The sequence below is a fragment of the Triticum urartu genome, chromosome 5A, assembly GCF_056163025.1.
Source record: "Triticum urartu cultivar PI428250 chromosome 5A, HENAU_Tu73, whole genome shotgun sequence".
In the NCBI taxonomy this organism is placed as follows: domain Eukaryota; kingdom Viridiplantae; phylum Streptophyta; class Magnoliopsida; order Poales; family Poaceae; genus Triticum; species Triticum urartu.
The window spans coordinates 52,782,651-52,854,739 of NC_141877.1; the positions used below are offsets into that span (position 1 = coordinate 52,782,651).

The 72,089-nt window shown below is 46.4% G+C and overlaps 4 protein-coding genes and 1 pseudogene across 4 annotated transcripts; 3 read left to right on the forward strand and 2 right to left on the reverse strand.

Annotated features, from left to right (window-relative positions):
• Positions 1-8,367: 8,367 nt before the first annotated feature.
• Positions 8,368-15,234, reverse strand: LOC147967972 (uncharacterized). The gene is made up of 6 exons (XM_087523337.1): positions 15,168-15,234; positions 14,845-15,065; positions 14,590-14,674; positions 14,169-14,435; positions 13,310-14,085; positions 8,368-8,376 (listed from the first exon to the last, which is right to left on the reverse strand). Exons 1-6 carry the CDS (start codon positions 15,232-15,234, stop codon positions 8,368-8,370), a joined length of 1,425 nt encoding a protein of 474 aa, XP_087379463.1.
• A 5,405-nt stretch (positions 15,235-20,639) lies between these two features.
• On the reverse strand, positions 20,640-21,386 carry LOC147967973 (uncharacterized). Its single transcript, XM_087523338.1, has one exon. The coding sequence runs from the start codon at positions 21,384-21,386 to the stop codon at positions 20,640-20,642; it is 747 nt and encodes a 248-aa protein (XP_087379464.1).
• Positions 21,387-22,696: 1,310 nt separating this feature from the next.
• On the forward strand, positions 22,697-23,281 carry LOC125555609 (glutaredoxin-C1). Its single transcript, XM_048718509.2, has one exon. It carries the CDS (start codon positions 22,822-22,824, stop codon positions 23,131-23,133), a length of 312 nt encoding a protein of 103 aa, XP_048574466.1. The 5' UTR covers positions 22,697-22,821; the 3' UTR covers positions 23,134-23,281.
• A 13,784-nt stretch (positions 23,282-37,065) lies between these two features.
• LOC125507798 (glutaredoxin-C1-like) lies at positions 37,066-37,593 on the forward strand (annotated as a pseudogene).
• A 7,575-nt stretch (positions 37,594-45,168) lies between these two features.
• LOC125507799 (glutaredoxin-C1-like) lies at positions 45,169-45,788 on the forward strand. The gene has a single exon (XM_048672303.2). The coding sequence runs from the start codon at positions 45,270-45,272 to the stop codon at positions 45,579-45,581; it is 312 nt and encodes a 103-aa protein (XP_048528260.1). The 5' UTR covers positions 45,169-45,269; the 3' UTR covers positions 45,582-45,788.
• Positions 45,789-72,089: the final 26,301 nt, after the last annotated feature.

The following is a 72,089-nucleotide window of genomic DNA, read 5'->3' on the forward strand; positions in this document are numbered from 1 at the left end:
TCGGTCGAGCCAAGGAGACCAGTTGAGCCGGCGACGAAGATGCCGGCATCGCAGTTGACCTGCAAACGAGCCATCGATCCTTTTGTCGATCACACAGCGGAACTCTCAATGAAAGCACCAATGTCGGTGTCAAAACCGGCGGATCTTGGGTAGGGGGTCTCGAACTGTGCGTCTAGGATCGATGGTAATAGGAGGCAAGAGACACAATGTTTTACCCAGGTTCGGACCCTCTTGATGGAGGTAAAACCCTACGTCCTACTTGATTAATATTGATGATATAGGTAGTACAAGAGTTGATCTACCACAAGATCGTAGAGGCTAAAACCCTAGAAGCTAGCCTATGGTATGATTGTTGTATATCCTCTATCGACTAGCCTGGCCTCGATTTATATAATACACCAGAGGCCTAGGATAACAAGAGTCCTAGCCAAATACGCCGGTGGGGAGGAGTCCTTGTCTTGATCACCAAGTCTTGTGGAATCTTCCATGTATGCGGCAACTGCCTGAACTGGCCCATGAGTATACGGCCATGGGGGTCCTCGTCCCAATCTAGCAGATCGGGAGATGACGTGGTGAGTATCCCCTAGTCCAGGACACCGTCAGTGAGCCACAACACTTAGTGAGCGAGGTAGTTGACACGACATGTGAGGCCACTTTGATTTCTAACGACTTAACCTCTACTCCTAGTGTGTTTTCTTCTTTGGTGCTAGGTCTCCTACATGACGACACGCCTATCCTCGACAAGTCCATACCTCCAATGAAGACAACGATGGCCATGGTGGAAGAAGATGCACCACCCACATGATTCCATCACGATGAAGATGACCATGACTTGGTCTTCGACACCTCACCTACAACACATAAGCGATTCTCCAAAGGTAACATAGGTGATGGTGCTTCTGTTGTCCCACTAGCGGACTGTCTCACCAATGATTGCTTGCATGATGTTGACACACCTATTCCCATGCTTCATGCTAGTGCGACTTTTTCATGTCATGACTCACCTATTTATGATAAATATGATGATGAGCATGTTGATTTGCCTAGTTCTGATGCTATGCTCCATAGGATATCATGTGAAAATTCTATTGGTCACATCATGTTTGACAATCCATTAACCTTGTCATATGCTATGAGTGAGATATCCCATATTGCATCATTTCAATCTCAACATAGTGACTATGCATGCCCCGTTACAATAAATCCAATTTGCACTTATGGCATAGATGAAGAGATGATGGTCATTGGCTTTTGTTTTTCTTGTGATGATATTGACATGCTTCCTTTACATGATTTGCGCAATTCATCTACTATGCCATGCCATGATCACATTGTTCCAAATATGCATTGTTTTGGATGTTGTCAATATTCTCCGTGTGATTTTTCCACTAATGATCATGAGGATACCCCCATAGTTTCCTCATGTGTATTAGGAGATTTTGATGCATTCCATACATTGCATGAATCCCATAATTGCTTGCACCATATGCATACCATGAACAACAATGCTCTACATATTTCTTGTGATGCATTACACAATTTGAGTCTCCATTATGCTATACATAATAACAAACCTCTCATGATGGATGACATGTTTCTATATCACGCATCTCATTTATTTGAGCATTGGCTATTTTGCGCTAACCAACACAAGCACGTGCGCATCATGATGGATGATGTGTACATCTACCACACACACATAATTTTCCCTTTGTCTTTGTTTTGTGTAGGTACTCACGTATACTCGTCAACCTCTCAATCCCAAGAGTTGAGAAAATGAGCTCTTGAGAGCATAGATGACTTGGGATCCCGTGAACTACCCTTCCCACTGCTCTCTTCGCGCAACGACTACGCGCATCTCTCTCACTTGGATCTCACATGGCTATGGGCTATATACCGCTTCTCGCTTCTTGCTCATTTTACCGTGTTCACTTTGCATGCTATGCTTGCTTCTATGCCTTTGCCATGCAATTGTGACCCTTGCTTGCATCTACCCATGATTTACCATTATGCTACTTCTATGTGTATTTGCATGCTTGGTGGAGATCCTTGTTGCTATTGCCATGTTTATCATGTGCCTCATGAAGGAAATATGCCCTAGAGGCAATAATAAAGTTATTATTTATTTCTTTATATCATGATAAAAGTTTATTATTCATGCTAGAATTGTATTAACCGGAAACATAATACATGTGTGAATACATAGACAAACAGAGTGTCACTAGTATGCCTCTACTTGACTAGCTCGTTAATCAAAGATGGTTATGTTTCCTAACCATGGACAAAGAGTTTTTATTTGATTAACGGGATCACATCATTAGTTGAATGATCTGATTGACATGACCCATTCCATTAGCTTAGCACCCGATCGTTTAGTATGTTGCTATTGCTTTCTTCATGACTTATACATGTTCCTATGACTATGAGATTATGCAACTCCCGTTTGCCAGAGGAACACTTTGTGTGCTACCAAACGTCACAACGTAACTGGGTGCTTATAAAGGAGCTCTACAGGTGTCTCCAAAGGTACATGTTGGGTTGGCGTATTTCGAGATTAGGATTTGTCACTCCGATTGTCGGAGAGGTATCTCTGGGCCCTCTCGGTAATGCACATCACTTAAGCCTTGCAAGCATTGCAACTAATGAGTTAGTTGCGGGATGATGTATTACAGAACGAGTAAAGAGACTTGCCGGTAACAAGATTGAACTAGGTATAGGATACCGACGATCGAATCTCGGGCAAGTAACATACCGATGACAAAGGGAACAACGTATGTTGTTATGCGGTCTGACCGATAAAAGATCTTCGTAGAATATGTAGGAGCCAATATGAGCATCCAGGTTCCGCTATTGGTTATTGACCGGAGACGTGTCTCGGTCATGTCTACATTGTTCTCGAACCCGTAGGGTCCGCACGCTTAAGGTTACGATGACAGTTATATTATGAGTTTATGCATTTTGATGTACCGAAGGTTATTCGGAGTCCCGGATGTGATCACGGACATGACGAGGAGTCTCGAAATGGTCGAGACATAAAGATTGATATATTGGAAGCCTATGTTTGGATATCGGAAGTGTTCCGGGTGAAATCGGGATTTTACCGGAGTACCGGGAGGTTACCGGAACCCCCCGGGAGCTATATGGGCCTTAGTGGGCCTTAGTGGAAGAAGAGGAGAGGTGGCCAGGGCTAGGCCGCGCGCCCCTCCCCCCTAGTCCGAATAGGACAAGGAGAGAGGGGGCCGGCGCCCCCTCCTTCTCTCTCTCTCTTTTCCCACCTCGCGAATCCTATTCCAACTAGGAAAGGGGGGGAGTCCTACTCCCAGAGGGAGTAGGACTCCTCCTGGCGCGCCCTATGATGGCCGGCCGGCCTCCCCCTCTTGAACCTTTATATACAGAGGCAGGGGCACCCCTAGGGACACAAGTTGATCCACGTGATCATATTCTTAGCCGTGTGCGGTGCCCCCTTCCACCATAGTCCTCGATAATATTGTAGCGGTGCTTAGGCGAAGCCCTGCGACAGTAGTACATCAAGATCGTCACCACGCCGTCGTGCTGACGGAACTCTTCCCCGACACTTTGCTAGATCGGAGTCCGGGGATCGTCATCGAGCTGAACGTGTGCTAGAACTCGGAGGTGCCGTAGTTTCGGTGCTTGATCGGTCGGGCCGTGGAGACGTACGACTACATCAACCAAGTTAACGCTTTCGTTGTCGATCTACAAGGGTATGTAGATCACACTCTCCCCCTCTCGTTGCTATGCATCACCATGATCTTGCGTGTGCATAGGAAATTTTTTGAAATTACTACGAAACCCAACACCTCATGCTATTGATGCTATTTTGCTCATATCTTGCCTTCATGCTTGTGATGTGTCTTGTGCATTATTCATGACCACTATTTGCACACATGACATACTTGACATGATTCCTTCTAGTACGTTGTATCTTCGCACTACTAGCTTGCTTGACTTGATTCACATGATTGCTTGCTTTGTCGCATCACCCATGTTCCATTCTTACTTGCTTTCTTGGGTTGATGACGTATATGTTCATGCCTCTCACATGATATATTTTGTTCATTGTTGCTTGCCTCCAATTATTGCATCTATGCTTATTGATCGTGGAGACTTGGACACCTTACTTGTGATGCATGCTTGCTTGATTACGCCTATTCTATTTGGTTGTTCTCACATCATATGCCTCCGTACTATGAAATGCTCCCTTGTCCTTTCTTATGATGAGCATGATGCATCCACTTGTTGGGTATTTTACCGCACGAATGATAGGTTTTCCGCTAAACTCATTTGTTTTTCCGAGTGTTTGTCATGTTCTTTCATGTTGAAGGATTCACAAGGCGATACCGTCATGACATAATTTGGTCATGTGAAGGCATACACAATGTGCAACACCAACATTTGCGAGAATCTGCTAAAGGTGAACTCCTTCCCTTTGAGCCATCCTCAAATATGCATATTGGATGGGTCACTCTTTCATTGTTGTTTCCTTCTTCTTGTCTACATGTTACATCTATTGGATGGAGGACCGACATTGGAGATGGAACCCATGGACCTTCAAGTTGAGGAGCGCTCGGATTTATTGGATGCACCTTCGAACCTCCACTCATGCCATGACATCGAGCATTGGTATACCAACACCTCCATATTTGTTGATTGTGTTCACACATGTCATGCTCGATGGACATATCATACACATGACAAATTTGCATCTTATGCATGGATTGACTCACATCATGATTGCCTTGTTACATCTTGTATTCCCATGTCATCCATGATATATGAGCTTGTGCATTTCATTAGCAAATTTGTTGTGATACACCTTGATGGCATATTCATACATCATGATCTTATTGCCTACCATCAATTGCATGATCACATCACATTGAGCATCCATTACCATAATCATGCTATTGATAAACCGTCTCACTGTCGGAGTAAACGACCACGGGTAGCCTACCCGGCTCCCCCTGGCCCTTCTGAAAAAATTACGAGCCGATCCGGCCCTCAAGAATCCAAGACGTGGGGCCGCATTCCCCTTGCCGGCTGTCTCCCAGGTCGACTATCGGAAGGCGGCCCGGCTTTAGCCCTCATGAAGAAAGCCGCGGGAGGGCCGACTCCAAGAAGTCGACCGCGAGAGGCCGACTCCCACAAAGCGGTCAAGAACGTACCCTCGAAGTCTGCATCCACATAACGGCGATGTGGCGGGGCATGGCTACAGTAAAGCCTGCCACCCCCGAATACCGGAGCACGCATGGCACAGTGCGCCGTACGGGGTGGCCATGACCCGTCCGGCGCGGCACTGTTGCCATGTTGACCCTGATGCCACCCACGACGGGCTGTCAGCGCGGCCCACGGGCGGTGGGCCCCTTCAGGCAGAGAGACACCCGAAGGCGGCCAGGCCTCCCCCAGTCGGCCCAAGACAGGGCCGGCTCCCCACAGCCGGCTTGCTTCCTCCCTCGAAGGAGACACCCCATTAAGGAGACAAGACGAGGTGAGGCTACATCGATCGCCCGCCGGGCGGCGGCACTGTAGCCACGCTTACCTCGGCGAAGCCCTCGTCACCAGGTTTGAGGCAACAGTAACCAGCCACCGACAAGGCCCTGGACAGTGGGGCCCGCCTGTCGACCAAGGAGCCGGCAGCCGGCGGGACCCACCAGCCGGCGGGCCCCAGCAGCCGGCGCAGAAGCCGGCGAGCGTAGACACAGACGGCTAGGGCCCACGCCCAGCCGGATTACCATTGTACCCCCGGGGGGTGGGCCTATATAAACCCCCCGGGGCACCCATGCAAAGGGTTGATCTGAGCTAGTTTTAGACACCACATAGAGAGGAGAGGAGAGCTAGCCGTGCCCTTCTTCTTCTTCTCGCCAAACAGCTCAAGGAGCATCTTGTAGCCACTCGTTCATCTAGTGATCATGCGGAGACCCCGCAGAGCAGCAGTAGGGGTGTTATCTCCACGGAGAGCCCTGAAGCTGGGTAAGATTCGCCGGCGTGCATGTCTTCGCCTCATCCCGCTTCCAGGCACCGGCGACGTCTTACTGGCTCCCACAATGATAAGCCACCCGTTGGCATATGTCGCACCTACCACCCGACATTTGGCGCCCACCGTGGGGCCAGGTGCACCGTCGTCCGGAGACCTGTTCTGGACGGGAACCCTCTTCCTCCCCGGCGAGCGTAGCCAGCCCGGCATGCCCGATAGCGCTTGCCACGACGCGCTGCAAGGCATCACCAATGTCTGCGCAGCGAGCGGCCTCACCGATCTCCTCGACGAGACCCTCATCTCCGACGAGCCCGCCTCTGACGCGGGCACCGACCACGTCGTCAACCTCCTCGGCCAGCTCCACGTCTCCGGCGAGCCTGCTGCGGACTTGGAGTCTGTTGGCTCCACCGATCCGATGCCTGTCGACTCCGACACGGCCTCGCTCGACGCTTTCCCCACCGACGTCGTGATCTACAACGACCTGCTTCCCCGGGCCGATGGCTGCGACGGTGCCACCACCGAGGTGATGGTCATCGGTCACAGCGGCGCTTCTGGCGAGAACGCCCTCGACGCCCCGCATGCGGCGGTCCACGACTTGTCCATCCCCCTCCTGGCCGATGCTGACGCCGAAGCACTGGAGGCTCGCCGCCTCGCCCTCCTCGCGGAGGGCCGGAAGTTGGCTTCCATGAGACGCCTCACTGAGGCCCACCAGCGCGAAGCCGACCGCGCCGCCTTTGGCACGCTGCCCCCAGGAGGGCCAAGCCGAGCCGGCGTTGTCAGACAGCGCGGCGCTGCCCTCGCCGACACGCTAGGATTCGACCGCCCAGTCTACGCCACTCCACTCGAGAACCTGCGCGCTGCCCAGGCGGCCGTAGACGAGCTAGACGGACTGGGGGCCAAAGAACTCCCCCACATGACCAGACGCATCCAGCAACTAATCGATGCAGCCACACAGCGGCACGAAGCCGACGCTCGTGCGGAAAGCCCTCCCCCGCGTCGAGAGCACGGCGCGATGTCCCGGACGCCGACTGCGGGTAAAATCCCCGTGCGACACGAGAAAGAGCCAGCTGCCAGCCGAAGCCGAACCCTGATCTCCATTGAGCGAGACGCAGAAGGCCGTCCCCAGGCCGTGGAGCGGCGGGGCAACCCGCCTCCGCTTCCGCCCCGTGGGGAGAGATATCCCACCCCACCACCTGTCACGCATCCGACTCTCAGCGGCCGACTAGATCGCCGTGAAGGAGTCGGCGAGAACGACGCCCGCCATCGGATCGACCGCCTAGCGCGATCCCTGGCGCTAGAAGAAGAAGATGATGTCGGCCCACCTTACTTCGGCCCCCGCATCCGCGACGAGCCTTTCCCCAAAGGGTTCTCGCTCCCAAGAGACACGCCCAAGTACAACGGCTCCGTGAAGCCGGAAGATTGGTTGATCGACTACTCCACAGCGGTTCTCATAGCGAACGACAACAGGCGCGTTGCCGTGAAGTACGTGTCCCTCATGCTGCAAGGCACGGCGCGGACCTGGCTCAACAACCTCAGGCCATACAGCATCAACAGCTGGCTAGACTTCATAGAAGCCTCCGTCCGCAACTTCACCAGCACCTACAAGTGGGCTCCCAAGCCCAGACAGCTCTCCTTGTGCGTACAAGGCCCCACCGAATCCACTCGCGACTACCTCACGCGTTGGGCCGAGCTCCGCAACTCTTGCGAAGGGGTGCACGAGGTGCAAGCCATAGAATACTTCACTGCCGGGTGCCGAGAAGGCACCCTCCTCAAGCACAAGCTCCTCTGCGACGAGCCTACTACCCTCGACGAGCTTCTGGTCATAGAGGACAAGTACGCCACCGTCGACTCCTCAATGAAGACTGAACTCCGGGTAGACGCGTCCGGGAAGGTACTCAACCCAGCGCCCAAGACGCCGGCTAGGGACTCCGCCCGACGCCCGTACCAGAACGACCACAAGCGCAAGGGCCCCGTGCCGCTCTCCTCCAGTCGGCAGGTGGCCACAGTCGAAGACGAGCAGCCCGAAGGGCGGCCCGCACCCAAGAAGCAGAGGGGCGGCAGGCCGGCTTGGCAGCCGGCCTTCTCCTACGAGCAAACTCTCGATGCCCCATGCAAGTTCCACAGCGGCGCGAAGCCGTCCAACCACACAACCTGGAAGTGCCACTGGCTCACCCGAATCTCCAAAGGCGAAGGGCTCGCGCCGCCTCCGCCTGCTGGTCCACCGCCTCCGGCTCCGCAGCTGCCGACCGCTCGGCCAGCAGTCGGAGCTGTGCACGATGAGTTCCCCGACGAGCATGCCGCCTATGTCGTCTTTACAAGCCAGCCCGAAGGCCGGCGCAGCAGACGCCGAGAGCACCAGGAAGTCAACGTAGTCGCTACCAGCCCTGCCGAGCACATGCACTGGTCAGAAAAGCCTATCAGCTAGAGCCGGGCCGACCACCCAGAGGTGATGCCATCTCCCGGCTCTTATGTGTTGGTTTTGGATGCCACCCTTGCAACAGACAGACGCGCCACCCGTTTCTCCCGCGTGCTGATAGACGGCGGGAGCAACATCAACATCCTGTACCGTGACACCCTGGAGAAGTTGAACGTCAAGACGAAGCAACTCATGCCTACTCGGACTGTGTTCCATGGCATTGTACCTGGCCTGTCCTGCGCCCCCATTGGCAAGATCAAGATTGATGTTCTCTTTGGGGACAAGGATCATTTCCGCCGGGAAGCGATCTGGTTTGAAGTCGTGGTCCTGGAGAGCCCCTACCATGCATTGCTTGGCCGTCCTGCCTTGGCCAGGTTCATGGCTGTTCCCCACTATGCTTACCTCAAGATGAAGATGCCGAGCGCCAAGGGCACCATCACCATAGCCGGCGATTACAAGAAATCTTCTGAGTGCGCAGCAGCCAGCAGTCGGCTGGTCGAGTCCCTTGTGATTGCCGAAGAAAAGAAGATGTTGGACCGAGTCGTGGCCATGGCCGGCAAACAGCCGGCCCTGTCCCCCGATCCCAAGGAGTGTGATGCCCAAGGATCTTTCCAGCCGGCCAAGGAGACGAAGAAGATACCTCTTGACCCCGAGCACCCAGAAAGGTTTGCCGTCATCGGGGCAAACCTAAGCAGCAAATAGGAAGGCGAGCTCGCCGATTTCCTCCGTGAGAATCGGGACATCTTTGCATGGTCCCCAAAGGACATGCCGGGTGTTCCGAAGGAATTCGCCGAGCACAAGCTACACGTCCGAGAAGGCGCAAAACCAGTCAAACAACCCCTTCGCCGACTGTCGGAGGAGAAAAGAAGGATTGTAGGAGAAGAGATAGCCGGCTTCTGGCAGCCGGCTTAATTATGGAGGTTTTCTTTCCAGAGTGGCTCGCCAACCCGGTCCTCGTGCTAAAGAAGAACAACAAGTGGCGCATGTGCATAGACTACACGAGCCTCAACAAGGCCTGTCCTAAAGATCCCTTTGCCCTGCCAAGGATTGATCAAGTGATAGACTCCACGGCCGGATGCGAGCTGTTGAGTTTCTTGGATGCTTACTCAGGATACCACCAGATAAAGCTAGATCCGGCTGACCGCCTGAAGACCGCCTTCATCACGCCATTCGGAGCTTTCTACTACCTGACTATGACATTCGGCTTAAGAAATGCCAGTGCCACATTTCAGCGTTGCATGCAGAAGTGCCTCCTCAACCAGCTCGGCAGAAATGCCCACGTCTACGTAGACGACATTGTGGTGAAGACGGAGAAGCACGACACCTTGCTGGAAGACCTCAAGGAAACATTTGAGAACCTGCGCCGGTTCCAGATCAAGCTCAACCCCGAGAAATGCGTGTTTGGAGTGCCAGTCGGCCAGCTCCTAGGCTTCCTGGTCTCCGAACGCGGCATCGAATGCAACCCAGTAAAGATCAAGGCCATTGAGAGAATGGCGATTCCCACCAAACTTCGAGACGTCCAGAAGTTCACCGGGTGCTTGGCCTCCCTGAACCGCTTCATCAGCCGGCTCGAAGAGAAAGTTCTCCCCCTCTACCCCCTCATGAAGAAGACCACTCACTTCGAGTGGAACGACCAAGCCGACCAAGCTTTTCACGAGCTGAAGAAGATGCTGGCCACGCCGCCTGTCCTAGCGGCGCCGACCGAGAAGGAGCCCATACTCCTCTACATTGCTGCAACCAGCCGGGTGGTCAGCACCGTCATCGTAGTCCAGCGCCCAGAAGAGGGCCGAGCCCAGCCGGTCCAGAGGCCGGTGTACTATTTGAGTGAGGTGCTGTCTACCTCGAAGCAGAACTACCCGCACTATCAGAAGATGTGCTATGGCGTGTACTTCGCCGCCAAGAAGCTGAAGCCCTACTTCCAAGAGCACCCCATCACGGTCGTATGCACCGCCCCGCTTGCCGAGATCATAGGCAGCAGGGATGCATCCGGCCGGGTGGCGAAATGGGCCATCGAGCTGCCCCCCTACACGATCTTCTACCAGCCTCGCACCGCCATCAAGTCCCAAGCATTGGCCGACTTCCTCGTCGACTGGGCCGAGACCCAGTACCTGCCGCCAGCTCCCGACTCCACTCATTGGCGCATGCACTTCGATGGGTCCAAGATGCGCACCGGCTTGGGAGCCGGCGTCATCCCCACCTCTCCCAAAGGCGACAAGCTCAAATACACACTGCAAATTCACTTTGCTGCCTCCAACAACGTGGCCGAGTACGAGGCGCTCATACACGGGCTCCGGCTTGCCAAAGAGCTCGGCATACGCCGGATCCTATGTTACGGTGACTCGGACTTGGTAGTCCAGCAATCAGCCGGCGACTGGGACGCCAAGGACGCAAATATGGCAAGCTACCGCTTCCTCGTTCAGCAGATCAGCGGGTACTTTGAAGGATGCGAGTTCCTCCATGTACCGCGAGCCGACAACGAGCCAGCTGATACCCTGGCTCGAATAGGCTCCACTCGGCAGGCAATACCAACCGGTGTCTCTCTGCAACGCCTCCTCAAGCCGTCTATCAAGCCGTCTCCAGAGTCTGATTCCATCTTCGTGCCGCCTGACCCGGATGCAGCCGGGTCTGGCTCGAAGAACCAAGCAGGTGACCCGGGAACTTCGATAGTCGGCTCGGGGACGTCAGTAGGCGGCTCGGGGACTTCCGTAGTTACGCCCAACCCGGGGACTGCCACACCCGACTCGGGGACTGCGGTAGTCGGCCCGGGGACTGCACCAACACAACAGGTGGCGGCCGACTCCAGCATTTCACCACCCAGCCCGCCCGCCCTGGTCGCAGTAGCCGTGTTGGCAATAGAAGAAGTCGCAGCTCCATCATGGGCCCAGTCCATCCTCAACTTCCTAATAAACCAAGATCTGTCGGCTGATGAAACAGAGGCAAGACAAGTCCAACACTGAGCCGGAGCATACACAATCGTCAACCGAGAGCTCGTCAGGCGCAGTGTCACTGGAGTCTTCCAGCGATGCATCGAGCAAGAGAAGGGCATTGCAATCCTCAGAGACATCCACCAAGGAGAATGCGGCCACCATGCGGCCTCAAGATCACTCGTCGCCAAAGCTTTCCGCCATGGGTTCTTTTGGCCGACTGCTTTGGATGACGCCAAGGAGTTAGTTAAACATTGCAAAGGGTGCCAAGTCTTCAGCTCCAAGCAACACATGCCGGCTTCGGCACTCAAGACCATTCCCCTCACTTGGCCCTTCACCGTTTGGGGACTGGACATGGTGGGCCCATTCAAGACGGCGCGTGGTGGCATGACACATCTGCTTGTCGCCGTGGACAAATTCACCAAATGGATTGAGGCAAAGCCGATCAAGAAGCTGAATGGGCCGACTGCCATGACATTCATCGTAGATATAACAACTCGGTACGACGTGCCACACAGCATCATCACCGACAACGGCACGAATTTCGCCAAGGGAGCATTGGCACGTTTCTGCGCGATGTAGGGCATCCGGTTGGACTTAGCGTCCGTTGCCCACCCGCAGTCAAACGGCCAAGTCGAGCGAGCCAATGGCCTCATCCTTTCCGGCATCAAGCCCCGACTGGTCGTACCACTGGAACGTTCGGCCGGCTGTTGGCTCGATGAGCTGTCGGCCGTCCTCTGGAGTCTGCGCACTACCCCAAACAAGTCAACCGGCTTCAGTCCTTTCTTCCTCATGTATGGTGCCGAGGCGGTCATCCCAACTGACATCAAGTTCGACTCGCCTCGGGTAACCATGTACACGAAGGCGGAGGCCAAGGAAGCACGGGAAGACGGTGTCGACCTGCTGGAAGAAGGCCGGCTGTTAGCCCTCAGCCGGTCCGCCATCTACCAGCAGGGCTTGCACCGCTACCATAGCCGGAAGGTCAGACCAAGATCTTTCCAAGAGGGCGACCTCGTGCTCCGGCTGATCCAGCGAACAGCCGGCCATCACAAGCTCTCGGCCCCTTGGGAAGGCCCCTTTGTCATCAGCAGAGCGCTGGGAAATGACTCCTACTACCTGATCGACGCACAGAAGCCGAAGGTACGAAAGAGAGACGACTCCGGCAAGGAGTCGGAACGACCATGGAACGCCAACCTCCTCTGAAGATTTTACAGTTGAAATGCAGTATGTATCACGCTAACTTTTGTACTAAGTACGAGACAATAGCCCCCCCAAGGAGAGCTCGGGGACTGCCATCTTTTATCTATGAATGAAGAGTATCATGCTTATGATCATGTCATTACATTCACTTTTTTCGTCCGGCACCGGGTTCGACTAGTCGGCCCGGGGACTGGCCGCCTTGAGTTATATTAGAAGTCCTACCCGCGGTCAGACAAGTAGTGTGCCGGCACCCAAGCCTTCTCTTGCCAAAAATCGCAGTTCGAAAAACCGGCTGTCCAGCTGGCAAGAGTTAAAGGCAGGAAAGGACGCCCACACGAAAAATGGCTAGGGACTAATGGACTAATATAACAAAAGCCGGTTTTTCTCCCACCACCGACCGACTACCAGAGTAGCTGGCCGGCCGGCTTCCATTCACCTCGCTTCAATCTAAGAAAGCTCGAGTACTTGCCTTCCCCCCAAAACAAAGTAAATATAGCCAAGTTCTTCCCTAGCCACAGGCTGCAGAGCAGCTGCCGGTTGGGAAGGCAGCAGCCAGGGGAAGGCGGCAAAGGAAACAGCCTAAGGATAAAAAGCATACGCGAATGGAAGCCAAACACACACACACGATCATATTTACACAAAAGACCTTCGAAAGGACAGCATTCAACATAGTTTGAATACACCCCCAGTGGGTGGAACTGCACAAGTTTAATAAAAATTGTTCAAAGAGTAACAAGCAGGAAAAGCAAGGATGGCAGATTAAGCCAAGGGAATGACTGGCGAGTCGGGCAGGTCGGTAGAGACGGCAGTGCTGCCTGGAGGAGTGGCCGGCTGGCGAGCCTCGGCATGATCACCACCTCCCGCAGAGGGCGTGCCGGCACACGCCTCGTTGCTGGAGGCACAGTCAAGCTGAGGCTGGCTGGCCGCTTCACCGGCCGGCTCGGCGTCTTCGCCTTTCTCTCCTTCGTCGTCTTCACCTTCATCGCTGGAAGCGATCTCCTCCGCCGAGTCCTCACCCTCTGTCGGGTCCAGCCCAAACCATTCCTCCGGCTGGGCAACGCCGTCGTCATTTATCTTAGGAGCAAAGGCGCTGATGTCAGTGCACTCGGCGATCGTCGAGGCACGCTGAGCGATAGCCGGCCGCACCTCCTCCATCTCCTCGTCGGCTTCCAGCCGCCAGGTGCGCAGCTGGTCCAGGTTCAGCCCGGCATACCAGGCTCGGACGAACTCCAGCGCCCGCCCAGCTCCAAGCCGGGCTGCCGATGCCTTCCAGGCCTCGAAACGGCCAACCGCAACCTCCAGCCGGTCGGCAGTCCGACTCGGGGTGCGGGGAATCGCTTCGCCTGGCCAGAGGGCGGCCAACACCTGCGCCCCGACGCGCTGGAGGCGGCGGAGCATGCGGTGAGACGGCTGCAGCCGGGCTTGGACCGCCAAGAGTTGCTCCTCAAGCGTCCGGCTCGCGTCCGACGTGATTTTAGCCCCCGCCTGCCGGCGCGCCTCGCGGTGGGCCTCGATGGTCTGGGTGGCAATGACGGAGTAGCCGGGGAAGTAGTCTGCACAAAGAGCAAAAAGCAGCACAAGTCAGAACACAAATCAGGGGGCAAGGGGCAAGCAAGGAGTGAGGAAGGCGGCTTACCATCAATCAGATCCTCAACCCGGCCGTAGCCCTCGCTCAGCGCTTGTTTTGCCTCAGCCCACCCCGCCGCTTCGGTCTCGAACTCAGCTTTGAGGGCGTCCTCGCTGTCCTGCGCCTTCTTCAGGGCCGCCTTGTGGCTCTCCTCCTGGTCGGCCAACTTCTTGGCCAGGTGGTCACGCTCCAGGACTAAGGCGTTGCACTCGGCTTCCTTGACGCGAAGGGCGGTCTGGGCCCCGCTGAGCTGCTCCCTCAAGTCGGCATTGGCTCCTGCAAGCATGAAGACAAAGGAAAAATCAATAAGGAAGAAGTCGTCAGGGAAGATCCGACCCGACTGATCAGCAGTTGGCCCGAATCTCAGGGACTACACCCAGTGGGTGCGCTGACGCGCCCCCACAAGAGATGAATGAGACAAAGCACGCACTCCGGCTGTTGGTCAGGTCCTTGGTTTTCTGGCCCAGCTCCTGAGCCTGGGAGTTGAAAGCAGCAGCGCGGAGGTTATGGTATTCCTGGAAGATCAGACAGGATGCAAGAATAAGATAGCTGTCAGGACCTAGTAAGTTCCAAGCCGCCTGCTCAGCAGCCGACTCGGAACTCGGGGACTACACCCAGTGGGTGCGCTAACGTGCCCCCACAGAAGAAATCAAAAAAGCAAAACAACCAAGGCCAGAAGTCTCACCCGGATGACGGCCCGTGTCGTGAGGAACTCTTGGGTATATCGCTGCAGCGAAGCGGCCTGGGCTTGAAGCCGGTTCCGGACCTCCTGGGCCGCCGTGTTCAGCTCGGCCGTCCCCCCGCTCGGCGTCCACTCGGACGTGCTGGCACTGGGCGCCTCCAGGGCCTCCGCCGTCAGGCTGGCGCCTGCAGCTCTGTGCGGCTCCGGCGCGGAGGTAGCTCGCCCTGCGCGCCGGCGAAATGCCGGCTGCACCTCGAGGCCGACCCCTGCCTCCGGCTCGCCCCCGGCCGGCTGCTCTGGCGCCGCGGCTGGTTGGCCGCTTTGGCCCGCTCCAGTCAGCGCCATCTGCGGCGCCTCCTCCACGAAGACCACGTGGTCCTCCCTCTTCTCCATCACCGGTGGGTCTCGGTCGACCTCCTCCGACGGGGGCACGGGGATGTCGGGGGCCACGGCGCGGAGGGGAACGACGAGCTGCGGAGGCTGGTTGCGCGAGGCCTCCGCCTCCTTCTCCGCGGCCGCCGCCTCCGCCCCGGCCTTGGCCGCCGCGTCGGCCTGCTCCTTCGCCGCCTGGGCAGTTCTTCGCTCCGCCGCCTCCCGCTCCTCCCGCGCCTCCCATGCGTTCCGCTCTGTGGCCTCCATGAGGTCGGCGCGGGGATCCACGCGGCGGGAGCCTGAGAACCCTCCAGTCGGCCCGACTACGGAGCCGCCAGGACCTCGCTCGAGGGAAAGCGGTGCCCTGCCCGGCGAGCAAAGAAAAGTTTAGAAGAGCCTCAATCAAAGAGGACAACAAAAAATACAAGACATTTGACGCTTACGCCGAGATCGCCTGCGGCTGTTTCACCGCCTTGCGGAAGCGGGCCGCCTTCACGGCCGCCTCATCCCGCTTGGTCGCCGCCGTGGAACCCGTGGATTTCTTCGGCCGGCTGCCGAAGTAGGTCGACGCGGCCCGGCGTTTCTGTGCGCCGCCACGGGCAGCCGGCGTGGCAGACGAGCCCGCGCCTTGATGATCAAGCGCCGTCTGGCGGTGCGGAACGACTTCGACCTCGTCATCGTCCGCCCAATCCTTGAGGCCGGCCCCGAGCCCCGCGCCGCCTGCCTCGTCGCCTTCCCCCACGACGGCATCTTCCATGGCGGCCGCTCCCAGGTCCGGATCATCGACGTCGTCCACCGTGCGGTCGGGGAGGAGCTGGCGCTCTACCCCTGCGGTCCCGTCCGTCGGCGGTAGAAGAGGGTTCTGCTGAGGACAAACCGATTGATCAGTAGTCGGCCATCATGAGGCCAGCTACAAAAAGGAAGAAAAGAAGAAAAACTTACAGCAGGCGGAGGGTTGGCGCGAGAATACGGCCCCTTGCCGTATCGCCAATCCTCGGTGAGCTTGCAGTTGGAGATGTAGTTCACCATGTAAGACACCTCGACATGAGGCATCTCCCTGGTGCTCAGCCGGCACGGGTCGAAGCGGCCGCTCATCTGACAAATCATGTGAGGCCGGCCTTGGAGCGGAAGTACTCGGCGCTCCACGAAGGCGGCCACCAGGTCGGCTCCGGTCAGGCCCTCCGACTGGATCATCACCCGGAGCCGGGCGACGGCTGCGTTCCCGGCCTGAGAGAACGACCTAGCCCGATAGCTCCACGAGGGTTGCCTCCCAGCCGGCGGGCCGGCTATGTAAGCCGGCAGGTTGACGAAGTCGCCTTGCTGGGCGACGTTCTTCACGTAAAAATAGGATTTCTGCCAGAGCTTCACCGACTGGATCAACGGGATGGGCGGGAACGGATTGTTCTCGCCCGTCCGCCTCATGGCGATGAAGGCTCCGCAGGGGGCGGGCACGCCCGCAACAACGGTGCCGAGCTTGCACTGGAAGAATTCTCCCCAGAGCTCGAGAGTGGGGAGAACCCCAAGAAAGCCCTCACACAGGGTGACGAAAGCCGACAGCAGCATCACCGCGTTGGGTGTGAGGTGATGCGGCTGGAGGTGGTAAAACTCAAGAAAAGCGCGAAGGAATCCGCTCGCCGGGAGGCCGAAGCCGCGCAGGCAGTGCGAGTGGAAGATTACCTGCTCGCCCTCCTCCGGTGCCAGCGAAATCTCCCTCACCGGCGCACGACGAACCCGCACGTAGTTCTCGCCAGCAGACGCCGCGTCCAGCGGAGGAACTCAACGTGGTCCTCGTGGACGTTGGAGCCGTCCCACGAGCTCGACAACGCCATGGGAGCGACGCGGCGAGGAACAAGGCGATGCGATGGCGGAGACGCGCACGACCTCGCTACGGCGGGACCGAAGGAACCGAGAGGTCCGATGGCGGAGCGGCACGGCAATGGGTCGCTGCGGCGGCGGAAGGAAGGAGAAGGAAGGTGAGAAAGGGTGGAGCGAGGGAGAGCGTGCGAGCCTCTGCCGCTCCCTCTCCTCCCCCTACTTATAGACCCGCGCAGCGGAGCCGAGGAGGCGTGGTGTGGGGGAACGTGGGATCAACTGCGCCCACTCCCCCACGTCCCGCGATTATTGCGCCCTGATGACGAAATGAAACCGCCGCGGGAAGGCGAGCGGTCCGTTGTGGGCCGCAGAAGATCCGCGCTTGGGCCGAGGCCTAGAAGTGGCGGGCCCAGGCCTGCGGCGGCGTCCCATCACGCGCGTGCGTTGGCAGGTTTCCCTTGCCACGTGGCCCGCGGGGTGGCGCGTGGTCAGCTCGCAGGCCGACCCACGTTCCCGCCTACAAGATACGGAGCTTTCCGAAGACGGCGCGCATAAGCAAAGCCGGCTCCTCAGGATAGGAAGCTAACCAAGCTTCCCGTCCCTTTGTCAGCCTCGAAGCTTGATCAGCTTCGGGGACTATTGTCGGAGTAAACGACCACGGGTAGCCTAGCCGGCTCCCCCTGGCCCTTCTAAAAAAATTACGAGCCGATCCGGCCCTGAAGAATCCAAGAGGTGGGGCCGCCTTCCCCTTGCCGGCTGTCTCCCAGGCCGACTATCGGAAGGCGGCCCGGCTTTAGCCCTCATGAAGAAAGCCCCGGGAGGGCCGGCTCCAAGAAGCCGACCGCGAGAGGCCGACTCCCACAAAGCGGTCAAGTACGTACCCTCGAAGTCTGCATCCACATAACGGTGATGTGGCGGGGCGTGGCTACAGTAAAGCCTACCACCCCCGAATCCCAAAGCACGCCTGGCACAGTGCGCCGTACGGGGTGGCCATGACCCGTCCGGCGCGGCACTGTTGCCATGTTGACCCTGATGCCACCCACGACGGGCTGTCAGCGCGGCCCACGGGCAGTGGGCCCCTTCAGGTAGAGAGACACCCGAAGGCGGCCAAGCCTCCCCTAGTCGGCCCAAGACAGGGCCGGCTCCCCACAGCCGGCTTGCTTCCTCCCTCGAAGGAGACGCCCCATTAAGGAGACAAGACGAGGTGAGGCTACAGCGATCGCCCGCCGGGCGGCGGCACTGTAGCCACGCTTACCTCGGCGAAGCCCTCGTCACCAGGTTTGAGGCAACAGTAACCAGCCACCGACAAGGCCCTGGACAGTGGGGCTTGCCTGTCGACCAAGGAGCCGGCAGCCGGCGGGACCCACTAGCCAGCGGGCCCCAGCAGCCGGCGCAGAAGCCGGCGAGCATAGACATAGATGGCTAGGGCCCACGCCCAGCTGGATTACCATTGTACCCCCGGGGGGTGGGCCTATATAAACCCCCCGGGGCACCCATGCAAAGGGTTGATCTGAGCTAGTTTTAGACAGCACATAGAGAGGAGAGGAGAGCTAGCCGTGCCCTTCTTCTTCTTCTCGCCAAACAGCTCAAGGAGCATCTTGTAGCCACTCGTTCATCTAGTGATCATGCGGAGACCCCGCAGAGCAGCAGTAGGGGTGTTATCTCCACGGAGAGCCCTGAAATTGGGTAAGATTCGCCGGCGTGCATGTCTTCGGCTCATCCCGCTTCCAGGCACCGGCGACGTCTTACTGGCTCCCACAATGATAAGCCACCCGTTGGCATATGTCGCACCTACCACCCGACACTCACTATGACATCATTTTGCACCGTGGTTGCATTGATCACATCCACAATACATTTGTGTGCACAATGAATGATTTTGCTCCCATGAATGCTTTACATATCATTTTACATCATTTGGAGAAGCATCTCATGCATTTTCATGAATAATTCCTTTGGACGAACTCATGTTTATTTGATGGACACCTTGTGTGCGTTAACCATTGTATTTCCGAGTGTCATTTGTGTTTGCTCTTCTTGCATGTATACCACTCCGGCGACACCTTGGAGTACTTGGATTGCGCAATGTCTTCAACTCCGTCCAACTACAAGTCCGTCCACGACTACCGTTTCCATGGTGATGAGGATCACGATCCGAGGTCGGATCTTTCCCAAGGGGGGGGGGAGATGATGCGGAGCATCCCACGTTCATCCCCATGTACACTCCGACTACTCTCCAAGCCCTAAGAGAACATAAGACGAGACCTCATCTATACACCATTGGACACAAGGTGAACTCGCTCCTCTTCGAACCATCACTTTCCATACGTGAGACATGGCTACTACCTCAAACATGTGTGATATGCATGACCAGGAACCAAGAGGAAGACCATGGACAAGAAGGCGAGGACACCAAGCGCGAGGAACGAGAAGAAGAGCTACAAAAGAAGCTCCAGCCACCGGACGACCGGTCGGGACCGGACGTTCGACGCCTGAAGACCCACCGGATGACCGGCCCGGACCGGACGACCGGCAATCCGCACCCGAGCCAAACAAGCGGACGTCCGACAGGTCCCGGACGTTCGACACACTCCAGCGACCGGACGTCCGACCGTCTTCGGAAATCCAGCGCCACGTCAACCGAGCCAAAACGCCGGACGTCCGACAAGTACCGGACGATCGGACCCTCGTGAGCCACCGGACGTCCGGTACCCGTCGGACGTCCGACGCCTGTCTGTGCACATTGTATCGGGCCGAGCCCATGTATCCCTTCGCCCTCACTTACCCCTTCGTGGCCCTAGACTATATATACTCCTCCACCTCCACCATTTGAGGGTTAGCGTTGGTTTAGCTCATACTTAGAGATAGAGCTTCGCTCATCCACATCGGATCTACTCCTCGTGAGAGACCGCGGCCTCTTCGGAGAAGATCCCTTTGGATTCAAGTCCTCCTTTTGGAGAAGAACATCAAGACCTCCTCACGGAGAAGACCGGCTACCTTTGTATCGTCCAGTGTTGACTTTGGATCTTGTATCTCACCTTTGTGTTCATCGATCTAGCGCATGTGTGATCTATTCTTGTTGGTTGAGTGATTCTCTCGTGTTTCCTCTTGTGTTTTCCCTTGTTTTCCCCTCGTGTTCTTCGCATTCTTGGACGGGATCCGCTCCTTTCGTGAAAGATCGGCCCCTAGGGTTCCTACCCTACACCATCTTGGTATCATGAGCCACATTGATCACGATTTCGGAGCCTCCCCCACCGTTTTCTAGCCTTCTTTTGCTTGATTTCGTCCTAAATTCGAAAATCCCCACCAAAAATAGCCCCAATTTTTTTTGTGATTTGTTGGTTTGATGATGTTTTGTTGATTTTGATCCATGGATTTGCTTGGTTTCGAGTGGATCTAGCATCTCCCCAAGTTTCCCCATCTTCCATCCATGAAATCTCATCAATGTTGACCCCAAAATCCCCAAATTCCGCCCAAATTCGCATCCCGAATCTCGGATCTGGAGTTGACCCCGATACACCGGACGACCGTCACCTTACCGGACGTCCGGAGCCGCAGGAACCACCGGACGTCCGACCTTACCGGACGACCGGAACCCCCTAACCCAAGCAGAATCAGCGGATTTCCGACCCGACCGGACGTCCGGCGACCGGACGACCATTTTTTCCGGCCTGTGGAGGGGCACCACGTGAGGTGTCGGCGGCGAGGGCGTGATGCTGCACACGCTTCTTGACCCCCTTCATCCAGCGCTCCTCCAACCGCATGTACGCCACAAACTTGGGGAAGGAGGGCTCCGGCATCAAGGTGAGGTTGGAGGCGGCGTTGCCAAAGTCCTCGTTGAGGCCGGCGGTGAGCGTGCTGAGGAGGAGGTCGTCATCCACCTTGGCTCCAATGTCGCGGAGCTCATCCGCCAATGTCTTCAAACGGCGGCAGTACTCATCAATGGACTGTTCATCCTGGTGACAGTCAAAAAATTCCTGCTGCAAAAAAACGCGGCGCTGAAGCTTGTTGTCGGTGAAGAGGCCGTTCAGCTTGACCCACAGGGCATGTGCTTCGTCGCTGGCGCTCACGACCGTGTGGAACAAGTCGTTGGAGATGGTGGTGAAGAACCACCGGATGATCGTGGCGTCGATCGCAGTCCACTCGGCGTCGTCCATCATGGCGCGGGAGTCCATGGTGCCATCCACATGATCCACGAGGTTGTTCTCGCGGAAGAGCAGCGAGAAGTACGTCTTCCACGCGAAGTATGTGGAGTTGGAGGCGTCGAGGACCACGGGGACGCGTGCATGGACGTTGATGTCGTGGATCTCAGCAGGGTCGACGACGAAGGGGTTGGAGTAGGTGAAGGCGTTGGACGACATGGCTGCGAGGTCGTGGGGAGGGAGGCGGCTTGGCTTGGGGAGAAGCGGCGCGACGGTGGAGGGCGGGCGGCGCGGCCGGGGGGGGGGGCACGGTGTGGAGGGGAGAGCGCGCGGGGAGGGGAGGGCGCGCGGGGAGGAGGGGCCGAGGCGGCGGCTAGGGTTAGCGGAAGCGGGAGGATTGACTTGCGATAGATACTATGTAGAGAATGATGTGGTGCATCGATAATTATAGATCGTGTACTAGGCACATATATATAGGTACAAGGGGTGCGACCGGTGTCTTGTCTCCCAAGATACAAGTACATACAGGGCGAGAGAGACACTACAGGTGCGGCATACAAAACCCAGACCTACGTACATGTACACATGTTCAACATTGTGCATACAGGCTCTTGAAGGTGCTAAAGTAGAGTAGAGAGGTATGCCATGAGTTTCATCTCTCTGTGCCAAGTTTTCTGAACATTTAAATGCCCCACATAAACACATGGGAAGAAATTATTTTCGTGACACGCCTTTAACTAGGATTATTTGTTGATGGTTCATTAAGGACTGCTGATTTGCTCGATAGGGTTAGGTATTCTATTAGTATGTCTTTTCCCTCGATGTTGTAAGTTTGTACTGTACTCTCCAGGTTCTTCTACTTCAAGGGCTACGCCAAGCTTGGTGTATGTTTGCTAGCTTGGCAATGAGCAAATCTGCTGTTATTTATTTTCTCCAACTGGTCCATATGCAGATACTTCAGATGATAGTGACATCTAAATCCTTGTGGCCGTGAAGCAAAGTTTGAGGTTTATATATTATTGCCATCTTTAATCTGCATCGAAATCTCTAAACTTTTTTAGAAGGTGTACGGAAGCAAAACTAAGTAACTTTAAGATTGGTCTAAACTTTTAAGGAGTGTTACCGAAGTAGACTCGTGGGACGGAAGGAGTAGAACCTTACGTAGATTCCATATGATCTCACTAGCTAGAATCTGCATCTCTCTCGATGTCTTTCTCAGCTGACTTGTCGAATAGAGGATAGAAGAGAACTATTAAAAAGTCAGAGGTCCTGAGTCCTGACCTTATCAACAATACCACAATCCATTGTATCATGGCCCAATTGATACCTGCTGGTTGCCGCATCGCCATTGCCGTCGAAATATTCGATGCTCCACACTAGACCTATACGTGGAGCCGCACAAGTTAAAGGAGCTCGGCATATATTTATCCGAACCTTCTCCCGTATCACCTTTTCTCGGGTCCATCAAATTGCTCCAAGCTCATCCAGCCGGCCGGTGCACATTTCCATGGCTATATAAGCAGGGCCTCCCGTGCCCAGCTCCAAGCAAGCGAGCACAAGTCAAAGACTCGTACAGGTAGCACTGAAGACTTGTACATCAACAACATTGTTCTTTTGAGTTCGTGGTGAAGAAGATCAAGGTCGGGTCAGCTTGATGGAGCAGGTGACGAAGCTGGCGGGGCAGCGGGCGGTGGTGATCTTCAGCATGAGCTCCTGCTGCATGTGCCACACGGTGGCGCGCCTCTTCCGGGACCTCGGGGCGAACCCGGCGGAGGTGGATCTGGACGAGGACCCCAGGGGAAAGGAGATGGAGAAGGCGCTGGCGAGGCTCCTCGGCCGGAACCCGGCCGTGCCGGCGGTGTTCATCGGCGGCAGGCTCGTCGGATCCACCGACAAGGTCATGTCCCTTCACCTCAGCGGCAAGCTCGTCCCGCTGCTTCGTAACGCAGGTGCTGTATGGGTGTAGTGCGCGCGGGAGAGGGTTTTGTTGTAGATGCGTATGCAGTGGATAGTAGAAAACCGAAAACGATGTACACTCACGTATGCGCAAGTGCTCTGTTTTCTCTGTCAGGTGATCATATATAAGATGAAGGAAAACCATGCAGGTCGTTTTATTTTAGAACTGCAGAGGGGGAGTACGATTCTACTCCCTCAGTCCTGATTTACTTGTCGCAGAATGAATAGAACGACGAGTAATTCCGGACCAAGGGAGTATGACTTAAGTTGTGACCGACATGTTGACCAGCGTGACGTGGGCCCCACATGTCATTAATCCTAAAGTCCAGTGATTTAAATCAGAGGATCTCGGTCTGCATCGAAGATGCCTTTGTAACGTACAGGATTTACTCCCTCTATTTTAAGGGCCAACTATTTCAACTTTATTAACTCTATTTTTTAGAACCGTCGTCAAGGCATTTTATTCATCTCGGGGGGACAAGTCTGATTGTACCGCGTCAATCAGGAACTCGGGAATTACAAAGAAAGAGATATAACTAGTCTATACTTATATACTGCCAAAGCCTCTTTGGCACATCTATTGGTTACGCCATTAGCTTCACCACCAGTACAAAACTCAAATCCCTGAAAAAAGGGAGCTATGTGCGCATCTCCATAAAAGATATTGCCTCCCACTGATCGATTATCATCTCGGTTCCAAGCTTGACATACTGCCAAGTAATCACTTTCCAGCACCACACGGGGTAAAACCCTTGTTCCTCGCAAGCAGTGCAGTACAACATCCCTACAAGCCATCAGTTCGATGGTGTAGGTCTCAAAGCATGCTGTATATTTATTACACCGAGCTGTCAGGAATTGACCATCATGGGATCTCACCACTCTCTCCAGGGCCGCCTCCGGGAATTTGGAGGCCCGGGACGAAATACAAAAAGTGGGGTTCTAAAATTTTAAAATTCGTATAACTAAAGAAGTATCCAAGGAATATCTTATATTGCAGTGGCCAAATAATACCTCCTAGCTATCCAAGGAAAACCTCATGCCCAAGCATATATATAAATTTGGTCAACTGCATAATATATGTAGAACTGAATCTCGATGATTAACAATTGAACCAAATAGATTAAACAAGACAAAGAAATACAAATAATAATAAGGGGTATGCAAAAAAAACCAAATCAATAGTAGTTTGCTTCATCCATTCCCCTGTAGAAACTCACACCCCATTTCGGGTTTTATGCGACACTAATAAACACTAGTATGTTTATTTGTTATTCGTCAATACCATTTCAATTACATAAAAAAGGAGGGACATTCTCTTGCTAGTATTCTACACATGCGGATAATATAGAATCAAAAAAATGCATTGATCATTACATGGAATTCTATTAAGATATTATATGAAAGTCGAATTTATACCACTCTCATTTGAGAGTGCGAATACAAGGAGGTATTTTGTGTTTGGGAAAGTCCGAAGAAAAAAGATTTTGAATCTGCCTTTTCCTTCTTTCCCTTAAAAAACTCCTGGCGTTGCAGGTCGCCAATGAAAATATGTCTTCATCTTATTTTTCTGTAGCATGAAGTAAAATTGATATAAAAATGCATCGATTCAGGTTTCATCCATACATGCACACTTTTTTTTGTTCTAAATTACTCCATAGTTAATAGTTCAAAGACATCAGTTTATAAATCAACACACACAGCGTGTCATCAGTTCAAACTTCCAATGCATCTTCTACTATTGTTGTTTGCCTCTCTCGGTCCAAGAAATCAGTAAATTACTCATTGATTAGTGGTTGAGGCGACGAGCAGCACGTGTGTTTCTCGGCTTTGGAGGGGCAGCAAGCCTTCGGTGTAGCGGAGAAAAGGCCAGCACCCGGCGACCAGGTGGAGGACGGGAATCACTGCCGCTAGTGGCCTAGTGCAAGCACGGATCAGCTAATAGGTGGAGCGGCCGCCTACGGCGATCTGCAGCAGACCAACACTGGTTGATTTATTGCACGGAGGCGGCGCCCGTGCCGGAGCGGGGGGCTGGGGAGGGTCACGGCCCTAGGGCTGAAGCTGTAGCGGACGCCGCACATGCAGTTTATTTCGCGTTTTTCTTCAATTGGGGGCCCCACAATTTTGGGGGCCCTATGTGGTCGGCCACTTTGGCCATCCTCATCTACGGGCCTGACTCTCTCTCGAGCAGCGTTGCATAGCATCCGTTAGCAATCGTACAGCTGCAATTCAGCTGTAGGAATGTTAATAAATTTCAGTTGATTTTTTTACGAAATTGCTCTGCCTATGATTTTGCATGTATGATTCACGTCCGATCAAGTGATCCCACCATTGCCATTGATGCATAGATTTGATCGGAGGGTGGTTGAGCAGTGTTCGTACAACGTCGTATAAGAATTCATCGTACGCCTAGCACTGCTCTTTTTTTAGCTTTAAGCCAAAATTTGCTATTAGTAAGGCACCTGATTCTTTTATCGTTTTCAGTTGTACGATTGTTACGGAGTTACCCTAAAATGGAAAATTTAGAATTAGTAATGAATCTTTTCTTTTAAAGGTCATAGCAGATCGGTTTTTTAGGGAGTTAATCATATACTACTACCTTTGTCCTGATTTATTGGTCCTCTCCGTATTCTGTGTCAAAATTTGACCATAGATTTAATTGACAAAATATTAATGCATGCAATAAAAAATATCTTTGGATTCGTGTTTAAACATAGTTTTCAATGATACTAGTTTTTATGGCATGCATTAATATTTTATTAATTAAATCCATGGTCAAAATATGACCTAAAATACTAAAATGACCAATAAACCAGGACGGAGGTAGTATAGTGTAGTGTAGATAGTATAGATGTGCAAATAATATCATAGGATGAGGGTCAAAGACGTCCACTCGAATATAAGATGGAGGGAGGGGGCCAAGCCACCCCCCCCCCCCCCCCCCCCTTGTAACTTAACTATTGAATCATAGGGAACAGTGTCAGATATTTTTAGAGAATTAAGGCGGAGCAACCATAGTAGTACATTTCAACACTATGTTGATGTCCATCCCATGGCTTCCTGCATACTAGAGACTCTCCAGTTTTACGAAGTCTATTGCTTGAACACTAACAACATAAACACATAGGATCAGATCATAAATGTATTAAGCACTCAAATAACAAGGTTGGATAATATGGCAATCCCTTGAGAACGTCTCTCCCAATCAGGATTGAAGTGCGCAATCATTGCACAACAAACATTTTAGACCACCCGCGCGAGGGAAATGCCAGAAAGGACAAACTATATTTATCCTGGTTTATTGGTCTCCTTCATACTTTGTGCTAAATTTTGATCATAAATTTACTAACAAAATATTAATGCATGTCACCAAAAAGTTATACCGTTGGATTCATATTTGAACATAGTTTTCAATGATATTATTTTTTGTGACATGCATTAATATTTTGTTGATTAAATCTAAGGTCAAAACTTAACACAAAACAAAAAGAAGGCTCATAAATAAACCCGGACGGAGGTAGTAGCATGGAGTGTGGTGTGGTCGCCTGCATGTTGATGCCATCAACTAGTACCAAGTATCGCCACCAAAGCCATATGATATGCGTGGATTATTTATAGCGGCAACAAAGCTGCCACCACAGACCACAGCGGCAGGTAGGGGTGAAAATGGATTGGATAGTGATCTTATCATTTCCATTTTATATTTCCAAAACGAATACGGATCGGATGTTACTCGAATACGGATACAAATAATAGGGACATATTGCTTAAGAAAATTAGTCGATAGCTACGTGACATGAAATAATCAACTCGCGACATACAATAAGGTAATGGTGAATATATGAATAAATAGTACTATAATGCATAAAAATTTCTAAGTTTAATCATACAAAGAGTAAAATTTGACCACTTATTTGGCTTTTATGTTTGATAATTGACATATTGGGGCTAGAAATTTGAAAATTATCTCCCATAATCTTATTCGGATACGGAATTATGGATATGTCCACTTTCATATCCATATTTGTGTCAGAATCCCATACCATATTTTTTTATTTTTAAATAAATCTGGATATGGATAATTTCCATTTCCATTTTAGTTCGGATGCGGATATTTTAGATACAAATAGGCATTTTCTTGAATACGAATATCGGATATTTCGGATTATCCACTATCAGTTTCCACCCCTAGCGACAGGTGCCATGTCATCGTCTCCTTCTATTTTCCGTTTCTACATTGCTCAAAATCCTGTGAAACAAGGCGTGCCGCCACCCGCTGTAGAGGCAGGTCCTACCACCTTCGGCTATGGTGGCAGATGACAGGTGTCACCTGCCGGACATGCCACCATGGTAGTTTTGTCAATTGCACTGAGAGGTGGTCTTTTCTGGTATTACACTCGCACATGTTGTCTAAAATGCAAAAAAATCATGCACAGCGTCCGAGAGTAGTTTGGCACATCTGATTATTTTATATAAAGGATAAGAAAGTTAGACACATCAATTAGCATGCCAATATTTGATGCATTTATTAATTAAGTATATACACAAGGCCGACACTTGCATTTTGGAGAACTTATATGGAAATAGGTACATTGGCCCAACGACTATCGATAAAGTAAAAGAAGTGTTCCACATATACACTGCACACTATGAAGGTCATTATAAAAGACATACACATAAAAAGTGTAATTTTCATAATAAGGTCTTACTACATAATGTATGTGATTGCAGGATATAAATAATACCATAGGCTAACATACGGTGGATGGAGGTGGGCCAAACCCTCCTATTTCCAACTTAACTAGTCGTAAGTAGCTTGTAGAGTCAGGTATCCATCAACATGTCATTTTTCTAGTTCTTATTAGTGTTTGTGTTATGTTGCGCAAGCTATATTTTAGTAATGTATTTATTTATGTAGATGTGTTGGACCCTTATTTAAGATGGACCCTTGGCCACCACACTTCTCATCATGGCCTAGGACTGGCCCTGTATAGTTGCCCAATATGGACATGAAGTTATGAATGCTCTCGAAGGAGATTTTATGTGTGGTGCGCGAGTACCATCATAGTCCAAGAATAGTTTGATCTCTTGCCATGCGAGCTCATTGTGATTACATTGATTAAACCAATAGAAGAAAGGCAATCCTGAATACATGAAGCATCACAAATTGTTTCCCATAAGTTAATAAACAAATAAGTGAGAAATATCGGTTAAATGATCGAAAATAATTTTCATAAAATCCAATTTCAAAAAGTATACGTTTGTGCCCAAATTGTTAGCACTTCGTGATTATCCAAACTTTGATGTGATTTAGTAGATAAACTGCAATAATATTTCCTCTTAAGCATTGTGATTTGCTCTTGGAGCACCATGGACCTGTTCATCACTTATAGACTCTCAATTGTTGGTTCATCACCTACAAAATTTAAATATGTTCATGTTATTTCAAATAAGATTTAAGACTATCTTCTTGGACAGCTAATAGGCTATAGCATCGAGGTTCTATGTAGTACTCAAGAATCAATCATCAAATGAACAAGAAGATAACTCGTGTGTTGCTGTGGAATTGGATATTTAGTTTCTAAGTATTTTACATAGTTTATATTCCTTATTAAGATTCAAACCATGTGAAAAAACTAAATTGGATAAAAACTAAAAAATGACCATAAAAGATTAAGCATGACATAATTAAAAGCGATGAGATTTAAAACATGCTTAGAATGCACTAATGCATGTTGCATGGTAGAGAATATCGCCATGATCATATGGTTGTTGATACATCAAGATAGCAAATCCAATGGTACATCAATTTTGATGATGTCTTCATTGCAAAGAGGGTGGTGGTACCCTAGCCCACTAGGTATCAAATCTCATGTTCGACTTCCTTGTGTCTCTAGACGGCGAAATATTGTTTCAATGAGAGGCGACGTTTTCACGCCCATAGAGGTAGGGGTGTGTGACTTTTATAGAGGCGAGTGTATATGAGCATGTACATCTGTATTGTGTTCATAGAGGTGAGTGTATATGAGCATCTACATCTGCATGTGTGCATTCATAGGAGTACAAAGGACCATATGATCTTACCAGCATCTCTCTCCATGTCTCTCTCATCTGACTTGTCAAATATAGGATAGAAGAGAATTTACTAAAAGTCAGAGCTCCATGTCCCTCAAGGCATTTTGTACGCAGGAATGGATGGCATGTTAGGGCACTCTAGTTCAGGCACATCTTTTCTTAACTGTCTAAACTATATAAGACTACACAAGACCAGAACCAACCTGTGGTTGGATGGTTAGGAGGAGGATGGTACCTCTAGTCCATCATAAATAAAACCCCCCATTTGACTCTTGTGTGTCTCATAAAAGGCACAAATCTTGAGCTCAGTTATCCAGATGGGCCTTGGATATCCGATCTGGTCCTTCTCAGTCAGGTACCTTGGTTTGCCACTTTCCCTCTGCAAGCATTTGGCGGCGCAATTTCTGGAATTGAACGATGGAGTGGCACAGAAGCTGCTGACTTGGCGCACAACTGGAATGGACAAGGCGGGGAGATTGATTGTGGTATGTCAATTTTAAGTGACATGCCGACACATGTAATGATGGCCCTTGATATACCCCCAAAGGTTCTCGATAGTATTATCCGGATTTGCCGGAGCTTCTTCTGGGCGGGCACTATCAATGCAGGGGGCGGCCGCTGCGCGGTCGTCTGGAACGACGTTTGCACGCCAAAATGGGTGGGAGGCCATGGGGTGCCAAACTTCAAATGGATGAACGTGGCCCACAAGGAACGTTGGTTATGGCTGTGGCGCATGGACCGTGACAGGCCATGGGCTGAGTTTGACATCAAGGTGCCACCCGAGGCAACTCAAATATATCAGGCGGTTGCGTTTGTTCTTGTTAGAGGTGGCAATGTTGGGGAACGTAGCATGTAATTTCAAAAAATTTCTACGATCACGCAAGATCTATCTAGGAGATGCATAGCAACGAGAGGGGGAGAGTGTGTCCATGTACCCTCGTAGACTGAAAGCGGAAGCGTAAGGTTAACGCGGTTGATGTAGTCGAACGTCTTCACGATCCAACCGATCTAGTACCGAACGTACAGCACCTCCGAGTTCAGCACACGTTCAGCTCGATGACGTCCCTCGAACTCTTGATCCAGCAGAGGGTCGAGGGATAGTTTCGTCAACACAACGGCGTGATGATGGTGATGGTGATGTGATCCGCACAGGGCTTCGCCTAAGTACTACGATGCTATGACCGGAGGAGTAAACTGTGGAGGGGGGCACTGCACACGGCTAAGAGAACAATTGATGTGCCATGAGGTGCCCCTGCCCCCGTATATAAAGAAGGAGGGGAGGAGGCGGCCGTCCTAGAGGGGGCGCACCAAGGGGGGAGTCCTACTAGGACTCCTAGTCCTAGTGGGATTCCCCCTTCTCTGGAGTGGAAAAGGAGGAAAGTGAGAGGGAGTAGGAAAGGAAAAGAGGGGCGCTGCCCCCTCCCCTAATCCTATTCGGACTCCCATGGGGGGGGCACCCCTTGTGGGATGTCCCCTCTCTCCCCCGTGGCCCATGAGGCCCATGACTTCCCCCGGGGGGTTCCCGTAACCTCCCGGTACTCCGAAAAATACCCGAAACGACCCGGAACCATTTCGATGTCCGAATACTACCTTTCAATATATGAATCTTTACCACTCAACCATTTCGAGACTCCTCGTCATGTCCATGATCTCATCCGGGACTTCAAACAAACTTCGGTCACCAAAACACATAACTCATAATACAAATTGTCATCAAACGTTAAGCGTGCGGACCCTGCGGGTTCGAGAACTATGTAGACATGATCGAGAAACATCTCCGGTCAATAACCAATAGCAAAACCTGGATGCTCATATTGGTTCCTACATATTATATGAAGATCTTTATCGGTCAAACCGCAATAACAACATACGTTATTCCCTTTGTCATTGGTATGTTACTTGCCCGAGATTCGATCGTCGGTATCATCATACCTAGTTCAATCTCGTTACTGGCAAGTCTCTTTACTCGTTCCGTAATACATCATCCCGTAACTAACCCATTAGTCACATTGCTTGCAATGCTTATAGTAATGTGCATTAGCGAGAGGGCCCAGAGATACCTCTCTGATACTCGGAGTGACAAATCCCAATCTTGATCTATGCCAACCCAACAAACACCTTCGGAGACACCTGTAGAGCATCTTTATAATCACCCAGTTACGTTGTGACGTTTGATAGCACACAAGGTGTTCCTCCAGTATTCAGGAGTTGCATAATCTCATAGTTAGAGGAATATGTATAAGTCATGAAGAAAGCAATAGCAATAAAACTTGACAATCATTATGCTAAGCTAACGGATGGGTCTTGTCCATCACATCATTCTCTAATGATATGATCCAGTTCATCAAATGACAACACATGTCTATGGTCAGGAAACTTAATCATCTTTGATTAACGAGCTAGTCAAGTAGAGGCATACTAGGGACACTCTGTTTTGTCTATGTGTTCACACATGTACTATGTTTCCGGTTAATACAATTCTAGCATGAATAATAAACATTTATCATGATATAAGGAAATATAAATAAGAACTTTATTATTGCCTCTAGGGCATATTTCCTTCAGGCAAATCCTCCTTCTTCTAGGAGGACAGATGGCTTGACGAGCATCATTTACAAGATATCGCACCTACGCTCTATGATCGGATCAGACCACACATGTGTGCCTCTCGTACAGTGTTCGACATACTCACGGGATGCTAGCCTATGGATTTGGGACCAGACCTGAGAGTCGAAGAGTTGGCCGAGTACCTATCCCTTTGTGATATGACCAACATGGTAGAGTTGCAGCAAGGCCAGCCAAATGAGGTGAGATGGGCATGGGAGGCCTCGGGAGAATAGTGGGTAGGATCAACACACGCAAGCAAATTTGTGGGCAGGGTCCATGATCTGGGAGCCAAATTCACCTGGCAATCGAGGGCACCGCTTAGGTGCAAGACCTTCTCATGGCTTGCACTCCACTACAGGTGTTGGACTTCGGATCACCTAGCGAGGAAGGTGAAGGAAATATGCCCTAGAGGCAATAATAAAATTGTTATTTTACATTTCCTTATTCATGATTGATACGTCTCCAACGTATCTATAATTTTTGATTGTTCCATGCTATTATATTATCTATTTTGGATGTTAATGGGCTTATTTATACACTTTTATATTATTTTTGGGACTAACCTACTAACCCAAGACCCAGTGCAAATTGTTGTTTTTTTTGACTATTTCAGTGTTTCGTAGAAAATGAATATCAAACAGAATCCAAACGGAATGAAACCTTCGGGAAAGTTATTTTTGGAACAAACATGATCCAGGGGACTTGGAGTGGACGTCAAGCAACCTATGAGGAGGCCACGAGGCAGGGGGCGCGCCTACCCCCTGGGCGTGCCCTCCACCCTCGTGGGCCCCTTGTGGCTCCACCGACCTACTTCTTCCTCCTATATATGTCCACATACCCGGAAACATCCAGGAGCACCACGAAACCCTATTTCCACCGCCGCAACCTTTTGTACCCAAGAGATCCCATCTCGGGGCCTTTTTCGGAGCTCCGCCAGAGGGGGCATCGATCACGGAGGGCTTCTACATCAACACCATAGCCTCTCTGATGATGTGTGAGTAGTTTACCTCAGACCTTCGGGTCCATAGTTATTAGCTAGATGGCTTCTTCTCTCTCTTTGGATCTCAATACAATGTTCTCCTCGTTCTTCTTGGAGATCTATTTGATGTAACTCTTTTTACGGTGTGTTTGTCGAGATCTGATGAATTGTGAGTTTATGATCAAGTTTATCTATGAACAATATTTGATTCTTCTCTGAAATCTTTTATGTACGATTGGTTATCTTTGCAAGTCTCTTCGAATTATCAGTTTGGTTTGGCCTACTAGGTTGATCTTTCTTGCAATGGGAGAAGTGCTTAGCTTTGAGTTCAATCTTGCGGTGTCCTCTCCCAGTGGGAGCAGGGGCAGCAAGGCACGTATTGTATTGTTTCCATCGAGGATAAAAAGATGGGGTTTATATCATATTGCTTGAGTTTATCGCTCTACATCATGTCATCTTGCCTAATGCATTACTCTGTTCTTATGAACTTAATACTCTAGATGCATGCTGGATAGCGGTTGATGTGTGGAGTAAGAGTAGTAGATGCAGAATCGTTTCGGTCTACTTGTCACGGACGTGATGCCTATATACATGATCATGCCTAGACATTCTCATAAGTATTCACTATTCTATCAATTGCTCGACAGTAATTCGTTCACCCACCGTAATATTTATACTATCTTGAGAGAAGCCACTAGTGAAACCTATGGCCCCCGGTTCTATCTTTTATCATATAAGTTTCCAATCTATTTTACTTTGCAATCTTTACTTTTAGTCTATATCATAAAAATACCAAAAATATTTATCTTATTATTATTATCTCTATCAGATCTCACTCTCGTAAGTGACCGTGAAGGGATTGACAACCCCTTTATCACGTTGGTTGCGAGGTTCTTATTTGTTTGTGTAGGTACGAGGGACTTGCGTGTAGTCTCCTACTGGATTGATACCTTGGTTCTCAAAAACTAAGGGAAATACTTACACTACTTTGTTGCATCACCCTTTTCTCTTCAAGGGGAAACCAACACAGTGCTCAAGAGGTAGCAATGATAAAGGTTTATTATTCATGCTATAATTGTATTGATCGGAAACCTAAATACATGTGTGAATATATAAAAAAAACATCGTGTCCCTAGTGAGCCTATACTTGACTAGCTCATTGAGCAAAGATGGTTAAAGTTTCCTAACTATGGACATGAGTTGCCATTTGATAACGGGATCACATCATTAGGAGAATGATGTGATGGACAAGACCCATCCGTTAGCTTAGCATTATGATCGTTCAGTTTTATTGCTATTGCTTTCTTCATGTCAAATACATATTCCTTCGACTATGAGATTATGCAACTCCCGGACACTGGAGGAATGCCTTGTGTGCTGTCAAACGTCACAACATAACTGAGTGATTATAAACATGCTCTACAGGTATCTCCGAAGGTGTTTGTTGAGTTGGTATTGGGATTTGTCACTCTGAGTATCGGAGAGGTATCTCCGGGCCCTCTCGGTAATACACATCATAAGCTTGCAAGCAAACCACTAAGGAGTTAGTCACGATGTGATGTATTACGGAATGAGTAAAGAGACTTGCCGGTAATGAGATTGGGCAAGTAACATACTGATAGACAAAGGGAATTACTTATGTTGTCATAACGGTTCGACCGATACAGATCTTCGTAGAATATGTAGGAGCCAATATGGGCATCCAGGTTCCGCTATTGATTATTGCCCGGAGAGGTGTTTCGGTCATGTCTACATAGTTCTCGAACTCGTAGGGTCCGCACACTTAACGTTCGATGACGATATAGTATTATATGAGTTATGTGATTTGGTGACCGAATGTTGTTCGGAGTCCCGGATGAGATTACGAACATGACGAGGAGTCTTGTAATGGTCGAGAGGTAAAGTTGATATATATGACGATAGTATTCGGACATCGGAAGTGTTTCGGGGGTATCGGGTACTTATCGGGTCACCAGAAAGGAGTTTCGGGCACCCTCGACAAAGATATGGGCCTTATGGGCCAAGAGAGGGAACACACCAGCCCACAAGTGGCTGGTGCACCCCCATAGCAGGCCGGCCTATGACGAGGAGAAGGAAAGAGGTGAGGGCAAGGAAAGTGTGGAGTAGGACTTCCCCTTCCTTCCCTCTCCACCCCTCTTTCCTTTCCCCTTCTTCTTACAAGGAAAGGGGAGGCGCAGGGCAAGGCAACAGCCCTAGGGCTGCCGCCATGTCTCTTGGGGTGCCCTAGGGCCTGCCTCCTCCCCTCCCACCTATATCAGGCCGGCCTATGACGAGGAGAAGGAAAGAGGTGAGGGCAAGGAGAGTGTGGAGTAGGACTTCCCCTTCCTTCCCTCTCCACCCCTCTTTCCTTTCCCCTTCTTCTTACAAGGAAAGGGGAGGTGCAGGGCAAGGCAGCAGCCCTAGGGCTGTCGCCATGTCTCTTGGGGTGCCCTAGGGCCTGCCTCCTCCCCTCCCACCTATATCAGGCCGGCCTATGACGAGGAGAAGGAAATAGGTGAGGGCAAGGAAAGTGTGGAGTAGGACTTCCCCTTCCTTCCCTCTCCACCCCTCTTTCCTTTCCCCTTCTTCTTACAAGGAAAGGGGAGGCACAGGGCAAGGCAGCAGCCCTAGGGCTGTCGCCATGTCTCTTGGGGTGCCCTAGGGCCTGCCTCCTCCCCTCCCACCTATATATACATGGGTAGGGGGCGTCACACAAGGACACACAACATTGTCTTAGCCGTGTGTCGGCGTCCCCGTCCATCTTTTACTCCCTCGGTCATATTTTCGTAGTGCTTAGGCGAAGCCCTACGAGAATCACTTCACCATCACCGTCACCCCCCCGTCGTGCTGATGGAACTCATCTACTACCTCGACGTCTTGCTGGATCAAGAGGCGAGGGACGTCACCAAGCTGAACGTGTGCAAAACGCGGAGGTCCCATGCGTTCGGCACTTGATCGGTTGAAGCACGAAGAAGTTCAACTACATCAACTGCGTTGTGAAACGCTTTCGCTTACGGTCTACGAGGGTACGTGGACACACTCTCCTCCTCGTTGCTATGCATCTTCATGGGTAGATCATTGCGTGTGCGTAGAATTTTTTTTGTTTTTCATGCAACGATTCTCAACAAAAGGGTCTTCTGCACTAGGGAGCATGCCCAATGTGCGATTAGGAACAAGAGAGTATCGACCACCTACTGATCTCACGTTCTTTAGCGAGATCGCTTTGGTTCGAAGCTCTGAAGGCGTGGGACACCTAGAGTGGACTCCATCCATGGATGAACGGCTTCTAGCGTGGTGCACCTCGCTCCAACAAACGTCCTGACACCGCTAAGACCTACACACATTATTTCCTTGGTCTTGTGGCAACCGTGGAAGCATAGAAACAACATGGTGTTTGAGAAGGCCACCCCGTGTGTTAGGACTGTGATTGGCAAGATCCTAGAAGACGGGACAGAATGGGTCGTGGCCAGTGGCGGAGCCAGGAAAATCATATGAGGATGGCCGAGTGTTCTAATGTCTTGCTGGGAGGGCCGGCCTATCAAAATACATCATTTTATACATCAATTAAGCACTACTAAGATGGATATTAGCCTTAAGTCAGGAATGTTAGGGGGGGCCAGGGCCCCTGCTGGTCCCCCTGCCTCCGCCACTGGTCGTGGCTGGTAAATTTAAGAAAGATGTAACTACAATTTTTCAAAGGTTGTATGTGCGGATGAACCGCGAGCCCGTTCGTAAAATTGGTGGATGGTGCCACCCTCTTTTTCTATGAATGTATCATTCGCATGCTTATGCATATTTCAGAAGAAAAAAAGGTTCTCGTGCTCATAAGTGTAGGTTATGTGTACGCACGTTTAAAGGGCTGAGTGTATATAAGCATCTACGTTTGTACTGTGTTTTAGTTTTAGAAAAAAACTACCACCAGGGACCGTATGAGCTCACCAGCATCTCTCTCCATGTCTCTCTCGTCTGACGTCGAATAGGGGATAGAATCCCCGCAAAAAAAAGAATAGAGGATAAAAGAGAATTTACTAAAAGTCAGAGCTCCAAGCCTTATCCAGGATATAATCCATTGCATCTTGGCCCCTTTGGTATCAGGTCGCCGCATCGCCATTGCCATCCAGAAATTCGATACTCCACAGTCCACACTGAGCCCATACGTGGAGTCCGCAAATTAAAGGAGCTCGGCATTTATCCGAACACTCCCGTATCACCTTTTTTCGGGTCAAATTGCTCGAAGATCATCCTGTCGGTGCACATTTCCATGGCTATATATGCAAGGCGCCCTATGCCCAACTCTAAAGCAAGCGAGCACAACTCAAAGTCAAAGCTTTCTAGCACTAGCACTGAAGACCGGGGCAGCCTGATGGAGCAGGTGACGAAGCTAGCGGGGCAGCGGGCGGTGGTGATCTTCGGCATGAGCTCCTGCTGCATGTGCCACACGATGACGAGCCTCCTCCGGGATCTCGGGGCGAACCCCACGGTGGTGGAACTGGATGAGGACCCTTGGGGGAAGGATATGGAGAAGGCGCTGGCGCGGCTCATCGGACGGAACCCTGCCGTGCCGGCGGTGTTCATCGGCGGCAGGCTCGTCGGATGCACCCACAAGGTCATGTCCCTTCACCTCAGCGTGTTCCACTGCTTCGTAATGCAGGTGCGGTCTGGGTCTAGTGCGGGCGAGGGCTTTGTAGATATTCGGCCTGATGCATTGGGTGCCAGAGAATTATGTAATACACGTATGTGTACGTGCTCTGTTATCCTTTCCTGTATCAGGTGATGATAGACTTAAGGAAACCATGCAGGTCTTTTTACTAACTCTTTTAACACAGTACATGCATATATCCTTATCCTTATATAAACACACACACATTCTATCCTTACATGCACATCATCTTGACATTGACGTGGTTCCAATAGACGCTTTCATAGTCGACGAAAACGTCTCCTTCCACTGAATGCACAACATCGAAAAGCCTAAAATAAATTCAGGAAAATGCGAGCACCCGTGTCAAGTCAAACCACTGTCCTCCTAAGTCCTAACCATTCAATCATAGGTTGGTTTGCAGGTCATTTTTACTTTTGATGGGAGTACCTGTCATGTCAAACTGTTAAGCATTATAATTTGTGCATTCGAAAAAGCATTATAATTTGTGCATTCGCAAAAAAAACATTATAATTTTTGTTGTCTTAAGTCAAAGTTTATAATAGTTTAACAAAGTTATATCAAATACGAATAGTACCAAGTAAATACAATATAAAAATATAGTACATGATGGATCTAATGATATAGAATAGGTATCGTGAATGGTGATATTTTTTTCCTGTAACCTTGTTCAAATAAAAAAAATTACTTAAGATAACACTATTATGTGAAGTAAAAATGAGCTTTATTTTTATTTTGAGATCAAACTTGGCGGGTACACGAACTTTAAACTTCAACTTTCAAAATTTTAACTCTTGGTATTTAAACGTTCAAAATTTAAAACTTCTGAAAATTTTAACTAGTAAAAATACTGAACTTTGAACATTATGATGAACTTTGCACATAAATGAAATATAGGAAAAAATGCATGTGTGGGCCCTACCATGAAACTCTTCCTTGTGCTAATGCAGCTCCTAAAAAAATGCGTATGGCCACCTCACATAGGTGGGGCTCTCGTGTTAAATCACTCGGCCAATCGACAAAATGCATCTACGCGCATGAAGACCCCCTACGGAGGCCCCCTGTAATTTGGGAAAATGCACAGGCGACGACTCCCCTTTTGTTCTTCTGGTTTTCTAGTCAGTTTTCGAAAGAAGAATGAATCTAGCGGCAGGATTTATTTCATATTTTTAAAAAATATTGAACTTTTTTTTAAAAATCCAAGATTTTTTTAAAAAAATTGGTCTATTTTAAAAATGTTCTTGAATTTAAGTATGTTCATCAATTTAAAAACTGCTCGTGTATTTTACATAATGTTCCTGAATTATAAAAATATTCATGTTTTCCTAAAAATGTTCTAATTTTTTAAATGTTTATGTTTTTTTTAAAAGAGGTAAAACAAAAATACGAAAGTAAGAAAAAAGATACTACCAGAAGAAAGACTACGGAAAATAAGTGGTGGAGCTGCCATACTACCAATTTGCTGGTCCAACAGGGAACGGTTGGTTTGTACGTTCGTATTGATTTGTAATATCAGGAGATGTCTTGATAGGGTTGCTCATGGGGCAGAGTACGCAAAGAGGATCAGACTAGGTGCACACGAGATAAGGATATAGTCAGGGTTCGTTTCCACGGGTTTTTCAAAAAAGAAAAAAGGGTTCATTTCCATGGGGTGAGGTAATACCCTACATCTTGCATGTCTGATATGTATTAATGTTTTCTTATATCAGAGGTGCATGTTGGGATGTTATGGACATTGACTCGCGGGGCCCCTACGTATATTGATGGACGATGAGTAGGATTACATGGGCCAAGTCGATTTACATTGCTTGTAGCCCAAGTAATCTATTAGAGTACATGTGTTGTGCACCAAGTAAGGAGGTGCCCTTCTGAAGGAGGCCTATCAGCAGGTAGAGGCATGGTCCTATGGCCGCCCGGCCTGGCGAACCATGGTGCATCTAGTGCCCCTTGATAGTTTTGGAGATTGTTGGACAACAGTTAAGGGACTAATTTTTTTGTGAGTATACATATAAAGTAGGTCCCTGGGAAGATTGCTTATCGTGTCATAGACGACCCTAAAATTGTGTTGAAAAATAATAGTTTTGGTATGTTGTTCGAGGAATAATTGGCTGTGGCGAGGGAAATGACCCAGACGTGAAGATTGTAGTTTCATTTTCACTTACTAAGTCATAAGGCAAACCGTGCCATTAAGGGGGTATATAAGTTGAGCTTTAGGTCGTCTATGTGTGCTCAATCCAGAAGGAAATTCTTCCAGTGAAGACAAGAGAAATCTCTTCACGCAGAGTGTTTATTCTCCGAGTAAGAGACATTGGGTCTCTGAGAAAGAATCACTTGCAGTTAAGTTAACTTGATTCATTGGGTGAGTTTGAAATCTGACCATTCTACCATGTGTCGGTTCTCCGTTGAGTGGCAAATGCTCTTAATGGTCATTTCACACCTCGGGATCGATCCTATATATAAATAGCCCCTCATCCCAACCTGAGATGGTTGGCTGCTCCGTTTGACTTGACAAGACACTGTTTGAGCAACCCCTCCAACGAGAGAATTGAGGCAATCCCAGAGAGGAAAAAACAGAGCCTAAAATATGCAAAGTGACTGAGCATCGCAATGAAATAGATTGAAGCTTAGATAGTACCTATTACTCATGTGGATTATGCATCCACTAGACGGTTAGGTGTCGGTTCAGAGTATCCAAGAGCTATCGTGGCGGTCGCTAAGAACAAGTATGTGAAGGTCTGGAGATCACCTTGAAGATCTACCTAGAGTAATTGGCCAGAGTACGAGGGCATTTAGGTCAATGAGAATAGAATGAAGATAGTTTTTCTTCTATTTTAGATCACAAGTTTCTCCAACTAGACGTAGCATTGTGCCAGTGGTGTGAAATAGGTGAACAAATCTAGATTCACCATCGAGCACCACGGTTCTTTTGCTTACTCTCATTACTTCCTGTAATTTTTCCCTACTCTTACAGAACTTCTCCCCCGCGATTTCTCTCGGTGATCGGTTCTTCGAAACTGCCAAGTACTTGCGATTATGCTGACCATGTTAGAATTATATTTATCTCTTGCAGTACTTGTACTTTTGTATGCTCGCCTACTTGTCTTTTACTTCTACTTAGTTATTCTTCTATCGCACATTCTGTTAGATTTATCTCAATGGAGTTGCCTAGTTATTTCTCGAAGTCACTTACTTCTGTAGTTTTGTCTTTGTTTAGTTTCTACTTCAGAGAGAATTTTCATTGTACTTCTTCGAGAAACTTGCTTTTGTAGAAGAAACTTTAAATATCCTGTTCACCCCTTCCCCTCTAATTGATTTTTGATCCTACAATTACTATATCAGAGCAAGGTACCCCTTTGTCTCTGCACATTTTGGTCTAACCACCTGGACTTTTGGGAATGTTGACTCTAGTAAATTTCAAGTCGACGGAGAAGTCTCATGTCTTCAATAGCAAAGACTACCCGTTCTGGAAGAACAAGATGTTCATCCACGTAAATGTCATAGATGAAGATCTCTGGAGAATCATTGAAGAAAGATACATTATAGCCGACACTGCCTATGTTACTCTTGAAGAGAGGAAATACTGACAGCTTAATGCCCAAGCTAAGGACATCATCTAGAATCGTCTCTCTAAGGGGCAATTCATCCACGATAGTTCTATGAGGACGTCAAAGGAAATCTGGATAGACTTGATAAGGTGAATGAAGGTACTTCCACTCAGAAAGAATCTCGGGTCAATGATGACCCACAAGTATAGGGGATCTATCATAGTCCTTTCAATAAGTAAGAGTGTATAACCCAATGAGGAGCAGAAGAAAATGACAAGCGGTTTTCAGCAAGGCATTCTCTTTAAGCATTGAAATTATCGGTAATGGATAGTTTTGTGATAAGATAATTCGTAACGGGTAACAAGTAACAAATGTAACTAAGGTGCAGCAAGGTGGCCCAATCCTTTTTGTAGCAAAGGACAAGCCTGGACAAACTCTTATATAAAGCAAAGCATTCCCGAGGACAAATGGGAATTATCGTCAAGCTAGTTTTCATCATGCTCATATGATTCATGTTCGTTACTTTGATAATTTGATATGTGGGTGGACCGGTGCTTGGGTGTTGTCCTTACTTGGACACGCCTCTCACTTATGATTATCCACTCTAGTAAGCATCTGCAACTACGAAAGAAGAATTAAGATAAATCTAACCATAGCATGAAACATATGGATCCAAATCAGCCCCTTACGAAGCAACGCATAAACTAGGGTTTAAGCTTCTATCACTCTAGCAACCCATCATCTAATTATTATTTTCCAATGTCTTCCCCTAGGCCCAAATAATGGTGAAATGTCATGTAGTCGACGTTCACATAACACCACTAGAGGAAAGACAACATACATCTCATCAAAATATCGAACGAATACCAAATTCACATGATTACTTATAACAAGACTTCTCCCATGTCCTCAGCAACAAACGTAACACTCACAAAGCATATTCATGTTCATAATCAAAGGGGTATTGAATATCATTAAGGATCTGAACATATGATTTTCCACCGAATAAACCAACTAGCATCAACTACAAGGAGTAATCAACACTACTAGCAACCCACATGTACCAATCTAAGATTTTGAGATTAAGATCGAATACAAGAGATGAACTAGGGTTTGAAAGGAGATGGTGCTGGTGAAGATGTTGATGGAGATTGACCCCCTCTCGATGAGAGGATCGTTGGTGATGATGACATTTCCCCCTCTGGAAGAGAAGTTTCCCCGGCAGAATAGCTCCGCTGGAGCCCTAGATTGCTTCTGCCCAAGTTTCGCCTTGAGATGGCGGCGCTTCGTCCCGAAAATTTGCTTATGATTTTTTTCAGGTCAAAACCCTCCATGTAGCAGAAGATGGGCACCAGGGACCTGCCAGGAGGCCCACAAGCCCTAGGGGCGCCCCCAAACTTGTGGCCTCCTGGTGGGTCCCTCTGGTATTTTCTTCGTCCAATATTTTTATATATTCCAAAATAATTCTCCATAAATTTTCAGGACTTTTGGAGTTGTGCAGAATAGGTCTCTCAGATTTGCTCCTTTTCGTTCTAGAATTCCAGCTGCCGGCATTCTCCCTCTTTGTGTAAATCTTGTAAAATAAGAGAGAAAAGGCATATGTATTGTATCATAATGTGTAATAACATCCCATAATGCAATAAATATCAATATAAAAGAATGATGCAAAATGGACGTATCAGTCGATACTGTACGAAGCTGCTTCAAGATACTAATGATTTTCTCTATTATATCGCCATTCAGCTCAACGAACTTGGCACTATTGACATTAATGATCATGAAGTGGTGAAGAAGTTACTTCGGTCTCTGGACAATTCATTTGATACTCTGATTATGATGATCAAAGAGCGCCCAGATTACAAAGATCTCAAACCCACAAATGTTCTTGAGAGACTTAACTCAGATGAGCCGCAAGAAGAAGAGACGAGAGATTTGTATGGTTTCAACTATTGCGAAAGCCATGCTCTCAAGGTTGTTGTTGATTCTTCCTCGAAATAACAAATTGATGACTATGAATTTGACAACCTGATCATATCGTTCAAGATCTCGCATTGACTGTGAAACGCTTCAACTGATACAAGAAGAAGAAACACTTCTAGAAAAAATGTCAAAGTATAGCTCAAAATCTGCCTATGGCTCAAATTCCTCGATGAAAACTCATGGTACAAATGAAAAATACGACCATTTGATCGATGAATTTCCTCTATGAGAAATTGAGGCTAGGAACAATGGCAAAGTTACCAATAGTAGCAAGAGCAGCAAGAGTAAGAACTATGATTCTTACCATGACAAGAAGAAAAGGAAGCATTTCAAGAATAAAGAGAGTTCATCCTCGAACCTACAAAGAAGAAGAATTCTCACAAGGCCAAGGCTTATATTAGCAAAGAGATGGATCCGAGGAACAAGCCTCTAAGTCCGAAGCCGTTGAAAAAGAATCGTCTGTTGAGGAATTTGGTTCCGGCATCACGGGTATTGCTTACGCCTCTACACCAACATCGAGCTTGTTCTTCGACAATGATGATAGCGACGACGAGGCACCTCCATTCTGCTTAATGGCAAAAACCTTTAAGGGAACTAACTCTCGGTCGAGAAAGAATTCCTCATAGATCAAGAATGGAAATTCCTCGAATGGGTTCTAATGCCATTTCTTCCTCTTGTGAATATGAACACTATTCTTCTAACAATTATGTTCATACTTCTAAGGAAAAGAACTGCATATTCATACAACTATGCTAACCACACTCTTTGAGAAAAAAAACTCTAATGCCTCTCAAGCAAAGTACTCTTATGTTCAGCGTCCAGCTAAATATTCTCAGTCGACCATCGTGATGTTGGTGGTTAAGAATAACTAATTCTTCTGCAGGACTATTTCTCCGCTGGCACTGAACGGGTCATGGATAGTGGATGTACTAATCATATGACCAAATACAGAAGTTTATTCGCTGATCTTAAATTGACTACTCCCTCATAGAAGTATATCACCTTTGGCGACAACAATGAAGGAAAGGTAATTGAGTTAGGTAAAGTTGCTATATCCAAAGAGAAGCACATTGATAAGGTCATGCTTGTTCAATCTCTTAGATTCAATCTACTGTCCATTTCAAATTTTGTGATATGGGCATGATGGTGTTATTCACCAAATCTAGATGTGTGGTTTTCATGCAAAATGATAACACCTTTATATTCGAAGGTGTAGAAAATGTTATTTATATATTGTGGATTTCTCTAAAGGTCCCTCAGTTACCACCTGTTTTCTTGCAGAAACTATAGAGGGTTGGTTGTGGCATCAAAGGCTTGGCCATGCATGTATGAGAAACTTGTAGGCGTTGGTGAAGAAAAAGCACATCATAGGAATTGCCGATGTAAAATTCCATAAAAATCGCCTCTTTGGTGCATGCAAAGCTAGCAAGCTCGTGAAGAAATTGCATTCCCCAGACTGTCATGACCATGACAAGGCCACTCAAGATTCTTCACATGGACCTCTTCGGGCCGCAGAGCTACTCTAGCTTCGGTGGTAACCACTATGGACTCGCCATTGTCTATGATTTTTCTTCACATGAGTTTTCTTTCTTGAGGATTAATCCAGAACCCAGAAATTTTTCAAACGTTTTGCCAAAAAGGCTCAAAATAAATATGAAATCACCATCAGGCACGTGAAAAGTGAAAGTGGCACGTAGTTCAACAATACTCATATCAAAGAGTTTCTCAATTATTATGGCATCACCCATGAGTTCTCTGCGGCTTATACTCCCAAGCAAAATGGAGTAGTGGAGAGAAATAATCAAACACTCATTAAGATTGTATGGATCATATTTAATGAGTACAAAACCTCAATGCAATTTTGGGCGAACGCCATCAACAAAGGACCGTATGATCTCACCAGCATCTCTCTTCATGTCTCTCTCATCTGACTTGTCGAATAGGGGATAGATGAGAATTTACTAAAAGTCAGAGCTCCATACCTTATCCACTATAATCCATTGTACCCCTTTGGTATATCAGGTCGCCGCATCGCCATTGCCATCCAAAAATTCGATGCTCCACACTGAGCCCATACGTGGAGTGGTGCAAATTAAAGGAGCTCGGCATTTATCCGAACCTTTCCGTATCACCTTTTTCCGGTCAAATTGCTCGAAGATCATCCTGTCGGTGCACATTTCCATGGCTATATATGCAAGGTTCCCCTATGTCCAGCCCAAAGCAAGCCAGCACAGCTCAAAGTCAAAGCCTCGTACCCGAGAATTGAGCTCTCTAGCACTAGCACTGAAGACCGGGCCAGCTTGATGGAGCAAGTGACGAAGCTAGCGGGGCAGCGGGCCGTGGTGATCTTCGGCACGAGCTCCTGCTGCATGTGCCACACGGTGACGAGCCTCCTCCGGGATCTCGGGGCAAACCCCACGGTGGTGGAACTGGACGAGGACCCTTGGGGGAAGGAGATGGAGAAGGCGCTGGCGCGGCTCATCGGACGGAACCCTGCCGTGCCGGCGGTGTTCATCGGCGGCAGGCTCGTCGGATGCACCGACAAGGTCATGTCCCTTCACCTCAGCGGCAAACTGGTCCCGCTGCTTCGTAATGCAGGTGCTGTCTGGGTGTAGTCCAGGGAGGGCTTTGTAGATATTCGGCTTTGATGCATTGGGCGCCAGAGAATAATGTAATGTGTAGGTGCTCAGTTATCCTTTCCTGTATTTGGGGACGATGGAGACTAAGGAAACCATGCAGGTATTTTTACTGTTGATGGGAGTGCCTGTCCTATCAAAGTGTTACACATTATAAAAGCAAATTGCGAGAGAACTTTCATTCTATTTCTGAACTGTCAAGCGAGTACGAAGAACATCAGAAGTAAAAAAAAATTACATCCAAGTCCGTAGACCATCTAACGACGACTACAAGCGCGCTGAAGATGCACCGCCGTCATCGCCACTCCCTCATCGGTGTCAGGCAAACCTTGTTGTAGTAGACCGTCGAAAAATCGTCATGCTAAGCCTCATAGTTACGCATTATAATTAGTGGTGTCTCAAATCAAACTTTGTTATATTTTATCAAAATTATAATAAATACAAACAGTACCAAATAAATATAATATGATAATATATTACATGATGAATCTAATGATATATAATAGGTATGGTGAATGGTGATATTTTTTATGTAACCTTGCTCAAACTTCAAAAAAATGACTTAAGACAACACTATTATGTGAAGTAAAAAAGGAGTTTTTTTTTCTTTTCATACCAAACCAGGCGGGTACATGAACTTTAAACTTCAACTTTCAAAATTTCAACTTTTGGTATTGTACTTTCCAAATTTAAAACTTTTGAAAATTTGAACTTATAAAATTATTGAACTTTCAAAATTGTGATGAACTTTGCACAGAAAGGAAATATATGAAAAACGCATGTGTGGGCCTCACCATGAAACTCTTCCTTGCGCTAATGCAACTCCTTGAAAAAGGAGTGGCCGCCTCACATGATGACCCCCTACGGAGGCCCCCTAGAATACGGGAAATACATAGGGGGCTATTCCTCTTTTGTTCTTCTGGTTTCTAGTTGGTTTTCCCTGGAAAAAAAAGAGCTAGCTGTAAGATTTATTTCATATTAGATAATAGTTCCTTAAAAAATATCCACGAATCTTAAAAATGATTATGTATTTTAAAAGTGTTCTGGAATTCAAGTATGTTCATCAATTTTAAAAATATTCACAAATTTTAAAAATGTTCATGTATTTTAAACAATGTTGCCGAGTTATAAAAAATATTCATGTACTCCTAAAATTGTTCTAATTTTGTTACATGTTTATGTTTTTAAGATGTAAAACAAAAATATGAAAGTAAGAAGAAAAAAAGAAATTAGCAGAAGAAAGACCGCAGAAAATAGACGGATCAGAACAAAAAACAAAAAGAATTACTCTAAAACTGCATCTCGATGTATTTAAGATGTCCAGCCCATGAACGGTCGCTCTGTTCGTTTGGGTGACATCTTGTTGTAATAAAAGAGGGATGATTAGAAATTTCCCCTTTTACACGAGCAGTTGGTTCGCTTCATTCGTATTTATTCATTATATCAGCAGATCCCTTGATAGGGTTGCTCATGGGGCAGTTTACGTGACAAGGATCAGATTGGATGTACATGAGACTAGATAGCAACTCAAGTTGAGCCCGAAGCTCAACATTCTCCTTCAAAATGGATGCTTCACAAGTAATAGAGTAAGTATCCCAAGCATCATCATTAACAACAATAGGAGAGGACACCTTGGCAAGATCTTTTAAGTAAGAAGCTTCAAGTTGAGCATGAGACTCGGTGAGTTTGATGAGCTCACCCTTGATGACCCTTGAGCCATTTTCGAGGTGCTCAAAATCCTCAAGGAGTCTAGCATGAGAAACTTCAAGCCTCACATTTTTAGTTTTGAAATCATTGGCCACCTCGAGTGCTCCATCATGAGATTCCTTTATTCTAGATAATTCTAGAGCAAAGGTCTTCTCAAGAGATTCGGATGTGGTTTGTTCATGTTCAAGAGCTTGAGATAGCTCTGCGATCTCATTTGCGTAATCACGCTCATGAGCTTCCATTTTCTCAATGGTGACCTCATGCTCCTCTAGATGAGATTCCAACTCCTCAATGTATTTATTGCCTTCAATGGCAATAGACATGATTTCCATGAAGTTGGAACGAGCAAGTTTATTTTTGTGAAGAGCTTTAAAAATCATTTCCCCCTTAGTTTTTAAGGAGGCAACATTATCATTCTCTTCATCATAATCAACATTATCATCACTCTTGCCATCATCACAAGATATATTGGGATTCAAAGTGGAAGATACCTTTGAAGCCTTGGCCATAAGGCAAAATGCAATAGATGATGATGTAGGATCCGTTGAAGCACCATTCAAGACCAGATCTTGTTCCATGGGGTGTTGGCTTCCCTCTACATTGTTAACACAACAATTCGAGGACATATATGCATTTTTATCATGGCAACAAGACATTGTAAACATATCATCATGAGATTTAGTCAAGCAATTTCTACATGATATGCAAGGACTATCAACACAAGCATGTGAAATAGTTGGAGTGCTCGAAGTGTTCAAGCCCAAAGAAGGAGCATTGCAATAAGATAGTGATGAAGGATCATCCACAATAAACATACTATCATCATTGCACTGACCAACACTACTCACCATATTATTACCTTGTGGCAAATCACATGTAGGTGAAGTAGAAGAAGTTGAGAAGACTATACGGCCGGATGTGGAGGGAGAACAATCATCTCCACAAAACTTGGACACGCCATATTTATCTTGAAGCTTTGTCCACAACTCATGAACATTCCGGAACGGCATGAGTTGAAATATAACTATATTGCTCAAAGCATCAAAAAGCACATTAGAAGCTTGAGCATTGAGATAAGAGTTTTTCTCATCCTCTAAAGATAATCTTTGGGCATCCTTTGGAGGAGAAAAACCCATATCTACAATTCGCTCTAAATTTGGGTCCATGACCCTAAAGAGATTAAGTATGCGAATTACCCAAACATCAAAATTTGTGCCATCGAAACTAAGAGTGTCAGAGAATCCTAAACCCCTAGTCGACATCCTTACTCTCTAGACGGTTAAGCCCTATAAAGAGAGACGAGGCTCTGATACCAATTGAAAGATCGTGGATGTCGCCTAGAGGGGGGTGAATAGGCGTTTTAAAATAATTACAGTTTAGGCTTGAACAAATGCGGAATAAACCTAGCGGTTAATTTGTCAAGCACAAAACCTACAACAACTAGGTTCACCTATGTGCACCAACAATGCTAAGCAAGATAAACTACTAGGTGATAGCAAGATATATGACAAGAAACAATATGGCTATCACAAAATAAAGTGCATAAGTAAAGAGCTCGGGTAAGAGATAACTGAGGCACATGGAGACGATGATGTATCCCGAAGTTCACACCCTTGCGGATGCTAATCTCCGTTTGGAGCGATGTGGAGGCACAATGCTCCCCAAGAAGCCACTAGGGCCAACGTAATCTCCTCACACCCTCTCACAATGCAAGATGTCGTGATTCCACTAAGGGACCCTTGAGGGCGGTCACCGAACCCATACAAATGGCAACCCTTGGGGCGTTCACCGAACCCGTACACTTTGGCAACCCTTGGGGGCGGTCACCGGTTCCCGTCAAATTGCTCGGGGCAATCTCCACAACCTAATTGGAGACCCCGATGCTTTCCCGGAGCTTTACACCACAATGATTGAGCTCCGAACAACACCAACCGTCTAGGGCGCCAAGGCACCCAAGAGGAACAAGCTCTAGGGTGCCCAAACACCCAAGAGTAATAAGCTTCTCAAACTTCACTTCCACGTATCACCGTGGAGAACTCAAACCGATGCACCAAATGCAATGGCAAGGGCACACGGAGTGCCCAAGTCCTTCTCTCTCAAATCCCACCGAAGCAACTAATGCTAGGGAGGAAAATGAGGGGAAGAACAAGAAGGAGAACACCAAGAACTCCAAGATCTAGATCCAAGGGGTTCCCCTCACATAGAGGAGAAAGTGATTGGTGGAAATGTGGATCTAGATCTCCTCTCTCTTTTCCCTCAAAAACTAGCAAGAATCCATGGAGGGATTGAGAGTTAGCAAGCTCGAAGAAGGTCAACAATGGGGGAAGAACACGAGCTCGAGAGATAAAGTTCATTGGGGAAGAAGACCCCCTTTTATAGGTGGGGAAAAATCCAACCATTATGCTCACAGCCCGCACAGAGCGGTACTACCGCTCCAAGGAGCGGTACTACCGCTAGGGCGGTAGTACCCCTTTGAAACACAACAACGAGGAGGCAAAAAAGCCAGAAGAACCGTCGGAGCGGTAGTACCGCTTGACCTCACGGTACTACCGCTAGTGGTAGCGGTACTACTGCTTGCGAGTGGTACAAAAAAATTACATCCGTGCCTACCACCGCTGGACTTGTGACGAGTTTTTGGTCCCGAGCGGAAGTAGCCACGGAAGTAGCCGCGGTAGTACTGCTCCAAGCGGTAGTACCGCTCCCAAGAGCGGTAGTAAAAAATTACGTCCGCTCCTGCAGCCTTTTCAGAACACCAATACTAACACAACTTCTGCAAACGGACTCTGAATTCGACGAAACCAAGTTTGTTGGAAAGCTAGCGACAAGGGCTAACACAATCTTGATAGAAATACCAATAAGAAGCAAATGAGAAAAGGCCCAAAAGAAAATGGTGAGAACCCTTCCTTGGATAAGACCGGTAAAACCTCCAACACCGAAAACATCATAGAAGACGCATGCAAACTCCGTTTTCGATGAACTCAAGCTTGTCATCAAGATGATCATAAGCTCTAAGACTCACAAAGAGAACCAAACAAGAACCAAGAAACATGATGCAAGGATGCAATGGTTTGAGCTCTCGACGAACGATACGATCAAGCTACTCACTTGAGAGCCCCCCTTGATAGTACGGCTATCGATCCTATAACCCGGTCTCCCAACTACCACCATGAGACCGGTAAAATAGAAAACCTATCAAGGGCAAACCTTTGCCTTGCACATGATCTACTTGAGCTAGATGATGACGATCTTGTCCTCCTCAAGATGGACCATCTTTCTTGATTGCGTTGGGTCGATGGAGACTAGATGATTGCTCCCCCATACTCCACTATGGGTGAGCCACTCTTCCGCACATCTTCACAAGTCCATTGTCACCACAATGGACGTCAAGCTTCAAGCATTTGATCTCTTCGTGATGCTTCACTTGAATTTGCACACCGCAACCTAACCCCACAAAGAACTCTCACGAAGACCATGGGTTAGTACACAAAGCGTAATGGACAATGCTTACCATACCATGGGATCACTTGATACCTCTGTACATCTTGTACGCTTTGTGTGTTGATCAACTTGATTCACTCTTGACTTAGTCTTGATCAACCTTGATTCTTTCCAACTCTCTTCATTTGGATGATGTCTTGAAGGTAAACATGAATGATCAAACAATCTTCTTCTTCAAGACACGCTTGCAATAAGCTCAACTCTCAAATGACCAATCTTTGGATAATTCCTTGAATAGCACCTTTGTCGACACAAACTCTCCTTGAAACCAACACATGTACTCCAAGAAAAGCCTATGGACAAAACCTTCAAATATAACTCAAGTCAACCATTAGTCCATAGAGATTGTCATGAATTACCAAAACCAAACATGGGGGCACTGCATGTTCTTTCAATCTCCCCCATTTTGGTAATTGATGACAATCACTTTCAAGAGAGTTTATATAAGAAATTATGCATCACCATGCAATGCAACAACCAATGATGCATGCGTATGAGATGCAAATGCTTAGGAACAAAACCAAAGCAAGGAGAAAACTCTAAAGAGTTCTCCACAAAACTCTCTGAAACCTCCAGAAAACTCTCTGAAACTTCTCCCCCATTGGCATTGATTGCCAAAATGGGCGAAAAGCTTAGAAGGCCTCTATAGATTGAGTTCCTCCATAAGTTGTGTATTTCTCAACAAGAGAGTGGAATGCAATACACATATCCAACGGTAAATACTTGGAGGAAGACAAACTATATTGAGGCCCAAAGATTGCAAAAGAAAGATATGCCACAAAGACATACCAAAGAGATACACAAGCAATCAAGCAATCAAAAAATACCAATTGAAGCAAGCAATCAATGGATATCAATTGAACCAACTAGACCAAATATCCTATGATCCACAAGAAAAAAGGATATTATGATATGAGCATAGGAGTGTTCTAAAGAAACTAGAGAGGCTCCCCATGATTTGTGCACACATAAGAATATTTGTATTTGGATACAAAGTGCATAAAATAGGATCATAGCTCCCCCAAAATCAATAGAAACTTACAACAAGTGCAAGTGAGCATATAGGAAACCAAGCCTAGTACTTGCAACAAACACATGGTTTAGCAACAAGTAAAAGAGGCAACTTAAGAATGGGCTCAACCAAAATTATGTGTGTGAGTCAAGGCAATGCACTTGATAAGACTAATGTATGGATGAGCATTAAGCATCAATAAAGTCTTGAAAGAATGAGGCACACGGTGCAAGGCCTATCATTCCCACACACAACTAGCAAATGGGTTCACAAGCTTACTAATAAGCATATAAAGAACCTATGCTTGTGACAACCCGTGGTGAAGATAGAGGATGAAAGCCTCATCAAGACGAGGGATACCAATTTAGATGGCAAAAGCCTCGTAAAGATAAGCATGAGGAAAATAATCTTCACCACACAAGAGTGCATCAAGACGCAACGATATAAGACACGCACTCAAGGAAAAAGCTTTCACGGAGCCACCAAAGAAATAACATAAGAAATATAAGGTGGGCGTGAAAGAAAGGATATCAACTAGATATGCAACTTCTCTCAAGTGTATAAGATTCTAGGTAGACGAAATCATGATGATATATATCTACAAAGAAGGATGTACACCCGAAATAGTTACAACATGAGGAAATAGATATCCAAAGGGAGATCATACATATACCAATAAGATATTTGCTTGGAAGCATAGCACATGGCTAGATATGGTCTTATTATATATAAATGAAGTCCACACACGAACAACAAAGACATCACAACTAGCAACAAGAGATCATTGTTGGGATGCTTTGAGAAAGGAAACAAGTATCACAAGAATGAATGAATACCATGCCAAGATGTAACCTACGAGGTTGAATGCAAGAAAAGAATGCACGAACAGATATTGTTACCGAGATATCATTGGAAGGATGTAGTAGATACCAATTAAAGGTAGATAGTAGTTCATTGATCATCCTCGTTTGACTCCAATAAGCACATGGTGACACCACCTTCCTTGTGAGTGAGCCAAGCATCCAATGCATCTCCAATTGTTCCTAGAACAACAACACAAACAAAATGGTACCCAAACTCATTGGGACCAAAGAGTTAGAAACACCAATATATATAGGACAAACTCCACATAGATATGTGCATATAGATAAGGAAATGAATTTCATGCACATCTCATCCAATTTGAGACTTGGTGGAGTTTCCCCTATATATTGGGTCGAAGAAAGAAAGCATGCCAAAGATACTACATGAAGTTAATATGCATGCTCAAGACTTTCAAGAACCAATACCAAATGACAAAGAAAATACCTAGTGAAGAAAGGATACCAAATGAATAAATCATCACTTGGAGGATATCATTAAATGATACATCAAGGAATGAGATATCCATTGATACCCACTAAATAAAAGATATCAAACCCACAAAAGAGAGGATGGTTCCAAACAAACCAAGCTCTCTACAAAGTCTCATGATGGCACAAAGTACCCAAAAGAAACGACTTGCCTTCCATCGACACACACTTGATAAGGATCACAAGATGAGTGTTCTATAGAAAATAGGATAGCTCCCCCAAGACTAGTGCATTATAGAGAAATTGCATTTGAATACAAAATGCACAAGGTGGGATCACCACTTTCACTATATCTAGAAAACACTAGACAAGATCAAGAAATAAACAAGATCCACAAGTGGTATGGAAGACAAAGGGAGCTGATACAATCCTAGGCAAGAGATAAAGCAAATAAAAGCAAAGGCCAATGTAAAGATGATCAATAATTTCTACAACACATAAGTGAGTACCAATTGTCAAAAGACAAGAAGTATTTGGAAATAATTCCCGGTGGTAGATAACAAGGATATCCGACATCATCTTCACACCAAACAAAAAGCAAATTGCAACTTGTAGAGCTAACATGCCACCTAGGAACAAGATAATTTACAATATCAATTCTAGGTGACAATATCTCAAATATACACATTTTCTAGGCTAGTAATATACACATAGCATATTACTCCCCCATAATGTGATACCAATTAAAGATAAACAAGAGGCAAATAAAAGGATCCAACAAGAGATAATTAATGGACTATTTAGAATTTGAATTTCTCATGAGAAAACATACCACATAGCGACTAGATAATCTTGATATATCAATACTAGATGGTATTACTCATGTACACACATTTATAGGATTGTGAGGTGCACAAAGCACATCACTCCCCCATAATGGTATATTCCATTAATCTCTCACAAGATCCAACTGAGAAATAAACAAGATACAAAAGGCTCAACGCATGACACACACGTACATGATGTGCAAACCAACACACACATACTTGATTGCTCAAGATAATCAAGTTGGAAGCACAACATATACAAACACATGCAAGGAACGAAACCAAACATGCAAAGGGGCAAGTAACTATCAATGTAGACACTTTAAGCACGAGTTACCACAAGGAGGAGCATTGGATATATGATAGAAACTTGATAATCCGAATGACTTGGATTGAGACAATAAGAATGATGAAGTCCCCTTAATTATTCATAATGTAGCCAAGTCTCCAATGACCTCCAATATCATCTATTGATCAAGTTTGAGCTTGTTGGTCCCCAACCAAGTTGGGTCCTAAGAGGTTAGTCACAATAGGCTTGGCTACCCAAATGGTTCTTTTCTTGACACCACTTTGAGCACCAACAAATTTGGCAAACACATTGCCAACATTATCCTTCCCAAGAGAATAGATATCATCAATAATAATTGGGTTGGATAAGTTACCACTAGTGCATGAAGAGGCGAGGTGACCTTTCTCGCGACATAGGTAGCAACGTCTACTCTTCACTTTCTTCTCACTTGATTTCTCAACTTGAGAAGCATAAGCTTGAGTCTTCTTGGGAAGAGGCTTTTCTTCAACTTGAGGTTGAGCATGAGAATGAACTTTTGGCCGCTTCCCTTGTTGCTTGTCACTAATGGGTTTCTTCTTCAATGGGCAAGATCTAACATGATGCCCTTCAATTTTGCACTTGAAGCAAATAATCTTGGCCGAACTCTTGACTTGTTCTTGGCCCTTCTTCTTGATCATCTTGGACCTCTTCTTCTTATTGGAGTTGAATCCAAGTCCACCTTTGTCATTGGGGGATTTTTGCACACTCAAGATATTGTTGAGTGTGGATTTCCCTTCATGACTCTTTTCCAAGTCTTTCTTCAAATAAGTGACTTGGGCCTTGAGCTCTTTGATTTCCTCTACATGGTTAGTCTCAACACAAGTACTAGAGGAAGTATAAGCTTCATCATTAGAGCAACAAGGCAAGGAAAGCAATTCATCACAAGATGTACCAACATTGCGAGTAGATGAATTACAAGGACTAGCACATGGCAATATGGCATTTTGACTAGAAGTAGTGCTAGTATCCACATGAGGCTCACTAGATGTTACCTTAGAAATCATGGCCTCATGAGCTATCTTTAGCTCATTATGGGATACTAGAAGATCATCATGAGAGCTTGAGAGCTTTTCATGGTTTTCTTCCAATTTCCCATAATTGCTAGATAGCAACTCAAGTTGAGCCCGAAGCTCAACATTCTCCTTCAAAATGGATGCTTCACAAGTAATAGAGTTAGTATCCCAAGCATCATCATTAACAACAATAGGAGAGAACACCTTGGCAAGCTCTTTTAAGTAAGAAGCTTCAAGTTGAGCATGAGACTCGGTGAGTTTGATGAGCTCACCCTTGAAGACCCTTGAGCCATTTTCAAGGTGCTCAAAATCCTCAAGGAGTCTAGCATGAGCAACTTCAAGCTTAGCATTTGATATGTCTCCAACGTATCTATAATTTTTGATTGCTTCATGCTATATTATCTACTGTTTTGGATGTTTATGGGCTTTATTATACACTTTTATATCATTTTTGGGACTAACCTATTAACCCAGAGCCCAGTGCAAGTTTCTGTTTTTACCTTGTTTTAGGGTTTCGAAGAAAAGGAAAATCAAACGGAGTCCAATTGACCTGAAACTTCACGGAACTCATTTTTGGAAGGAAGGAAGCCCAGAAGACTTGGAGTGCACGCCAGGGGACTTACGAGGAGGCCACGAGGTAGGGGGACGCGCCCACCCCCCTGGGCGCTCCCTCCACCCTCGTGGGCCCCTCGTGGCCCCCCTGACGTGCTTCTTCCGCCTATATATCACCATATACCCTAAAAACATCCGAGAACACAATAGATCGGGAGTTCCGCCTCCAGAAGCCTCCGTAGCCACCGAAAGCCAATCTAGACCCGTTCCGGCACCCTGCCGGAGGGAGCAATCCTTCCCCGGTGGCCATCTTCATCATCTCGGTGCTCTCCATGACGAGGAGGGATTAGTTCTCCCTTGGGGCTGAGGGTATGTACCAGTAGCTATGTGTTTGATTTCTCTCTCGTGTTCTTGAGATGATACGATCTTGATGTATCGCAAGCTTTGCTATTATATTTGGATCCTATGATGTTTCTTCCCCCCTCTACTCTCTTGTAATGAATTGAGTTTCCCCTTTGAAGTTATCCTATCGGATTGAGTCTTTAAAGATTTGAGAACACTTGATGTATGTCTTGCCGTGGATATCTATGGTGACAATGGGATATCACGTGATTCACTTGATGTATGTTTTGGTGATCAACTTGCGGGTTCCGCCCATGAACCTATGCATAGGGGTTGGCACACGTTTTCGTCGTGATTCTCCGGTAGAAACTTTGGGGCACTCTTTGAGGTCCTTTGTGTTGGTTGAATAGACGAATCTGAGATTGTATGACGCATATCGTATAATCATACCCACGGATACTTGAGGTGACATTGGAGTATCTAGGTGACATTAGGGTTTTGGTTGATTTGTGTCTTAAGGTTTTATTCTAGTACGAACTCTAGGGCTGTTTGTGACACCTATAGGAATAGCCCAACGGATTGATTAGAAAGAATAACTTTGAGGTGGTTTCGTACCCTACCATAATCTCTTCGTTCGTTCTCCGCTATTAGTGACTTTGGAGTGACTCTTTGTTGCATGTTGAGGGATAGTTATGTGATCCAATTATGTTAGTATTGTTGAGAGGACTTGCACTAGTGAAAGTATGAACCCTAGGCCTTGTTTCAACGCATTGTAATCCCGTTTACACTCACTTTTATTATTAGTTACCTTGCTGTTTTTATAATTTCAGATTACAAAAACCTTTATCTACCATCCATATACCACTTGTATCACCATCTCTTCGCCGAACTAGTGCACCTATACAATTTACCATTGTATTGGGTGTGTTGGGGACACAAGAGACTCTTTGTTATTTGGTTGTAGGGTTGCTTGAGAGAGACCATCTTCATCCTACGCCTCCTACGGATTGATAAACCTTAGGTCATCCACTTGAGGGAAATTTTCTACTGTCCTACAAACCTCTACACTTGGAGGCCCAACAACGTCTACAAGAAGAATGTTGTGTAGTAGACATCAAGATCTTTTCTGGCGCCGTTGCCGGGGAGGTGAGTGCTTGAAGGTATATCTTTAGATCTTGCAATCGAGTCTTTTAGTTTCTTGTTTTATCACTAGTTTAGTTTATAAAACAAAACTATAAAAATGGAATTGAGTTTGTCTCATACGCTTCACCTTTTTAATATCTTTCGTGAGTATGATGGAAAGGATAATTGTGCTCAAGTGCTAGAAGAAGAGATCTATAAAATGTTTGGCACTAAATATTTGAATGATGAGCATGATTGCAATGTTGTTAGTATGAATTCCTTGAATATCCATGATACTAATGATATGCAAAGCCATAAGCTTGGGGAAGCTATGTTTGATGAAGATGATATTTTTTGTCCCCCAAGTTTTGATGAGCAAATTTATTATGATGAAATCATGCCTCCTATCTATGATGATTATTGTGATGACACGTACGCTTTAAAGAATAATGATAACAATGGAACTTGTCATCTTGATTTCAATTTTCAATCACATGATAGTTATTTTGTTGAGTTTGCTCCCACTACTATTCATGAGAAGAATTTTGCTTATGTGGAGAGTAATAAAATTTCTATGATTGTAGATCATGAAAATAATGCTTTAGGTGCTGGTTATATTGTTGAATTCGTTCATGATGCTACTGAAAATTATTATTAGGGAGGAATATATGCTTGTAGGAATTGCAATAATATCAAGTTTCCTCTCTATGTGCTTAAAGTTTTGAAGTTATGCTTGTTTTACCGTCCTATGCAAGTTGATTCTTGTTCCCACAAGTTGTTTGCTCACAAAATCCCTATGCATAGGAAGTATGCTAGACTTAAATGTGCTAGTCATATTATTCATGATGCTCTCTTTATGTTTCAATTCTTATCTTTTATGTGAGCATCATTGAAATCATCATGCCTAGCTAGGAGCGTTAAACGATAGCGCTTGTTGGGAGGCAACCCAACTTTATTTTTGTTCCTTGATTTTTGCTCCTGTTTAGTAATAAATAATTCATCTACCACATTGGAGCCCTCGAGCCATGTTACGTTGGGCATCTTGCCCACCATGGCGCCTCCGCACTCCGCCTGGCGGCCGCCCACCACCTTCGGCTTGACATTGAAGGTCTTCAGCCATAAGTCGAAGTGGGTCTTGATGCGGAGGAAGGCCTCGCACACAATGATAAACGCCGAGATGTTGAGGACAAAGTTCGGGGCCAGATCGTGGAAATCCAGGCCGTAATAGAATATGAGCCCCTGGACGAATGGATGGAGAGGGAATCCCAGTCCGCGGAGGAAATGGGTGAGGAATACTACCCTCTCATTGGTCCTGGGGGTGGGGATGAGCTGCCCCTCATCTGGGAGCCGGTGCGCGATGTCGTCGAGTAGGTATCCGACTCTCCTTAGTTTCTTGATGTCTCCCTCCGTGACGGAGGAGACCATCCACCTGCCTCCCGCTCCGGACATGGTTGGAGAGGGTTGAGGTGGGAAGTGTGGGCTTGGGCGCTAGAGCTCGAGTGTGCAAAAACGGATGAGCAAAGGAGGAAGAAGGCGTGGATAGAAAGGTGAATCCTTATCCCTTTATATGGGCGGACGAAGCTAAGCGTCCCTACTTGCCTGGTAAAACTCGCTTATCCTCCAAGCGCCGCAGTTGATGGCTCGGTTGGGTTACCCACACTCGTATTGATGAGAATCCCGTAATAAGGGGACACGATCTCGGCTTTGACAAGACGTGTCAAAAAACTGCCTCGCATTATGTGCAGGGCTGGTTAAAGGGAACGGTTCGAATAATCACCGGGCCATGACATAATGTCATGCTGCCGAAACAAGCTAGCAAATTAGATCTGCGAAAATATTATTCTCTCTATGGTGGTACGTGGAACTTATTTTGCAGGGTCGGACACTCTCCTCGTTTTCAAGTTCTTCTGTGATGTATTTGGAGAAGGAACCCGCCTTGCAATGCCGAAGACAATACTGCGCGCCGGACTCATCGTCATTGAAGTCTGGTTCAGGGGCTACTGAGGGAGTCCTGGATTAGGGGGTCTCCGGATAGCCAGACTATCTCCATTGGCCGGACTGTTAGACTATGAAGATACAAGATTGAAGACTTCGTCCCGTGTCCGGATGGGACTCTACTTGGCGTGGAAGGCAAGCTAGGCAATACGGATATGGATATCTCCTCCTTTGTAACCGACCTTGTGTAACCCTAACCCTCTCCGGTGTCTATATAAACCGAAGGGTTTTAGTCCGTAGGACAACAATCACAACATACAATCATACCATAGGCTAGCTTCTAGGGTTTAGCCTCTCTGATCTCGTGGTAGATCTACTCTTGTACTACCCATATAATCAATATTAATCAAGCTGGACGTAGGGTTTTACCTCCATCAAGAGGTCCCGAACCTGGGTAAAACATCGTGTCCCCTGCCTCCTGTTACCATCTGGCTTAGACGCACATTGAGGGAAATTTGCTACTGTCCTACAAATCTCTGCACTTGGAGGCCCAACAACGTCTACAAGAAGAAGGTTATGTAGTAGATATCAGCATTTTCAGTTTTGAAATCATTGGCCACCTCGAGTGCTCTATCATGAGATTCCTTTATTCTAGATAATTCTAGAGAAAAGGTCTCCTCAAGAGATTCAGATGTGGTTTGTTCATGTTCAAGAGCTTGAGATAGCTCCACGATCTCATTTGCGTAATCACGCTCATGAGTTTCCATTTTATCAATGGTGACCTCATGCTCCTCTAGATGAGATTCCAACTACTCAATGTATTTATTGCCTTCAATGGCAATAGACATGATTTCCATGAAGTTGGAACGAGCAAGTTTATTTTTGTGAAGAGCTTTAAAAATCATTTCCCCCTTAGTTTTTAAGGACGCAACATTATCATTCTCTTCATCATAATCAACATCATCATCACTCTTGCCATCATCACAAGATATTGGGATTCAAAGTGGAAAATACCTTTGAAGCCTTGGCCATAAGGCAAAATGCAATAGATGATGATGTAGGATCCGTTGAAGCACCATTCAAGACAACATCTTGTTCCATGGGGTGTTGGGTTTCCTCTACATTGTTACCACAACAATTCGAGGACATATATGCATTTTTATCATGGCAACAAGACATTGTAAACATATCATCATGAGATTTAGTCAAGCAATTTCTACATGATATGCAAGGACTATCAACACAACCATGTGAAACATTTGGAGTGCTCGAAGTGTTCAAGCCCAAAGAAGGAGCATTGCAATAAGATAGTGATGAAGGATCATCCACAATAAACAAACTATCATCATTGCAATGACCAACACTACTCACCATATCATTACCTTGTGGACATCCTTACTCTCTAGGCGGTTAAGCCCTATAAAGAGAGACGAGGCTCTGATACTAATTGAAAGATCGTGCATGTCGCCTAGAGGGGGGTGAATAGGCATTTTAAAACAATTACGGTTTAGGCTTGAACAAATGCGGAATAAACCTAGCGGTTAATTTGTCAAGCACAAAACCTACAACAACTAGGCTCACCTATGTGCACCAACAACTTATGCTAAGCAAGATAAACTACTAGGTGCTAGCAAGATATATGAAAAGAAACAATATGGCTATCACAAAGTAAAGTGCATAAGTAAAGAGCTCGGGTAAGAGATAACCGAGGCACACGGATACAATGATGTATCCTGAAGTTCACACCCTTGCGGATGCTAATCTCCGTTTGGAGCAGTGTGGAGGCACAATGCTCCCCAAGAAGCCACTAGGGCCACCGTAATCACCTCACGCCCTCGCACAATGGAAGATGTCGTGATTCCACTAAGGGATCCTTGAGGGCGGTCACCGAACCCGTACAAATGGAAACCCTTGGGGGCGGTCACCGAACCCGTAAACTTTGGAAACCCTTGGGGGCGGTCACCGGTACCCGTCAAATTGCTCGGGGCAATCTCCACAACCTAATTGGAGACCCCGATGCTTGCCTGGAGCTTTACACCACAATGATTGAGCTCCGAACAACACCAACCGTCTAGGGCGCCAAGGCACCCAAGAGGAACAAGCTCTAGGGTGCCCAAACACCCAAGAGTAATAAGCTTCTCAAACTCATTTCCATGTATCACCGTGGAGAACTCAAACCGATGCACCAAATGCAATGGCAAGGGCACACGGAGTGCCCAAGTCCTTCTCTCTCAAATCCCACCAAAGCAACTAATGCTAGGGAGGAAAATGAGAGGAAGAACAAGAAGGAGAACACCAAGAACTCCAAGATCTAGATCCAAGGGGTTCCCCTCACATAGAGGAGAAAGTGATTGGTGGAAATGTGGATCTAGATCTCCTCTCTCTTTCCCTCAAAACCTAGCAAGAATCCATGGAGGGATTGAGAGTTAGCAAGCTCAAAGAAGGTCAACAATGGGGGAAGAACACGAGCTCAAGAGATAAAGTTCATTGGGGAAGAAGACCCCCTTTTATAGGTGGGGAAAAATCCAACCGTTATGCTCACAGCCCGCACAGAGCGGTACTAACGCTCTAAGGAGCGGTACTACCACTAGGGTGGTAGTACCCCTTTGAAACACAACAGCGAAGAGGCAAAAAAGCCAGAAGAACCGTCGGAGCGGTAGTACCGCTTGACCTCACAGTACTACCGCTAGGGGTAGCGGTACTACTGCTTACGAGCGGTACTAAATACTTACATCCGTGCCTACCACCGCTGGACTTGTGACGAGTTTTTGGTCCCGAGCGGAAGTAGCCACGGAAGTAGCCGCGGTAGTACTACACCAAGTGGTAGTACCACTCCCAAGAGCGGTAGTAAAAAAATACATCCGCTCCTGTCCGCGGTCGTACCGCTGCAGCCTTTTCAGAACACCAAAACTGACACAACTTCTGCAAACGGACTAAGAATTCGATGAAACCAAGTTTGTTGGAAAGCTAGCGACAAGGGCTAACACAATCTTGATAGAAATACCAATAAGAAGCAAATGAGAAAAGTCCCAAAAGAAAATGGTGAGAACCCTTCCTTGGATAAGACCGGTAAAACCTCCAACACCGAAAACATCATAGAAGACGCATGCAAACTCCGTTTTCGATAAACTCAAGCTTGTCATCAAGATGACCATAAGCTCTAAGACTCACAAAGATAACCAAACAAGAACCAAGAAACATGATGGAAGGATGCAATGGTTTGAGCTCTCGATGAACGATACGATCAAGCTACTCACTTGAGAGCCCCCCTTGATAGTACGGCTATCGATCCTATAACCCGGTCTCCCAACTACCACCATGAGACCGGTAAAATAGAAAACCTATCAAGGGCAAACCTTTGCCTTGCACATGATCCACTTGAGCTAAATGATGAAGATCTTGTCCTCCTCAAGATGGACCACCTTTCTTGATTGCGTTGGGTCGATGGAAACTAGATGATTGCTCCCCCATACTCCACTATGGGTGAGCCACTCTTCCGCACATCTTCACAAGTCCATTGTCACCACAATGGACGGCAAGCTTCAAGCATTTGATCTCTTCGTGATGCTTCACTTGAATTTGCACACCGCAACCTAACCCCACAAAGAACTCTCACGAAGACCATGGGTTAGTACACAAAGCGTAATGGACAATGCTTACCATACCATGGGATCACTTGATACCTCTGTACATCTTGTACGCTTTGTGTGTTGATCAACTTGATTCACTCTTGACTTAGTCTTGATCAACCTTGATTCTTTTCAACTCTCTTCATTTGGATGATGTCTTGAAGGTAAACATGAATGATCAAACAATCTTCTTCTTCAAGACACGCTTGCAATAAGCTCAACTCTCAAATACCAATCTTTGGATAATTCCTTGAATAGCACCTTGGTCGACACAAACTCTCCTTGAAACCAACACATGTACTCCAAGAAAATCCTATGGACAAAACCTTCAAATATAACTCAAGGCAACCATTAGTCCATAGAGATTGTCATCAATTACCAAAACCAAACATGGGGGCACCGCATGTTCTTTCACCCGACTTATATTGGTGGACGAGGGGTGGGACTACATGGGCCTGAGCCGATTTACATGGCTTGTAGCCCAAGTAATCTTTTAGAGTACATGTTTTGTGCACCAAGTAAGGAGGTGCCCTTCTGAAGGAGGCATATTGGTCGGGTAGAGGCATGGGCGTATGGCTGGTGATAACCCACAAGTATAGGGGATCAATTGTAGCCTCTTTCGATAAGTAAGAGTGTCGAACCCAACGAAGAGCTAAAGGTAGAACAAATATTCCCTCAAGTTCTATCGACCACCGATACAACTCTACGCACACTTGACGTTCGCTTTACCAGAAACAAGTATGAAACTAGAATTACTTTGTAGGTGTTGTTGGATAGGTATGCAAGATAATAAAGAGCAAGTAAATATAAAGTAGGGGCTGTTTAGATGAAGACACAACTAAATTAGTTTTATTAAAGAGCTTTTGTCAACAAGAAGGTTATTTGTCCCTAGGCAATCAATAACTAGACCGGTAATCATTATTGCAATTTTATTTGAGGGAGAGGCATAAGCTAACATACTTTCTCTACTTGGATCATATGCACTTATGATTGGAACTCTAGCAAGCATCCGCAACTACTAAAGATTCATTAAGGTAAAACCCAACCATATCATTAAAGCATCAAGTCCCCTTTATCCCAAACGCAAACAACCTACTTACTCGGGTCTGTGCTTCTGTCACTCACGCCACCCACCATAAGCAAATCATAAGCATATTGCGAACCCTACAGCGGGAATCCCTCATGCTTGCGTGACACGGAGAGCACCAATAATAAAACATACAACTCAAACCAATCTTGATCATAAAATAGCCATTAGGACAAAACAGATCTACTCAAACATCATAGGATAGCCATACATCATTGGGAAATAATATATAGCGTTGAGCATCATGTTTAAGTAGATATTACAGCGATTAAGAGAGAGGTTACACCGCTGCATAGAGGGGGGAAGAGTTGGTGATGATGGCGGTGAAGTTGTTGGTGAAGATCGCGGTGATGATGATGGCCCCCGGTAGCACTCTGGTGCCACCGAAAGCGAGGGGGAGAGAGCCCCCTCCTTGTTCTTCTTCCTTGACCTCCTCCCTAGATGGGAGAAGGGTTTCCCCTTTGGTCCATGGCCTCCATGGCGTGGGAGGGGCGACAGCCCCTCCGAGATTGGATCTATCTCTCTGTCTCTCTCTGGTTCTGCATTCTGTTCTGGCTCTGTTTCACCGTTTCGTATATATATGGAGATCCGTAACTCCAATTGGCCTGAAACCTTCGCCGTGATTTTTTTTCCGAATATTAGCTTTCTTGCGGCAAAAGAAGAGCGTCAACCGCCTTACGGTGGGCTCACGAGGGTAGGGGGCGCGCCCTAGGGAGCGCCCCCTGCCTCGTGACCACCTCGGGCACTGGTTCGCGTTGATTTTCCTTCCGAATTTTCCATATTTTCCAAAAATAAGCTTCGTCCGTTTTTATCCCATTTGGACTCCATTTGATATGGATATTCTGCGAAACCAAAAACATGCAACAGACAGGAACTGGCACTGGGCACTGGATCAATATGTTAGTCCCAAAAATAATATAAAAAGTTGCCAAAAAGTGTATGAAAGTTGAATAATATTGGCATGGAACAATCAAAAATTATAGATACGACGGAGATGTATCAGCATCCCCAAGCTTAATTCCTGCTCGTCCTCGAGTAGGTAAATGATAAAAGATAATTTTTGATGTGGAATGCTACCTAGCATAATCTTGATCATATGTCTAATCATGGCATGAATATTAAGACACGAGTGATTCAAAGCAATAGTCTATCATTTGACATAAAAACAATAATACTTCAAGCCTACTAATAAAGCAATCATGTCTTTTCAAAATAACATGGCCAGAGAAAGTTATCCCTACAAAATCATATAGTCTGGCTATGCTCCATCTTCACCACACAAAATATTCAACTCATGCACAACCCCGATGACAAGCCAAGCAATTGTTTCATACTTTTGACGTTCTCAAACCTTTTCAACTTTCACGCAATACATGAGCGTGAGCCATGGACATAGCACTATAGGTGGAATAGAATATGATGGTGGGGGTTATGTGGAGAAGACAAAAAAGGAGAAAGTCTCACATCAACTAGGCGTATCAACGGGCTATGAAGATGCCCATCAATAGATATCAATGTGAGTGAGTAGGGATTGCCATGCAACGGATGCACTAGAGCTATAAGTGTATGAAAGCCCAAAAAGAAACTAAGTGGGTGTGCATCCAACTCACTTGCTCACGAAGACCTAGGGCATTTTGAGGAAGCCCATCATTGCAATATACAAGCCAAGTTCTATAATGAAAGATTCCCACTATTATATGAAAGTGACAACATAGGAGACTCTCTATCATGAAGATCATGGTGCTACTTTGAAGCACAAGTGTGGTAAAAGGATAGTAGCATTGCCCCTTCTCTCTTTTTCTCTCATTTTTTTGTTTTTTTTGTTTTTTTGGGCCTTCTCCTTTTTTTGGCCTTTTTCTCTTTTTTTCATCCGGAGTCTCATCCCGACTTGTGGGGGAATCATAGTCTCCATCATCCTTTCCTCACTGGGGCAATGCTCTAATAATGATGATCATCACACTTTTATTTACTTACAACTCAAAATTACAACTCGATATCTAGAACAAAGATATGACTCTATATGAATGCCTCTGGCGGTGTATCGGGATGTGCAATGATCTAGCGTAGCAATGACATCAAAAAACGGACAAGCCATGAATGAACTTTTTTGAAGTTCATGAGTTTTTTATATTTTGTGAACATTTTTTTAATTCGTCAATACTTTTTGAAATAACAATCACTTTTTGAATTAGAAAACACATTTTTTGGAACAATTTTCAAAAATCATCATGCTAGCTATCTTACGATCATGCAAAGCAATATGACAATGAATGCTCAAGTCATGTATATGATGATGATGGAAGTTGCATGGCAATATATCTCGGAATGGCTATGGAAATGCCATGATAGGTAGGTATGGTGGCTGTTTCGAGGAAGGTATATGGTGGGTTTATGGTACCGGCGAAAGTTGCGCGGTACTAGAGAGGCTAGCAATGGTGGAAGGGTGAGAGTGCGTATAATCCATGGACTCAACATTAGTCATAAAGAACTCACATACTTATTGCAAAAGTCTATTAGCTATCGAAACAAAGTACTATGCGCATGCTCCTAGGGGGATAGATTGGTAGGAAAAGACCATCGGTCGTCCCCGACCGCCACTCATAAGGAAGACAATCAATAAATAAATCATGCTCCGACTTCGTCACATAACGGTTCACCATACGTGCATGCTACGGGAATCACAAACCTCAACACAAGTATTTCTACTAATCCACAACTAGCCACTAGCATGACTCTAATATCACCATCTTTATATCGCAAAACTATTGCAAGGAATCAAACATATCATATTCAGTGATCTACAAGTTTTATGTAGGATTTTATGACTAACCATGTGAATGACCAATTCCTGTCATCTCTCTAAATAGATATAAGTTAAGCAAGAGGGTTTAATTCTTCCTACAAAAGATATGCCCACGCTCTAACAAGTATAAGTGAAGCAAAAGAGCATTCTACAAATGGCGGTTGTATATGTAAAGAGAAACAGGCAATCCAAGCTTCAAATGATATAAGTGAAGCACATGAAGCATTCTATAAAGCCATACTCAAAAGATATAAGTGAAGTGCAATGAGCATTCTATAAATAAACCAAGGACTATCTCATACCAGCATGGTGCATAAAAGAAAAATGAAAACTAAATGCAAAAGACGCTCCAAGATTGCACATATCGCATGAACGAAACGAATCCGAAAACATACTGATACTTGTTGAAGAAAGAGGGGATGCCTTCCCAGCATCCCCAATCTTAGACGCTTGAGTCTCCTTGAATATTACTTGGGGTGCCTCGGGCATCCCCAAGCTTGAGCTCTTGCCTCTCTTCCTTTTTCTCACATCGAGACCTTCTCAATCATCGAACACTTCATCCACACAAAACTTCAACAGAAAACTCGGTAAGATCCGTTAGTATAATAAAGCAAATTACTACTGTAAGTACTGTTGCAAACCAATTCACATTTTGTTTTTGCGTTGTGTCTACTGTAAGATAACTTTTTCATGGCTTAATCCACTAATATAAATTGATAGTTTCATCGAAACAAGCAAACTATGCATCAAAAACAGAATCTGTCTAAAACAGAACAGTCTGTAATAATCTGAACATTCACCATACTTCTGATACTTGAAAAATTCTACCAAAATTAGGAAAAATAAAAAATTTGTATAGGAAGACAGTGCAAAAAGAATCATAACCATTTGACGTTCCAGCTAAAAATGTAAAATCGCTCACTACAGCCAAAGTTTCTGTCCTGCACCGTACAAACCATCAAGCAAATGTAAACATCCTAAAGGCAAACCTTGGCACATTATTTTTATAATACAATGGAATTATACAAGGGGATAATTATTTTTATTGAAAAGTTTCTGTAGTCAAGATTCACAAAGTTGCCGTGAGCATGAACAAAGTTCAAGGAGCTCTCCCACTTCAACAGTGCTTGTCTTTCTCACTTTCACTTTCCTTTTTGAAAAGTTTTGGGTTCGCCTCTTTATTTTTGTTGTTTTTAAACTATATGAAAGCACTCAACAGAAATAAATGACTCTCTAAAACTTTTGGGTTGTCTCCTTGGCAGCGCTTTCTTTAAAGCCATTAAGTTAGGCATATAGTGCTCAAGTAGTGAATCCACCCGGATCCCAAGGTATATCAAAGCCAATTTTAATTAACAATGATTTGTAATTTAGTGGTGAGCACAAAGTAACATATATCAAGCAATGACGAAGTCTAACTCTCTTCCTATGCATCAGCATGTCATAAAAGAACAATTCATGCACACCTAGTAAAGGCCAATGCATAGTATAAACAGTTTCTTGCAATTTTATCATGTTGGAAACATAGAGAGGTGGAGATATAGTTCCTCTCTCATAATAATTGCAAGTAGGAGCAGCAAGCACATGCATATTATATTCATCAAAATCATCATGTGTAACGGTAAAAGGCAACCCATCAATATAATCCTTAATAAGTGCAAACTTCTCCGATATAGTATAATCGGGAGAATTCAAAAAGATAATAGGACTATCATGTGTGGGTGCAATAGCAACAATTTCATGTTTAACATAAGGAACTATAGCAAGTTCATGTCCATAAGCATAATTAATATTGGCATCTTGGCCACAAGCATAATTCATATTGGCATCTTGGCCACAAGTATAGCAAGCATCATCAAAAAGGGATATTTCAAAAGAATCGACGGGATCATAGCAATTATCATAATATTCATCCTTCGGTAAGAATGAAGGGGAATTAAACAATGTATGAGTTGAAGAGTTACTCTCATTAGAAGGTGGGCACAGGTGATCAATCCGCTCTTCCTCCTTTTGTTCTTCGCTCTCCTCCCCATCTTTTTCATCCAATGAGCTCACAGTGTTATCAATTTCTTCTTCCATAGACTCCTACAAAATATTAGTCTCTTCTTGGACAGCGGAGTATTCCTCAATATATTGTTTAACATAGGTATTATGGCATAATTATCATAGCAATATTTAAGTATAGCAAAAATTTTAGATTTGTGAAAGGTAGCATCATACTTTTCAATCAAAGAAGCAATTTCATAAGCACCCTTAAAAGCAACAAATTCTTCAATTTGTTGAACATCATAGTAACTATAAACACCTTTAGCATAAGAAGATAAGATTCCATTATCAATAAACTCACATTGGTAGGAAAGGTGTTTCTTAGGGTTTTTAGAACAACAAGTAAAAGCATATATTTCACATAAATTCCAAGCATAGCATTGCAAACGTTGAATTTGACCCCATAATAGTTTCCCTTTTTCAGATATACGGTGTCGCACATAACAAGCATGCTCATCTAAGGATTTGCCCTCAACTACACTAGTTGGGGTTTCAGCACGAGCACATAGGGATCGAAGATGATCCAAGTAATAAGCTTCCGCAGTGTGATAGATTTTGATTGGTTCTTCAACCATAGGTTCAGTAGGTACAACTAATTTTTTAGGTATTTTGCGTTTCCTACCCATAACTAAAGATAGGAAACAACTAAGAACAACAAATAAAAATTACTTAGTGATAAAGCAAACAAGCACACACGAGAATATTCACCCCACGCTATTGCTCCCCGGCAACGGCGCCAGAAAAAGGTCTTGATAACCCACAAGTATAGGGGATCAATTGTAGCCTCTTTCGATAAGTAAGAGTGTCGAACCCAACGAGGAGCTAAAGGTAGAACAAATATTCCCTCAAGTTCTATCGACCACCGATACAACTCTACGCACACTTGACGTTCACTTTACCGGAAACAAGTATGAAACTAGAAGTACTTTGTAGGTGTTGTTGGATAGGTTTGCAAGATAATAAAGAGCAAGTAAATATAAAGTAGGGGCTGTTTAGATGAAGACACAACTAAATTAGTTTTAGTAAAGAGCTTTTGTCAACAATAAGGTTATTTGTCCCTAGGCAATCGATAACTAGACCGGTAATCATTATTGCAATTTTATTTGAGGGAGGGGCATAAGCTAACATACTTTCTCTACTTGGATCATATCCACTTATGATTGGAACTCTAGAAAGCATCCACAACTACTAAAGATTCATTAAGGTAAAACCCAACCATAGCATTAAAGCATCAAGTCCCCTTTATCCCAAACGCAAACAACCTACTTACTCGGGTCTGTGCTTCTGTCACTCACGCCACCCACCATAAGCAAATCATAAGCATATTGCAAACCCTACAGCGGGAATCCCTCACACTTGAGCGACACGGAGAGCACCATAGGACAACACCAATAATAAAACATACAACTCAAACCAATCTTGATTATCAAATAGCCATTAGGAGAAAACAGATCTACTCAAACATCATAGGATAGCCATACATCATTGGGAAATAATATATAGCATTGAGCACCATGTTTAAGTAGAGATTACAGCGGTTAAGAGAGAGGTTACACCGCTGCATAGAGGGAGGAAGAGTTGGTGATGATGGCGGTGAAGTTGTTGGTGAAGATCGTGGTGATGATGATGGCCCCCGGTGGCACTTCGGTGCCACCAGAAGCGAGGGGGAGAGAGCCCCCTCCTTCTTCTTCCTTGACCTCCTCCCTAGATGGGAGAAGGGTTTCCCCTCTGGTCCATGGCCTCCATGGCATGGGAGGGGCGAGAGCCCCTCCGAGATTGGATCTATCTCTCTGTCTCTCTCTGGTTCTGCGTTCTGTTATGGCTCTGTTTCACCGTTTCGTATATATATGGAGATCCGTAACTCCGATTAGCCTGAAACCTTCGTCGTGATTTTTTTTTCCGAATATTAGCTTTCTTGCGGCAAAAGAAGAGCGTCAACCGCCTTACGATGGGCTCACGAGGGTAGGGGGCGCGCCCTAGGGGGGCGCGCCCCCTGCCTCGTGACCACCTCGGGCACTGGTTCGCGTTGATTTTCCTTCCGAATTTTCCATATTTTCCAAAAATAAGCTCCGTCCGTTTTTATCCCGTTTGGACTCCATTTGATATGGATATTCTGCGAAACCAAAAACATGCAACAGACAGGAACTGGCACTGGGCACTGGATCAATATGTTAGTCCCAAAAAAATATAAAAAGTTGCCAAAAAGTGTATGAAAGTTGAATAATATTGGCATGGAACAATCAAAAATTATAGATACGACGGAGGCGTATCAGCTGGCCTAGTGGGTTGTAGGTGCATCCAATGCCCCTTGATAGTTTTGGAGATTGTTAGACAAAACAGGTAATGGACTGATTAGTTCGTGACTATACTCCTGAAGTAGGACTCTAGAAGATTGTTTATCGTGTAGTAGACAACCCTTCAAAATTGCATTTATAAGCAATAGTTTTGGTGTGTCGACGTTTCAGGAACAATTGGCTGCAACGAGGAAAATGACGCAGACGTGAAGACTGTAGAGTTTCTAGTTTGACTTTTCACTTATTGAGTCATAGGGCAGACCGTACTATTAAGGAGAGGGGGTCCAAGTTAAGTTGATATTTAGGTCATCGATGTATGCTCAATCCAAAACCTATTTCTTCGAGTGAAGATGAGAGAAATCTCTTTGTGCAGAGTGTTTATTCTCTGAGTCTGTCACAATGTTCTTCAGGACTCCAAGAAAGAATCACTTGCGGTTAAGTCAACTTGACTTGTTACTCAAGTAAGTCGGTGGGTGAGTTTGAAATCTGACCTTTATGCCATGTGTTGATATTTAGGTCATCGATGTATGCTCAATCCAAAACCTAATTTTTCGAGTGAAGACAAGAGAATCTCTTCATGCAGAGTGTTTGTTCTCTCATTCCGCGACAATGTTCTTCGGGACTTCGAGAAAGAATCACTTGTGATCAAGTCGACTTGATTTGTTCCTCAATTAAGTCGGTGAGTGAGTTTGAAATCCGACCTTTGTACCATGTGTCGGTTCTTCATTGAGTGGGTAGTGCCCTTAATGCTCATTTCACACCTTGGGATTGCTCCCGCCTATAAATATACCCTCATCCTAGCCTAAGATGGTTGGCTGCTTCGTTTGACTTGACAAGACATTATCTGAGCAACCCCTCCTCTGAGAGAATTGAGAGAATACTAATGAGGGAAACCCAGAGCCTAAAATATGTCAAGTGATTGAGCATCACGATGAAGTAGATTGAATCTTAGCTTGTACATATTACTCTTGTGAACTATGTATCCACTAGACGGTTTGGTGTC

What these genes read in the sequence shown, in the direction of transcription:
- LOC147967972 (XM_087523337.1), bottom strand. Translation starts at nt 15,234, where the DNA reads ATGGAGAAGAGGGAGGACCACGTGGTCTTCGTGGAGGAGGCGCCGCAG. An exon ending in GATGGCGCTGACTGGAGCGG is followed by an intron (nt 15,066 to 15,167) that starts GCCAAAGCGGCC and finishes GCCGGCGCGCAG; the next exon opens with GGCGAGCTACCTCCGCGCCG. An exon ending in CGACACGGGCCGTCATCCGG is followed by an intron (nt 14,675 to 14,844) that starts GTGAGACTTCTG and finishes CTGATCTTCCAG; the next exon opens with GAATACCATAACCTCCGCGC.
- LOC147967973 (XM_087523338.1), bottom strand. Translation starts at nt 21,386, where the DNA reads ATGTCGTCCAACGCCTTCACCTACTCCAACCCCTTCGTCGTCGACCCT.
- LOC125555609 (XM_048718509.2), top strand. Translation starts at nt 22,822, where the DNA reads ATGGAGCAGGTGACGAAGCTGGCGGGGCAGCGGGCGGTGGTGATCTTC.
- LOC125507799 (XM_048672303.2), top strand. Translation starts at nt 45,270, where the DNA reads ATGGAGCAAGTGACGAAGCTAGCGGGGCAGCGGGCCGTGGTGATCTTC.